This window comes from Sparus aurata, chromosome 18, assembly GCF_900880675.1.
Source record: "Sparus aurata chromosome 18, fSpaAur1.1, whole genome shotgun sequence".
Taxonomy (NCBI): Eukaryota; Metazoa; Chordata; class Actinopteri; order Spariformes; family Sparidae; genus Sparus; species Sparus aurata.
The window spans coordinates 4,269,104-4,341,192 of record NC_044204.1 but is presented as its reverse complement, the minus strand read 5'-3'; positions in this window follow the sequence as shown (position 1 = coordinate 4,341,192).

Sequence of the window (72,089 nt, the reverse complement as noted above, 5' to 3'; positions counted from 1 at the left end):
CATCCACCTCTGCCTTCTCCCTCTACTTAGTCTGACTCAGCAGATCTTTACTGTAAGTATACCCCTGCTATTAGCCAACTATTTACTCATACCTTATGCTTCATAATCAAGCTAAACTTTCATGACTTATTTACTCAGAACAACTTCCTCCACCCACAGTCTTTTGAGACCAAACTCCAAAAAGCAGAAGTTTTATGATCGGCAATACTTTTTTTTTTACAATAAAAGGTGTAGTTAGACCATCACAAAGACTCCTTCTTGATTCCAATCGGCACACATCATTTACTTATTAACATTATTAACTAACCAGCAATGACGTGTTTGCCACAGACGGACAGGGTTTTGACAGGTCTTGCCCCGCATTTTGCCAATTAATTCAGTCTGTGGATGGCCTGAAGCCACAGATCTCTTGTGTAGCTGTCCTTTATTTGCTTTTGTTTTGTTTTTTGGGGAATAAAAAGAAACTCGAAAAAATGGTTGTGATTTTAATTGTCTGATGTGTAAAATACAGCACAGTGGTTCTCTGGCGGGGTCTGAGTAGCTTTTTTAGTCGGCACTGTTCGCTGTTTGGCACTGTTCACCCATAGGAGGGTGTGGTTGTTCTGGTGACAGGAAAGTGATGTATGACTGGTCTAATCTACGCTGCCTTTGCTTTTTCTTGGCAATATCTCATCTGACAGTATGATATGCTATGCCGTTAAGCCCTTTAGCAGCCCAAGTAATTATTATTGGAAATAATCTGTGGATTGGCTATACAGATCCCACACCACGCTCTTTTCAGAACCAACTGTTTAATTTTTGAAACAGCAATGCCGTCCTGTCCTGGAGCTCTGTCATTTTGCCGTTTTAACTAGCAGAACTTGTTTATCAGTCTTGAATCTAAATAAAAATTAAGTGATTAACAGAACTTGCAGCTCACAGCAGGAGGTTTGATTCGATGTTGTTTTTCACACCTACAGTAAGTTGCGTCCCATGCACACACAAACACACACACTTTCATGTTGTAGTATGGTCAGCTGACCCAATAACTGGGTATAAATATACACGTGGACGGATGAGCCGCTTCGTTTCACATTGTGACTGACAGCGTCGCCGCCGGCCCTCTTCCCTGTTAGCGGGGATGCCCTCTGCTTCTGACGGCGTTTGAAAATCTTCTCCTCAGTTCGGCAGGAAGATGAAGGAGAGTCGGTCCGCCTGCAGAGCCTCTCCGCCTCAGGCGGCATGTCGGAGAATTTGTTTTGTTTTTTCCACCTCGCCCCTCTTCTCTCTTTCTCTGCGAGTCCTCCGCTGCTTCCCGTCTGCAGAAATAGATACAAGCTCAGTGGGGTTTGGTGTAGCAGAAAAACACCAGAATATCAAAACCATCAGGGATGAGTTGGTTTTTTATGGTTTGGTAAGCTCCTGTTGCTGCTGTCTGTCTGCATTCTTGTAACATAAAAGGAGCAAATCTTAAAAAACAGATGGACTCAAGTAATCTGCACGAGATAGTTATTTGTCCATAAAGGCTGCATTTATCAGCTGTTAAGCATGGAAAAACAACAAAACCAGCTGACAGTGGATTACTTCCCCATCCAACAGAGACACAGCAACATGATGAATAATAAGAATGAGATTTAAGTTCAACTGATGAATAGACTTTCGCTCCCTTAAAAGGCACTTCATTTGAACATAGGAGCCTCATCCAACCACGAAAAAACATCCCCGACCAAAACTATGAAGAAGAGGACTGTATACAGAGTGTTGGCCCCAACACTGTACTATTCTGTTTGGGATCGAGGAAAACAGCTACATGGAAAAAATTCAAATTGATTGAAGTGCTCTGCAGTCCGACATCAAAAACCTGATGATTTAATTTATCTGTGTACTTTCTTGTCAATCGTATCTCCTTGATCAGTGAATGTATTTTCCCGACAACAAAATTAGTTTGTTCGAGTAACTGTTATGGAACCTCTGACAAAGTGCTCGTGAGGAGGTCGCAACTTCATAGGACGCTCAGATATCAGATTGATAAACCAAATTATTATTTTTTATATATATATATATGTTTATTATTTTTCAAAAGACAGAGAGACAAAAGGAAAAGAAGAGCAAAGGAAGGAAAGATAACATACAGAACATAGCACATCTAAAATTGTAATATCAGTCCATGGTCATAGCTAGACAATAAGGCAAATGATAAAAGAAAAACATTTATGAATAAAATAGAAGAATAAAATGAAGCATATGCAAACTCATATTCATCTGTGCACAGTGAAGTATTACGTTTATAAATCTTGCCCCTTAAAGTATCTCAGTACAGGGTCCCATGTCTTATCAAATACCTCTCCTCTATCTTCGTTATAAAGCCTCAGTCTCTCGAGATGTAGTGTGTCTGCCATTTCTCCCAGCCACAAGTCATATGTCGGCACACGGTCGGCACATTTTTTTTTCGCAATCACCATCCCCAATTGAATAGCCTTCTTCTCATGTTTGTTGATAAATGGTAGAACACTTGCAGCTCCCAGAACGGCTACAAGCGGGCTCGGTACCAGGTTTTTTCCAAAAGCCTCAGAAAAACAGTGAAAAATGCTTTTCCAGTAAGAGTGAAGTTAACTACAGGACCAGAAGGAGTGTGCAAGACTACCTATCATGGACTTACTTCTCCTGTGAATAGTGGAGTCTGTGTAATGTTTTAAATTGTGTGAGGCTGTGTCTCACGTTGACTGAATATTTATGTACATTACGAAGACATTCCTCCCAATTCCCGTCACTCAACTCCACATTCAACTCATCTGCCCATGCCTTTTTATAAACCTCCGTACTCAGCAGAGCTCTCTCATGAAGGATTCGATAAAAAAGGGAAACCGCCCCACGTGTGGCCGGGTTAAATTTATTCATAGCCTCAAGAATATCATGTTTGCTCAGAACTTAAAATTTTGGTCTGTTTTTCTTAACACAATCTCTTATCTGTAAATATCTGAAAAAGCTTGAGGCAGAAACATTATAAGCGGTTTGAAGCTGTGCAAATGAGGCAAAATTCCCTTCAATATATAAATCACTCACACAACTGATGCCCCTCTGTTTCCAAGCACAAAAAAAACTTCATCATTCAGGCCAGGTGTAAAAGCATGATTTTCACAAATTGGAGTATCAATGTATATATTTGGGGCCTTGATATGCATTTTTATCTGTTCCCAAATGCATATAGTGCCATTAATTACAAAGCTGTTACTGTAATATGGCCTCTTGGCTTTGGTGGGGCTGTTGAGCAGTGCTAGCAAGGTCTTTTTACAAAGAGATCGTTCTATATGTAGCCAGGCAGGGCAACAATATGATGAAGAGGGGGGGGCCTCTTCTCCACCAAGCAAGTATAGACAGATGAGCCGCCCAGTAATACATTTTGAATTTCGGTAGAGCAAAGCCACCAACATTTTTAGGTTTATGTTTTTTGGAAATACTAATGGCCTTGTAATTCCAAATAAAATGTATAATAATTGAATCCAATTGTTTAAAGTAAGACTGGGGAATAAAACATGGACTAGACTGAAAGAGATGTAGGAAACGTGGCAATACAATCATCTTAATTGCATTTATCTTTCCTACAAGAGAAATAGGAAGTCTTGCAAATATGTATACCCTGCTTAAGTTGCTCAATCTTATTATGCCAATTCTTCAGTAAGAGGTCCTCAGGATCTTTCGTCACAATTACACCAAGATAAGAAAAATCCTCAAAAGCCTTTTTAAAGGGAGTGGACTGTATATATGTTGTATCAACTTCCTCAGTAATTGGCATTATCTCACTTTTGTCCCAGTTCACAGAAAATCCAGAGAATTGGCCAAAGTTACTGATTAATGTTAAAAGATGAGGTATTGATGTTTGAGGATGAGAAATGAACAAAAGAATATCATCCGCATATAACGAAATATGATGTTCCTGTCTGTTCATGTCAATAGGAGATATAACATGGCTTTTTCTAATACTGGTAGCTAGTGGTTCAATAATTATAGAAAATAAAAAAGCACTCCTGGCGGATCCCACGATTGATTGTAAAAGGGCATGAAATATTTTGGTTGGTGATAACAGAGGCAGTAGGGTGTGAATAGATGAGCTCAATCCACTTCATAAAGGAAGGTCCATATCCAAATTTTTTCAACGTAAACAGCATATAGGGCCACTCCACCTGATCAAATGCACGCTGCGCATCTAAAGAGATCACTACAGCCTCATTTGTATGTTCTGTAAACAAAACATGGAATAAGCGGCGCAAGTTGAAATACATATGTCTACCTGGCATGAAACCTGTTTGGTCAGGGTGGATAATAGAACAAATGTGCTCTTTTAATCTGTTAGCTAAGACTTTCCCTAGGATTTTGGTTGTAATAGGCAGCAAAGAAATAGGACAATAAGTAGACACCAAGTTAGGATCACGACCAGGTTTGGGGATAAGTGAAATATTAGCCTTATATAGAGTTGGAGGTAACCTAGAACTCAGCATTGAGTGATTTAACATGCGTAGTATGAGAGGTGACAGTTTGGAGCTAAATACCTTGAATAATTCAATACTAAAGCCATCAGGTCCTGCTGCCTTATTGTTAGGGAAAGAGGAGATAACTTCTTTAATCTCGTTCAAATTAATATCTGCATCTAGTAAGGAAGAGGATTCTCCTGATAGTTTAGGCAATCCCAGATTCTCAAAAAAGTCTTCCATCGCTCCAAGATATGGTTCACCCTGTGACTGATAAATACCCTCATAAAAATGAGCAAAACACTTATTAATTTTTCCAGGATCTGTCAAGAGAGCCCCGTCACTCTAATTGAATGTATGGCCCTAGAAGCCTGAGATTGCCACAACTGGGGGGCAAGTAATCTCTGGGGCTTATCACCAAACTCAAAATACTTTTGTCATACTCGGGCCAGCAAACGTGAAACATTCTTGGACAGTATAGAATTACAGTCATACTTTAATGCAGTGATCTTCCTTAATGTCTCAGGTTTATTACTTTCCTTATACAATGTTTCTAGATCAGACAGTTGCTTATCTATTTCAGTTAACTTTTCTTTAGATTTTCTTCTCTCTGCTGCTTCATAGGAAATAATGTGGCCCCTAAGAACGGCCTTCATGGCCTCCCAAAGCGTCGAATCATCAACTTCGCCAGTGTCATTAGTATTTATGTATACATCTGTTTTGCTTGAGAGATAGGAACAAAATTCCTTGTCTTTAAGTAAGGCGTTTTTTAGGCGCCAGTTTAATTCTTCTTGTTTATGATTCAATTTGAGCTTTTAAGAAACTGGGGCATAATCTGATATGAGAATATTGTGATAAGTGGAGTTACAAATGGAGTTATTTGTGACAGTAATCTAGAATCCAATATGAAATAATCGATCCTCGAAGAAGACTTGTGAATTGCTGAAAAATAGGAGAAATTTCTCCCTGTAGGGTTAAGAAGCCTCCAGATATCCACCAGATTATGAGACTGTATATGACTTTTAAGAGTAGATGGAATCAATTGGGGGTGTTGCCTATCAAGAACAGAATCCAAAACACAATTAAAGTCTCCACCTAGGATTATATTTGAGTTTGACGTACTAGATACATTGTTGAAAAGATTCTGAAAAAAAACAGGATCATCAAAATTGGGCCCATACACATTTATCAAAGTTACTGGTATTGAGTTTAGCTCCCCTTTAACTAATAAGTATCTGCCTCTGTTATCAGAAATAGTTTGTGTATGAACAAAAGGTATTTTTTTCTTAATAAGAATTGCTACTCCTCTCATTTTTGTACTGAAATTTGATTGGAAGACGTGATGCCCAAGAAGGTCATAATATATTTGATGCTGTTTTTTTAATATGTGTTTCTTGAAGGAAACAGATATCTGCTTTAAATGTACATGAATGCGCATACACTTTTCCTCTCTTGAGTGGGGTATTTATCCCCCTAACATCCCAGCTGACTAATGTAACATCACTGTGCTTACTTGACTCCCCTGACATAAGTAATACCTACAAAGCAACATGACCATGGCCGAAAGGAATATGCAATAAACGCAAAAGATAGATGTGCTGAGAAAAGGAGAACATTGAACAAAACACACAAACACACTACAGAGGGAAAACACACCCCATGAGTGGCATTTCCATACCCCAAACGAGAAGTCAAGGCTAGACGTTGGTGCCGAATAAAGGCCCACGTTAGCGTGTAACTACTCACCTCCCCCCACTCAAAGGAGGTCCCCATCTCACGAATGAGTAATAATGAAAACAAATTTAACCTCACCCAGTTCACATTGCCAATGTCGTTTCAACAGCCCCAAATTAGTCCACATCCCAGCCGGACCGGAGGTCTCTGTCCCAGTCCTGCGCCTCTCGACTCAGGAATTTTTCGGCCTCGGCCGGGGTGTCAAACATCCCCGTGTTGTCGTTAACTGTGACCATGAACCTCGCTGGGTGCCTGAAACCGCACTGTATTTTCCTGGCTCTGCACTTCTCCCTGATATGTTGAAAGGCTATCTGTTTCTTCATGGTCGCTGAAGTTAGGTCAGCAAAGATGAACACAGGACGCCCGTTGTACCGCAGTGGTGCCTTCTCTCTCGCAAGCCTCAATACCAGCTCCTTTACCTGGAAGTGGTGCACCCTAGCGATGATAGCTCTCGGTTTCCCGTCTTCAGCTGGCACTGTGATTCGGTGGGCCACAGCCACAGGTCGATCAAAATGCTCCTCTCCCAGCAGCTCCGGTAACAACTTGGTGACAAACTCGGTCGGCCTTCCGTTTTCATCTTTCTCTTTTATCCCGATAATGCGGATATTTCGTCTGCGGGAGCGAGCTTCCAGATCGTCTAGCTTAGCCCCCTGTAGCTTACACCGGGATGCTGGGCTTTCGTGTCGCCTATCCGGCTCGTCCAGTCGTTTCTCGTGCAATTCCACGGCAGCCTCGGTCAAAGACACACGCTCACTGACGACTGACAAAGCCGAATTAAGGCTGGAAATGGACTCTTTAAGCTCGTCAAACCTCTCATCCACGGCGTTCTTCATCTTATATATTGCTGCTAAAACACCTTCGTTTGTCATCGGGGCTCTAGTGCTAGCAGCAATAGTGCTAGCTGCCATAGCATCTGCCTCTTCAGAGGTCTCCTGTATTCCTACAGGCCAGCACACAACAGTAACGCTGATAAAACATTTCTGTTTTTCATCCTTTTCCCATATTTCTTTACTTCTACAATTGTCTTACACTTAATTAAGTCAGAAATATCCTGATAGTAGCCCAAAAAAAAGTTGAATGCAGAATGCAGGCAGGCATGCAGGCAGGCAAATGGAAAAACAGAGTGTTTTTTGATGAAAAGCTGATATAAATTTAGGCAGGTAACAAAAAGCAAACAGAAAAAACAAGAAAATACAAAAAAGAATTAAATCAAGCACCAAAAAGAATAAAGCGTGGATAAAGTACACCATGACACATGAATCCTACAAAATAAAACAGGAAACAATAATACTGAATCCCAAGATCATGACAGAAAAAAAAGCTGATCAGTAGTTTATGTTTGCACGGAGCTGAGAGAGGAACTGAGATGAGGCATTTGAGAACATGTTTAGGGTCACATCCTTTGGATTGTTGCAGAAAAACTGACCCGAGTCCTTCAGAAAGAAATCCACAGTCCAGCACCTTTAAACAAATTCAACACATCGTCCACAGGCTAGCGTAGACAACCGAGAGAGAGAGACCTAACAATCCGCTCACGTATTGCCAATAAAAAAAGTGATTAACACATGCAAATTGCTACAAAATGTTCGAAGAGCCCCTTTAAAAAAAGTTAAGTTAATGAAAAAGCTACTTAGTTAAAGTTAAAAGAGCACTTGTTGAATTATCTCTCACCCCAGGATGATTTTTTTAATGTCCAGCTGTACCCTGCTTCTGTCCCATCAGTCATTTTGTTATTCAGGACGTCTCATTTCTGAGTTAATCCCCCTCTACTCAGGCTGTACCTGATCTTCCTCTATCCTGATGCTAACACTATCAGAGATGGAGAGCATCTGAAAAATCGCCCGGCGGACCTTCCACCTCTTGGCATTCTTCTCCTCGCTCAGTCGTTCACAGACTATTAGAGCGTTTACGCCGCAGGTAGAGAGGAAGCCGTTGAACTCATTTCACGGGTTAATTAGAACAAAAGGATCAGCCTTTTGCCGGGCGAGAGGCTTTCGATTATTGAAAGGTTGTGGCTCGCTCTCCTCCCCGCGGGCCTCCGGTGAGAGGACAGAGTATATTGGGCTCCATCACGGCTAAATGCCACCTATCAATCACCTGATCACGCCCCGCCGCCATCATTAGCGTCCTGTGATTGAGAGGTAAGCTTTGTAATCATCCTGAGGCAAATGCAGAGTGAGAATATTAATATGCTGAGTGTCTGCGGGGCATAAAATGACAAGTTGGGTCAACTTTTCTAAACGAGAGTGACCGGGCAGATCTGAGGAACTGTTGGTTGCACATACTGACACAGAGATCCAACCACAGTCAGTATAAATACAAGGCTCAGGCACCCCTTGAGGAAAGAAAAAAAAAAAAAAAAAACATGCAACATTTCTGAATTACATGATTATGTTACCATCAAGTATCTCTTTGAGTGGGTCTGAATAGAAATCATCCAATATTAACATACAGAATCAGACTGTTTGAATGGTGTCTTCAAGGAATATGTAGTTCCTGAAGTTAAGGTTGTGCAGTAAAGCATGTCTTTATCAGAGTAAGAAGAAGCTGTGGTGGTTCATCCACATAAACACATCAATCACTATGAGAGTGAAATCATCAATATGTGAAACCCGAACCAAACCAAGTGAGTTTCAGTCATGATCTCAAGTTCTTGACCACAACAGTTCACCACGTTACTTCATCAGTGTCAAATCACAACTTTAACTTTCAGTACTTCACGTCTTTATTACCTGTAAATTATCATCCAGGATTTAACTTTATGAAATGGGATGTACAAAATACAACCCAGTTTTATTAAAAATACAAAAGTCAAAAAAGGAACAAAGTTAAAGATGTTGGAGCAAATTGCAAAGACGGAACGGAACCTTCCTCCACAAATCTGAAGCCCCCAAATACTCAATACTATCCTCTCTGTCCAGCTTTTTACGAGTTATAAGTTCATAAAAATGTACATGCATGCATCTATGTCTCAAACAAGTCTTAAAAGCGCACAATACATTAAAAAACAACAATATGTAGAACAACAATTGACCTGAAGTTATATTACATTTAAAGTTCACATTCAATTTTAGGATTTAGACAGTTGTTGGTGTTGGTTTTTGTCAGTGATAGTTGTCAGATTTAGGTTTCACAGCCACAGCTTTTCTATTTGGATTCACCCACATTGCTCATAAACCTAGTTTCCAGAAGCAGGCAGCTGTTTTCAGTGAAAAAGCTCTGGTAAGCACTCAGCACTAGCACCAAACTACTCGGCAGAGTGAGTCTTTTTACACAGAAATCGCACAAATACAGCTGCAGACTCTTCTATATACAGCCTTTAGCTGGGCTGATTACTGGAGCTCTTCATGGAGCTGAACCATCTTTATAGAAACTTGTTCCTGTGATTTTCCTGTTGAGGGAAATCAAAATATCTGCTCTGAAAACACTGTTGACACGTTTAGCATGTCACCTTTATGTATTCCTGTGACAGTATGTAACTGTTATGCAATGCTCCCCAAGTGGCCCAGAAAAATCAGCTATGTGGCATTTTAAACCTTCAGAGTTTGACTAAGCTGAGCAGGCACATCAGTGACAGAATGGCCTCATTAACTGTACATGTGAACATCTTTTGAAGAACCTCCACTCGCCTGCCTCCTTAATGGGCACTTACAAACTGTTGGCATTGACTGTAAATACATCACATGAGTAGGTACTTGACTACTTGCAAAAAGCCTCAAGTGTGACAGACCACAAATGTGAACAGACAGAGATGATGACTGGACAGATGGAAACGTTTTTAGTTAGTATGTAACGACTGTTTGTTAACCGTGAGGGATTAACACAGTTCAAACATCAGGCAATCACTGCTTTGTGGAATCACACTTTTCATTTGCCTACTTTAACTGTTGTCACATCAGCTTGTTTGTTTCCTAACTCAGGTTTTTTTTGTGTTCTCTTTGTGAAGAGAAGATTTACTTTAGAAAAGAAAAAAATCTCTTTTCAAGGAAACTATAAAATGTGCGGTGATGACCGGTGTGTCCTCTCGTAGCCTCCCAACACGCCATGACTCAAGCTGAACCTCTAAAAGGTAATGCTTTATATTCCAGACACTTAACAGCCTGAAACAACATAAAAAACACATCCCAGAATGAATGTATATTTGGTCAGAATCCATAAACCATCAGGCATCCCACCTCTGATCCATACCATGTGACCATTTGACCATTCTCAGAGGCTTTCCATCGATCGACTTCAGCCAGATAAAGGTCAGAAGTTCACCGAGCTCAGCCCGACTCACCCTCGCTTCCACCTTTCCTTTCTCTAAGCAGAAAAACCAGAAGGTCTCCTGTCAGCAAAGCAGATTCTTTAAAAATTGAGTAGGCAGGAGAACGGAGAATGTGACCCTGATTCACACCTCCAGACTCGGCTGAATCGCAGCGATACACAGCAACATCTGCTCCCTCTCAGGGCTTTTTAAAAGCTTTCTTCACATTCATAGGAGGTCTTTTCATTAGCTTTCTGTATTTTTGTTCTGGCCCTCTTTAGCTCTGAAATGATGAGAATAAAGGAAAACATTTAGAAGTCAAAGGCAGATAAGTGATTCAGGTCTGCGTCTCTGTTGGCCTTTGTAGAGGAGCGAGAGTGATTAAATTCAGCAGAGGAAACAAATCCTCATATGCAGTGCGTTTACTCACACGGATCATACAAACCTGATACAGAAAAACACATTATGAAGGCATCAGAATCGAACTTCAAATAAATACAAATATTTTAAGTGTCGACATGTATATTACTGTAGCCGAATATTTTTGTTCAGTTCATTTCACATGTTCTTCACCAGCAGAAGGATTTGCGCCGTGTTGTCATGGAACTGTAGATGTCAAAATTTCCATTTCTTCCAAGCATCTAAAGGACTTCTCATCCGTATCCAGATTGTATGATATGATCAACAGCTGCAGAAAGGTTAAATGGCTTTTATTTTTTACTTGATGCCTTCAGCAAATCTTATAATAAAAATAATGGTAATGGTAATGGTAGATGGTAATAGTAATGGCGTGTCGATGTGGGTGTGCAATGGTAGACACACCCACATTGACACGCCAAATAACCCAAATTAATCCAAACAAGTCTATCTTAATTAACACATATTTGAGCTGACTTTTGTTAAATTTCCTCTGTAGGAAATGAAAAAGGTCTCTCAGTCTCACAGAGGACAAGACCCCAATTTGTTACAACTTGACAACTTGTCTAAAAGAGGAGTCAGACATCAGTAAAGGTTCAAAATGAGATGGACTGTGATAACTAATCTGCTGAATATGTTAGAGATTTTGGGTCATGGTGATAAATCAGATTCAAGACCAACAACGTGTCTTACTCCTTAATCCTTAATGTTAATTTGCATCATGTTAGCATCAGAGCTCTTGAAAATGGCTCCCAGCAACACAAAGTAAGTTAGCTGAAATCCAAATGGAAAGTAACAAACAATATATACATATATGTATATATATATATATATATATATATATATATATATATATATATATATATATATATATATATATATATATATCATTTGGGTTATTTGGTGTGTCAATGTGGGTGTGTCTACCATTGTACACCCACATCGACATGCCATTACCATTACCATCTACTATATATATATCTATATATTTATATATATATATGTATATATATATATGTATATATATATCTATATATATATATATATATATATATATATATATATATATATATATATATACATACAATCAAATACATCAAATAGCCACATTTTGTGTTTAGGAACAGCTGAGACAAATCCTACTGATTCTACCTTTAACTTTAATAGTCTTTGAATTATATTAATATGATGTGGGCTTCAGTTAGCTTTAACCATAAATGTCCTTGAGACTTTTAACTTTGATACTCTGAGGACATTTCAGAGCCTGTACTTTATTACTTTTACTGGAGTAAAGAAGTTAAATCAGGACTTCCACTTTTACCAGAGTCTTTTTCTACACACACATATCCATAATTCTACTGGGGGAAAGAATCTGTGGACTTTTCCTCCGACTGAGCTACTGGTAGGAGAAGGTGTAATATTTTTCCCCAAGACAGTTTCGGCCCATCGCAATCAGCAGGATATTATTGGAAATGTACTTTTCTGCAAACCATGGATATGTTGAAACTTTATGTTTTTTCAGGTTAACTTTTCAATTTTGTGCATATGGTCTGGTAAGGTTCAGGCACTGAAACCACTGTAAAATTTTGAGCATCTCGTTGAAAACACCCAGTTGTTTCTCACTCACAGATGTTGGAACACAGTCTTAAACAATGGTATGTCACCCAATCACCTCGTTGGAATTCTGGCAGTTTGGCTGTCATTATATGTCAACATATAGTTAATGTGGTGAAAAGGGTCTATTTTACTCTCAACCTTGGCCCTTCCCTAACCAGACTGCATTTAAGCTAGTTAACAGATTAAACTTTGCAGCAAAGATCATTTTTTTACTCTGATATATGTGGTGGTATCATGTAGACTTTGAAAGTTGCCTGTGTGAACAATCAGAACAGCAACTCTCTACTGTTGACCACTATACCCACCAATTGCAACCACAAGACAGCAGACACAACAGGAAGTGGGACAAACTAAACAAAGGAGCAGGCCACATGAGGTCAGTTGATAGTGGCTCCTGAACCAGACAACCAACACACTCTTCTCTTGTCAATGTAAAGCCACATTGCAATGATTTGTCATGGAAGAGGAGCAACTGTACAAGTTAAAGCCTGAATTCTCCCCTGCAGGAACCGGACCTGAAAATGATGTTAATTTCTGAGTCGGATGACTATTGGTGTGTCACAGTTCCTTCCAGGTGTCTGTGGTTGGTTTCACTCCGTCACGTCCCACAGGTCTGTCATCGATTTAGCGGAAAATAAGGGGGAAGAATTTCCAACCAAACAGCCAGCGAGGAGAAATCCCTTTGCTTCGGATCAGTGCGACATGTTCTGCTTGACCGGTGAAATGTTTTCTCAGAGATATTACACAGCCTCTGAACTTCCCATCAGTCACAGCAGGATGAAGTTTTCAGCCTGAGAGACAGAGTGTGAGCTGGTGAGTGAAGGGCAGCGAGGACCGAGCAGGGCCGCTGTCTTGCCTGATGTCCTGTGTGTGTGATGTCCTGATAGTCCTACAGGCCTGAAAACACACATCCTAACTGCACATGTGCAATCTGGATATAAATAGATTTAGTTTTTTTAGGTGATACAGCAACAAAGTCTCACTGCCGCAGATGTGTGTGACTGAGGCTCTTGCTACTGGGAGCACAATTAGCAGTCGTGGTGGTGTTGATGTGGGAACAGATGTGACGGTGCTAGAAGGAGGCAAAATTATGAATAAACACCCCGAAGTCTGTCTCTGTATTCTTTCATGAAGCTGAATGTTTCAGATCCTTTGAAAACCTTCAAACTTGTGACTTCTTGAACTGTCGGACCATACTGAGGTCTTGATCCACCATCTTTGGGTCCTGGAATCTAAGTCAAACTAATGCAGTATCATCACCAATTGTACTCAGCTGCAGGTTTATTCAGGGCCTCCAGCTCAGACTAATGCAGTCTGATTCAACAGTCCTGCAATAAATCCTGCAATAGTCAGTTAAAATACCTCATCGTTGACTTTGGTTTCAAACAGGACTTTAACAGCCCTCTCCTGGATGGAAGTCCTTTGCTCCTTTGTTAGATGTTAATTTATTGAAATATTGGTCATCCAGATTGTTTTTTCATAATTTTATGTCTGAGGAAAATTATGATATTTCAGGCAGCTTCATCTTTTTTATACTTTGCGTCATGTTACCTTATCGATAGCTTGCTTAACAGTTGCTGTCTTGGTGGCTTCTGGAAGCCATAACCCCAGCTCAAAACAACCACCAGAATACATGTTGGCAATGTATGTTTCTGCACAACTGATGAAATGTTCAGACTATACATCTTCATGTTGTAATTTTATGTGTTTTTGAGTGAAATGTTCTATGCTTATGGTCTGGTAATGGTAAGGAGATGATCATATTTTGCCTGTTTTTTTAGTTGCCACAAACAGGGCTGGATATGTCCTGACACCGTTCATCAAAAATCGACGTACGATAAGATGTTGAAACACTGTCTCAAACTGCAGTCAGTTCTCGCTTTCTGCAAAAATATGCAACAATACTTAATAACCTTTATTATGCACTTCCTGCCCCAATCCTTCAGAATAAAAGTGTCATCAACTCCTTTCATCCTGAAGCTGAAAGAAAATGTTTAGAACTACAGAAAGCACAGTTCGTCAGCCTTAGCTGGACTTGCACCACTCATAAAACAGTATTTGTTCTTGTGTAATCGTAATTCACACAGTTAAGTAGCAGTCAGTGCTCGGAGCTTTGTATAATAGCATAAAAAGATAGAGCCAGAATGTTAAAAAATAAAGAAAACTGCGCATCAAAGATGAAAAACTAAAGCCATCTTCTGTGGTCTGATTGCGTGCAACATACTAATTACGAAAATGCTGACTTTAATTCTAAAATCTGACAATTTGTGAGTGTAATAGTAGAATTACACAGTCTCAGCTGATTCACAGTCACAGTTGTATTTCTGATCAGTAAAAGGGACAGAATGTTTTATTTTAAAATAATCATCGAAGCTTAAAATGAGGAGAAATCATCGCCCGATGCAGCTGGATTTTCTCATAAACTCATTCCTCATAAACTGTGACTGGATTATCCTGTAAATATCTGAAGTGTCCTCTCTGTGTCTGTGACATTTTGCTGTTGTGAGCGTTTCTGTGAGTGTGATTTAAATGCTGCTATTTGTTTTTCTTTAAAGCAGCACCAGCAGCAGAGTTACAGGGCACTGAACTAGAAAATGACATTTTAAAGTCATCTGTAGCTTCTGCAGAGTGTTGTGCCCTTTCCTCACTGGGGTAAATATTAACACCGTCAACGGTGCCGCCTTCCTCTCCTCTGAGGAGACAACGCATCAGTAAACTAAAGCTGCAATGAATGAAGCCAATATCTTTTACTGCCTGTTACACTGATAAATGCAAAACATTTCCATTTAAAAAATATATATAGAATTATTCCATTATGATTAATGTTAACGAGGTGTTTGGGTTTGCCTTAAATCTAAATTCTTTACCTTAGCCGTGTATTTTCATTGTCAAATTGCCAGAGAACATGCTGCAGAAGGGCAGCTTGTCTGAAACGTCCGTTTGACAAAATGCAGCCCAGTCGTCGATGATAATATTTTGAGTGTTGAATGTTTCTGCAGAACAGTGATACGTTCAAATGTACATGTCAAGGCTGCCAAACCAGTGAGATGTTTCAATAAGACGCCACATTTGATGCAACAAAACAGATATATTTGATGGGAAGTCAGGATAGCTCAACAAAACCAGGTTGTCTTAAGACGTCAGTGTTTGTGGCGACAGAGCTGGGAATTTTTAAAGACACTGTGGGACATCTCAACGGTTTTCTGTGCCTAAACCTAACCGGAGGATGAGCACAGTGTTGTCACAAAATAACACTGAAAAATGTAACCTAAATAAACATAATGTTGCAACACGAAGAAATGTTGGTGTTACACTGAGAACAGAGAAGATGAATCCATATGCAGGAGATGGCCGGCCAACAGGCAGATTAACGGATGAACGTTTCCTCAAAATAAACCACAAGAACGGATTAACTGAACAGCAGGAACAGGAAAACAAAACAGACAACTTGACAAAGAACTAATGACTTGACTTAATTACAAATCAAACTAAGGGGGTTGAGATGCAGGTGGAGAGAGGCAAAGAAACACAGGTGAGGGGAAACAAGAGAGCAGGGAAGGAGCTGATAGGTTGGGATGCACACTGGGAACAGGGCGGGGCTAATGAGGCTGACATGAGACAGGTGTGGAGGGAAAATCAGACTTGGGAGGAACAGAGGAACACAGGTGAGCAGCAAAAAGGGCAGGGAAAAGGACAAAGACGGGAAGTGAAACGCAAAACATGACACATGAGGAGGGAACAAAAACCCAAACCATGACAATCATGATGTACATCGCCAGCATTTTTTCTGGTGATTGGGTTGCAGCATTCAAAAGTCAAACTGTAGCGCTGTTCTCTTCTTTAATATGTATTACATAAAGGATTCAGTACCGTGTTTCAGACTAAAGTCCTTGTGTTTAATTTGAAATACAGTTTAGGTACAGTAACAGAGAGAAGAGATTAATCCAATTCTGTACAGATATGTATGATCTCCAGAGGATGAATCATAATGAATTTATTTTTTAATGTAGCACCGCCTTGAGGTCAAAATCACTACTTCATATTACAACAGAATGTCTCTGTATTAACTAATGATAAAAAGCTGCATAAAAGACCACACAGACGTTTCAACTCGGCCTTAGATTAAATTGAATATGTCAAGTATTTTGGTCAAGGCTGTTGGATTTCTTAAAAAAATATTTTAAATTTCAAACCTATTTGAATGGACAGAGCTGGTTTTATTCTTTTTTTGCCCTTCGTGACGACAAATGGCATGAAAACATCAAAGCCAACTGTGTGTTGGTCATTTCATGCCGTTCCTAATCCGTCTGCGGCTCTCAGAATTTAGACCATCATGTTGACATTTCTACATTATTTATCATATCACGTTCACATCAAATGTACAGTATATGAAGTAATTGTCAGTGACTGGATGTTTTAAACGCAACCTGTTCTCACTCCTAACTTGTCAAATAAGTCAGCTGCGGGTCTGTGTACCCTGCTGGCCTGTTTAAACTTTTAAAATAAAGGTTGGTGACAAACATTGATGACTTTTGGACTGTTATTAACATTGTGAAAACGTTATGTTTTTCTTAAGTTAGGCACCGAAAGTACTTAATTAGGTTTAGGAAATTATCATACTTTGGGTTGAAATAACAACATGCGGTCACGTCATAACTTTCATTAATTACGTTGGATTATTTTTTAGTGGCATACCTTCAAAACAAAGTGTCCTTGGGGTCACACTTGGGACCTGAACCCTCGTCTCTGCTGGAAAGTCTAGCGTATGACCCATCCAACCATCCATGAGTTGAACCTTTCTTCTTTTTTATACTACTGCACAAGAGGGGGGCTTCTAGAGAGCTAACTCAGAAGTGTAAGGCCACTGACCAGGCTGCTGTAGTCAGAGCTTTGGGAGTGATAACGGACTGTTTAACAAGATGTTAGGACTTTTTTCCAGCTGTGTTTGTGGTGACAAAAGCATATGTTTAAAGGGATCTTTTTCTGACCCCAACCAAGTGATTTTTGTGCCTAAAAACAAACCATTCCAAAAGTTCAGCACAATCACAACATATACAAAATATAAAATAATAAAAAATGTAACCTAAACAAACACAAACTTTGAACATTTATTCTCTTTAGTGTATTTGCTGTTAGCCACCAGCTCATTAGTTCCTACTTAATATGTAGTTTAAATTATTTTTGAAAAATCTTATCATTTGTCGGGGACTATTTTCAGCAGCGGATGAATCCACATTTGGTGCTTGTGGACAGTGTGTGTGGGATTGAGTCCTGTGTTGCTGGTTTCAGTCTTTCATTGGAGTTTGTTGACATTGAGAGTAATCAATACTGCCAGCCTCATCCCTAGAAATCTTTTAAAATGTTAGGTCAAAAACTGCTCAACAGATCGTTTGGTTATTTTAATGGCTTTATTTTAATCTCTTGATATCCCGCTCATCCCTGACTCCTCTTTATCTTGCTCACCTTGTGTGTTGTTTCTGAAACATAATTGTGCTGCCATTTTGAAGCGGACTCTCCTAAAAGAGATTCTGATCTCAAGAGACCACCCCGCTGAAATAAAAAGGTCAGATAAAACATAAAGTAAACGATGGCAGACAGGTGTTGCTGTTGTTGCGTCTTCTACATGTGAAACATGTGAAAAGTCTAATTTGATCAGCCATGTGTGCGGTCACATCTCCACGTGAGATGAACTGGACCGGACTCGACCCGTCTGTCTCCGTCTGCGGCTGGAGGTCACCACGCACACAATCTCACGCATTAAAAAAAAGAATAAACACACTTTCTCTTCTTCATTTCCAGCTTAAAAAAACACAATTTAGCACGGCGCTTAGTGGCGACAGCTAACCAATTTCTGTCAGGATGTCCCTGTGGTCTCGACCTCATGATGGCCGTCGTCCTTCTGCCCGTCACATGCGGCTGTTTTGTCTCTGCCTCCTCGCTCGGCGCTGATTTGCCCCATTAGAGGAACATATGTGTGGATTGTGCTGTCGATCCCAATCAGTTGATTTGGAGCCAGAGCCTCATCTCCACAGGGAGCGACGCCTTCTCTTATTCTTCCCAAAAAGAGGTCTAAAACAAGTAAGGTAATGTCCTCTTTCCAGATCAACAGTTGAGTTTACTTGAGAAATGATATTTGACATGGAGGACATTATTTTATTCTTTCCTCCTCTTTTTTTTCTTTGCCCTCTTTGTCTACTTTCATCTCTGGTTTTCCTCATTACTTACTTCTGTCCATATTTCTCTTTTAGTCTTTTCCTTTCCTCCAACTTCTTTCCTCTTTACGTCACCTCTGTGTTATTCTCTTCCTCTTCTTTCTCTTATTTTCCGTAATCCTTGTTTACGAAGGTCTTAAAGGCTTTGGCTCAGAATGTTCAACACCTCCTCATACTTACTATAAACGACTGAATAGGTCAATACCCCGTGACTCCCAAAAAGACATGACCATTGCAGCGTACCATCGACAAACGGGAGCACACGTGACAAGACGGGCACGGTCACCTCCAGGTAATCACTTCTCCCCTTCAAACCAAAACCAGTGAAGCTCAGGAGAAGGTCTTACAGAGTTCGATATGATGACAGTTCAATGAGCTGTTGGAAGGCTCACATCACAGAGCCGAGGTTCGATCACAGAGTCAAACTTTTTGTTCACTTTGTGGCTCCCCTCACATCACCTGGAGTCACATATGACTGGACTGTGCTTGAATGACAGGTGACATCAGTGGAACTCATTAAATGTTTTCACTGAATTTAATATGAATCCGGACTCGGCTGGAGAAGTGTCCAGCCCATGCGCAGGGGGCTCTGTACCAACATGGGTTTGATCCCCCCCACTTTCCTGTCTGACTCTCCCAGCTATCCTATCAAAATATAAGCCCTAAAAAAAGCTGAAAATGATTTCAATGAGTGAATTTAATCATTTTTATATAGGATTTTTGATTCTTTATTTGACCTCTAATTTTCTTCTTTACCTTTCTTCCAGTTTTTAATTTCTTTCTGTCCTTTCCTTTTTCTTGTCTTTCTAGAGTCATTACTCCATCTTTACTCCTTTCACATATCCTCATGTCTTCATTTTCCATTCCTTGTCTTTTCTCTTTCGTCCTAATTTCCTTTCTTTTCTTTTCTTTTCTTCTTCATTTCCTTTATTTTTTTATGATAATTTTTCAATTTTTTATTCAATTTATCTGAAACCGAGACTCTAATGACCTTATGTTACACCTTTTTCTTACATGTATTTCCCCCTCACTGCCTTGTACTTTTTTCAACAAAATCATGCAAGATCTAATAGTGAAGCTGAATTATTTCTACAATGAAAACTTTTTAATGTGGATGCCTAAGTACATTTTCCTGCTTATATCTGACTTGGATGGGCGCAGGACTTTCACTTGAGCTTTTTTCCACTGAGCTGTTTTGATCATTTGACTTCCTCAATATCTCAGCTGACTTACATCTCTCTGGTCCAGGCATGGCAATGATTTTTCAAAGGTGGACAGTTTCTGCTCTTCACACACAGGCTGCAGTTTACTGTGTGTGTGTGTGTGTGTGTGTGTGTGTGTGTGTGTGTGTGTGTGTGTGCGTGTGCAATTAGAGAGTGAGAAAGTGAGCAAGTACAGCATGTCAGTAGACTCTTGACAAACTTGCCGTTGGCATCGCAGCTCCTCATCATCTCCACATCGGGATAAAATGAACCCATGAGACTGGTGCCCCCAAGTCCCTCAGTAGACTTAATTTAACAGAGTTAAAATCAATTTCTCTGCGCTCTCTTGGGTCAAATTAACCATCTCCTCGTATGAAGAAGCACCAACTACTTGACAGCTCGTCCAGATCCCAACTGTGTCCGTCTGTCTGTCGGCTGGCAAAGCGCTTTTCATTTCTCGTCCAATCTCCGATTCTCACTTGGAGCGTGGGCCTGTCCGCATGGCGAGCTTAAATCTGCCAAGAAAGTGACTGGATGGTGACGCCGCTCATGCTGCTCTCCATATCTCAGTATGTTTTGGTTCACAGTAATTGCTCTTATTTGTTGAGACACACAGCAGAGCTGACACGCGATGAAATCGAGCAATACACTTTGGGAGGAAATGCAACACTGATGTAAGATTCTGACTGGAGTTAAATAGTGAGGTCGCAGCTTTTCCTCCCACAGTCGAGCTGTTTTCAGAACATTAATGTGTCCGTTTGTGTGAAAACATTTTGAGCGGCTCGATAAACAAGCAGCGAGATTGCTGCATCTTAACTCATCTGATGAAGAGTCACAACTAAAACTTTACAGCAGTCTTACCCCAAGATTCCACCAGATACGTGTCCGCTGCATTACGGCTCTGGTCCAGTTTTGCTCCGCCGTGCACCTTCCTTCAACCCCCACCAGTTGCGTTTCGAATTCGCCATGGCGCAGTACTGTCAGACGACTGGTGTCGCGAGACCGAGGAGTTCCCACGATGATCACATAATCACTTGTGACCGCAGTTATACGTATGTCTTATAGAAATAGAAAACCTACATATCTCCTCCGGAGGTCTCGGGACTGCCGGAGCGGGGCCGGAGCAGATACACAGCGCAGTGGACTTGGTGGAGGTTAACACATAGATTATCCATCCTTCATTCAACCTTCCCCTTTGATACAGTTTTCTCTTTTTCTCTCTCTCTCTTCGCTCTGTCGTTTGAATACAGGAACCACTGGGGACGCTATTTGGATAAAAATCCAAGCATACGAAGAGACACTCCCCTGGTTCCCTTCCATATTCCTGCCTCCAATCGCCATCAATCCAACAGTCATCCTTCCACAACCCCTGTTTCCTCTTTTCCTATCCCTGTACCCTCATCCCTCAATCCATCCCTCTTACATTATCTCAACTCTCCATCCACAATATGCAATAATCATCTAAATTCATAACTGTGTTGATATTGTCTTTGTTAGTGAGTCAACATACATTTACATGTTTATATGAAATGTTTGTTGTGCCCTCCAATACTGTGCTTAATACATTAAATGTTGGAGAGGATTTCATGTGAGGGTGATGGTGGATGAGGTGGAGATGCCCACCCTCACTTCATGTGGTTTGCATGTCAGGAAGTCCAGGACTTGTTTGCACAAAGCAGTCATGAGTCCAGCTCGTTCTCAGCTCCAACATGTCATATAGCAGCCAGCTCATTGGTAGTGTGACACTGTACCCCTAGTTCATCCTGAGAGGTGCAAGAAAAGTGCAAGCTGAGGGTCAAGGTTTTGAGTCCCATATGAGACCACGTCTCAAGGCCAACTTATGTTGAAGTTACACGAGTAATGTAGTGATTTTAACCCAATGTACTGTCTTTACCTACACCTAGACAAACTGCGACTTCACAGCATTACCAAGAATGGCACTCAGTAGAGAGCATACCCCCATCAGTTCCCTTTTGTACTCACTCATCCACCTAAGTATTCCTTTTTTTTTGAAGAGGTCATATCATGCTTAATTTTTTTCTGTTCATATTGTTATTTGGGAGTCCTAGTAGAAAAGGTTTACGTACTTTACATTACTTTAAGAGCAGGATGTAGCCAATCAGAAGCAGAGTGGGGCGGGTTGTGCTGGGCAAGGTAATGTGATGTAAAATAACGCAGCTACAGCAGTAGCAACTGTGTGTCTGCTAACTGACTTGAGTGTATATATTTTATAAATATATGTTTTTATAACACCTGTTACACAGTGACAAACATAAGTTACAGAAGTAATGTTCGACTCCAAAGCAGGCATTCCAGGCATTGCACAATAAAGAAAAGGCAAACAACTGCAAAGCATAATACAACCTTTTCAATTAAGTTACATTCATTAAAAAAGGAGGATTCTTTTGAGCCGGAAGCCACCAAATGGCTGCCAATGGATAAGTGCTCTTTTGCTCTATTTAAGCCTTGAAAAGATCAATTAAACACTTTTCAGGTTAATTAGTAAAAAGTACAATATTTCCTGTTCAAATATATAGATAGTGTCTCTTAATCAGAAGTATGTACTGGACTTGAATACAGATCTGTAGTACAAGTGCTTTTTTTCTTTCCTCTGCTTCGCTGAACTCCCAGCAGCCTCTGAGCTGTGTGTTGGACGCTATGCAGCGATGCGAGATAACTGGCCGTGTCACAGGATGCCTTTTAATAATGGCCCAGATGATAAATTGGTTTAATCAGAGGAGCAGGCTTTTCCTGTAACTTATGATACAGGAAGCTTGTGTAGAGAATTGTTACTCCAAGCCTCATTTAGCGTCTTAATGTGAATCTTTACGTGTCCACAATTGGATTAGGGCTGCGACATGGCGGCCGGCGCGGCTGGCGGCGGATCAGCGGCTCTGACGGCTTCTTCTTCTTCTTCTTCTTCTTTTTCTTTAGTGCGATGGATGGAGGTGGCAGAGAGCAAAATGGAGGAGAAGGAGTGTGTAGAGGCGGGGGGCAGGAGTCAGTGAACGGATCAATGGAAGTCATTATATGGTGCTTACCGTTTGGCCAGGTCATGGTGTGATGGATGTGTTGTGGCAGGTAATGGTCCTCTGCAGCCTCCGCCTGAGCAAACGGAGATGATGAACTCAGATGTGTTCGCTTGTCAACAACTCGTCCCAACTTCTTCGGTTCAGCGGCCGCCAGTGGAGCCTGAACGCTGCCTTGTGCTCGCTGTAGAGAACACAGACGGTGGAGAATTTGTGGTATAGATGACACAAATGTAACCCAAATTACTTGATGCTGCACAAGTCTGGTTGCTGAGATGACATTTGAAATGCCTCAGACTATTCCAGGTAGTTCGGGTGGTTGTGCTTTCCATCATAAAGGTCACAGAGAAATTACAGTTAGAGCTTCTTCAGCTTCAGTAATGTGACATATCCATCCTTTAGATGTGGTTTAGCGAATATGGTGACACACTATGGAGTTGCAGAGTGATGTTGAGCTGCAGAGGACTGTTGGCCTCCGCGCTCACCTCCCACATCTGCTGCTAGATCAGGAGGAAGACGATATAGGCGAAAGGAATCAATTAGACTTCTGTCAGCCAAGTTTGGGGGAGACAGACAGATTTCTTGTGCTCTGTGGACGACTCTAACTGCTCTTTATAAGGCGAGATAATGTTCAAAGAATTGAAAGAAAAACACAATTAAAAAGTGTTGAATGTCTGTGGGTTTATTTATAATAATATTCAATATTGGGTATGTTAGTATGTTAGACTTAAATCTACAAAGGGCGAATGAACAAATGAAACACGGGTGTATGCAAGAGAACAACGAGGACAGAATGGTCATGAGGATGAAGCCTACAAGATAAAACAGGAAATTACCAAACCTAAAACCTTAACCATGACAGGGTGAGTTAAAAAGTCAAATGAGACGAAAGGATAAAACAAAAAAAAATGTGTTTACAAACTCCTCCAAATAATATCTCCTCCAGAACATTTATGAAAGAAGTAAAAACAGATCTCTGTATAACTTGATGACTTATAACTTATTACCAAAAATAATTAAGGTGCAGCTCAGTCTCAATGATCTGCTTCAGGACAGTGTGAAAGTGCACTAGATGTATGTATCAAAGTGCACCACCGGCAGGTGCCGATAATGACCACGAGGTCAAGTTGGAGACCAGGAGAACGGAGTTTGAGTCCTGTGGGAGACTGAAGTGTTTACAGATGTATTTTATTTTAAGCCATGCCATGATGTTTTCTTTAACCTAACCAAGTACTTTGGTGCCTTTATTTTGAAAGTACAACCTGATGTTTGTTTTTTGCTAACTTGACCCCAGATGTGTTGTTTTATAACACTAAATCTGTGACTACAGTGCAAACAGGAACTAGCACCTTATGTTAGATGACTTTTCATGTTGCAGATTCACCAAATAGAAATACTACACAATGAAATCTCAGAGCTGTATTACCGTGATGAGTACTGTTGGGCCAAAACCTCAACCTGTTCATCAGAGACAGCGAAAGAAAAATGGATAACAGGAGAGAAAAAGATCAGTGAAAATTGGCTTTGTATACATGTTCTGTGTCATCGACATCTCTGCGATAAACAATATTTACAGAAAATAAGGTCATGCAGCTTTTGTGCTCTACTAAAGGCCAACCCCCCCATAGACGCAGTGATCGAAGTGGCCCACAGCTCTGTGTACAGAGCAGATCGTACGAGGGACTCCGGCAAGAGCAGAGGTGGAGGTGTCTACGGTGTGTGGGTGTACGTGAACAACAGCTAGTGCACACGTGGACATTGTGTACAAACACTGCTGCCCGGACATGGAGCTGCTAACAAGGTGCAGACCAGTACAATAATAACTATCATGTCAGTATACATCCCCCCTATCTAAGGCCACGCTAGCCCTGGAAATGCTACATGACATCATTAATAAACAGCTGACGGCTCATCCATACTTCATGATCATAGTAGCACGGGACTTCAATCATGCAGATTTAAAACGTATAGTGCCCAAATTTTCCCACCAGAGGAAACAATGAACTAGACCAGGTTTACATACATATCCAAGGAGCATTCAAAGCAGCTTCATCTCCACACCTCTGCAGATTCTGTAACCACACGGGACTGTTAAGGTGTTCTCCGACCAGAAGCAGTGGATTAACAGCACGGTGAGGGCACTGCTCAAGGAAACAGATGCAGCATTCAGGTCTCATGACAGACAGGCCTACAGTGATGCATGGGGGAAGTTCAATTGTGGCATTAGTGATGCCAAGCATCGGTACAAACGAAGAACAATTTTCATAACAACTGACTTCCCCCACTCATCAGCCCACCAGCTGCAGAGACTAACCTGGTTCTCCAGCAGCACCAGGTGAGAGCAATGCTTAAGCAGGTTAATGGGAATAAGACAGCAGACTTGGACTGTGCACCAGGCCGGGTACTGAAGACATGCGCTGAGCAGCTGACAGAGGTGTTCTCCCAAACATGCCACTGTTCCAACGTGCCTGAAATCCTCCGCCATCATTCCTGTGCCTTGGAAATCACCTGCAAAGCGCTCGTTAACTGCAGCCCAGTGGCTCTAACACCTGTAGTCATGAAGTGCTTTGAGAGGCTGGTGCTCTCAAACATCAGGAGCATCATTCCACCTGATCTGGACTCACATCGGTTTGCCTACCAGGCAAACCACTCCACTGAGGATGCCGTTAACCCAGCTCTGACACAAACCGAACTGCTATGTGAGAATGCTATTTGTGGACTTGAGCTCCGCTTTTAACCGTCATCCCTTAGAAGTTGGTCTATAAACTCGAGACCCTGGGCTTTGGTTCACAACTGTGTTCAGGGATAATGGACTTTCTCTTACATCGTCCACAGAAAGTGAGAATTGGAATCAACATCTCCTCCACCCTCATCCTAAACATAGGCACCCAACAAGGCTGTGTGCTGAGCCCAGTGCTCTTCACTGTCTTCACACATGACTGCACCCCCATCTACACCTCTAGCTCCATCGTAAAATTTGCTGACGACACAGCTATGGTGGGCCTGAGGTGAACGGTCTTGCACGGTGGTTTGAGGACAACAACCTAGTCCTTAAGAGACTGTTTTTCTTCAGGAAACAGGACAGGCTCCCACAGAAACGGCTGGTCGACTTTTACAGGAGTACCATCGTGAGCGTCCTGGCCAACTGTGCAACGCTGTGGCATGCCAGCTGCACGGCTGCCACATGTTAAAGCAGCCCAGCACATCATTGCGACGGAGCGTCCTCCACTGGACACTGATTATGCTGCCGGGCTGAAGAAAAAATCCAAAAGCATCCGTAATGCCTGTACACTGTTGACATACTAAATACTGTCTTGCACCACCACTGTTTTGCACAATAACAGTGTTAAAACTGCTACCTCTAATATTTTTATACTGATTTTCTTTTTCTTTTTTCACTGTATATATGCATATATTTTTATTATATATTTTTTTGGTATACTTTCTCTTTCTTACTTTTCACTATTTGTTTCTACTGACCTGAGGAGAAAGCCATTCACACTTTCATTGTAAATGTGTACAGTGACAATAAAGGCATATTCTATCCTATTCTATTGGATTCTGTTCTATTTTATTCATATAAAGACATTCACAGTGTGGGAAAATATGCAGGTTTTTGTGTTAGACAGTATCCTCTGTCTCCTCACATCCAAACTGATGGGTTTCTGAGTAGCCAAACTCATCGTAATAATAACAATATATGGCATGCCGAGCAAAGACATGTAGTGAGTATGCCAAAGGGCTTTAAATAAACTGAGAGAAAAATAGGAATAAACTGTGATGGACTGAAAGGGTTGAGAAGCTCTCTTATGGATTATTTAATTTCATTTTACTCTATTATAGATTATATTGGACTATTTCCACTGCTGAAAAGTGTGACGCGCACAGAAATTCAGAGGTTGTGAATAAGTGATTTTGCACATAAGAAAAGAAAAGAAAAAAAATCAGCAGCTGGAAGGTCACAAAACAGCCCAGAAATGAGACGCAGAGAACAAAGCAGCAGGTGCAGGTCAAACATGAATCACTGTGTAAAGAGCTGCTGTGTTCGTCCATCACAAGAAAATCATTTAATAGATCTTGTGTTTGGCTGGGGGCAGAAACGTCAGCTCATTGTGTGCGTGTGAGTCACATCATACATGATCCCGACAAGCCTCATGTTCAACAGTTTCCTCCTAAAAGCAGAGAAAAAGAATCTGGTTTAAAAAAAAAAAAACAAAAACACACACATCGTCAGCCCGCTTTTATCCGGTAAGACTATTATTGTATCCAGATAAAAGCCGGGGAACATTATGAAACAGCTCGACTCGGTCCATGGCGTCGCTCCCGCCACGCCACCCTCCCCGCAGACTGAAGGAGTGACACACAGCCGGGATGGAGAGGCCATTTTGTCTTTTTGGAAAGGCACTTTAGAAGCAGCCGCTCTGAGTGCTTTTATCATTATACGCCACTACAGTCTGGCCATTTGTTCTGACCTTGGGAAATGGTTTTAAAGGTCTCACTGTGTGTGTGTGCATGTATGTGTGTTGGAGAAATTGCCTGGATTGAGATGTTCCATGAAAATATGTAGTGAACAGCCTCTGTCGGCCAGGCGGGGGCGGATAAGGGGAAAGCTATTTGGGGGGGGGGGGGGGGGACGGGGGCACAATCCAATTTGTTTGTTCACACTCCAGCAGAGCCAGATCAGAACAATTGATACATTAGGACTGGTTTTAGAGAGCAAATATGGCAGCTACAGAGAGAGAGAGGGAGAGGAGAGGAGGACTATATATTGCAGAGAAGTGCTCCAAGAGTAAATTTACCTCATGGGCCATTGCACAGGGCGCAATATGAAACTATGATAAAAAAGAAATTGCTTTATTCCCCCTGTTATCAATATAATTCTGTCTCTGTGGCTCGCCGACTCATTTTGGTGGCAGAAATCTTTTGTTACCATGAATTTCTGTTGCAAAAAAAGAGGAAGAAAAGAAAAAGCTGCACTTGTGAAGGTTCATTCAACATTCAGAGATAAATGCGCTCCAGGAGAGCGATGCCTCACTCAATTTTGAAAAGCCCCGACATGCTGTAACATCCAAATCCTTCAGACTTGAACATGTCATCTGCGCCCCGCAATGACAAAGGAAATAAATTAGGAAAATACGATGTCCTTAAATGACAATGTGGTGTTGGGAGGGAAAAAGAAAAAAAAAAGGTCTGAGCCAATCTTATCAGCAGAGACGACACAGTCCGGTTAGGAGAAAAGGGACAGCTGTTACTTTCTATTCAGCAGCAGGATCCCCGGCCTGATAACGTCTAATAACGCGCCATAAATTAAATCTGCCGCATCAGTGCGCTCACGACGGCGTCCGCTCGGATAAATAGTGAGGTTCGATGTCTCAAAACGAGATTTTGGCAAACCATTATGGGAGGCTGTAGTAATCATTTTTTCTTTCATTTATTCATTTAATAGGATTATTCATGAGGCGCTGATGATGACAGCATGCGAGGGGGGTTCAGGGCTTCACACTGGAGAGCCTCACACAGAGAAACTGCTCTTTGTTCAGCAGCTGCACAAATACTGTCAAAGGTGTGCATTTCAGTCTGTTATCATTTGGTTTACAGTTTAACACAGTTAAACAGATTTACAGTTTCTTTTTGTGCCTCTAAAGCCCTGGTCAAAAACACTTTCTGGGAGCATTCAGTTTCCACCAACAGTTCTATCCAACTCAAAACCATTACCTTTTACTCACTACAGCACTGTTTTCTTATAAACTTGGCTATTCATGGTGTAGTTATTGTGAATGTCGGATAAAATCGGCCAATTTCCTCCTCAAACAAGCTGTTATAAGAGGCAGAAATGTGCAGCTGCTATCTGAGGCTCAATATGTGGAGCAGTTTAGTGGATAAGAAGTTAGGCCCTGTTTACTGTTGTCGTTTATCATATTGTCTGATATTGAAAATTAATCCAGATGAGATTTAACGTACTTCTACATTCTAATACATCTGACACAGTAACTAGTGCTAATAAAAGTTGTCCTGGTCCAGAGGGAGGTGGTAGTACAGCTGAAGACACTGGGGACCCGCCAAAAAGACCCTGAAGAGGATCCACTTCTGCACAATGTTAGATTAGTTAACATAGTTTAGCTAGCTAACAATTATCCATATGCATAACATAAACACATGGAACTATGTTTACGCTAGCCTGTTCTCCAACACTTGAGCGTGGTCAGTGGCCCTATGCTGCGCAAGTTGGAAGTTGTAGTAAGCCCTCTACTATCGCGTCTGGAAGCACGGAAAAAGTCTATGTCGATTGTGTCAAGAGTGATTTGTTATTAAATTGTGTTTCCTATGCAAGTTAAGGAATACAAGAGAAGTGATGTGACTCTACGTAAGCTACAAGACTGAGTGTAGTTATTTTAACCCAAAGTATGATATTTTCCTAAACCTAAATTAGTAGTTTTTTTTTGCCTAAATCTAACAAAACTGCAAGCATACGACAAGCGTCAGGTACACCTGTCACTGGTACGTTGCAACAGTGATGTTATTCTAGGAATGGTTATGTATGTTTTGGGGGTGAAAGTTTAATTCAGCATCTGATTGAACTCGGCACTCAGCAGAGAATCTGGTTCTTCCCTTCAGTCGCTCTTCCCCCCCCTCCCCTCTGTTTGTTCATGATGTACATGTTCATTTGATGACCATATGTTTTACAAGCTTTACAGCAGAGCTGCTGCTTACTTCAGTGGATCCAAATGACGTAGTAAAACCTGGAGGAGAAAAGATTTCATACTAACACACAAATGCCTCTGACTATATTGAATGTGTCTAAATCAACCTTTGGGGGGAAGTTTAAACGATGAGATTTTAGTCTTTCATTAGTACCTTTTGGTATTAAGCAGGTATCTCTAACACACACTGAGTTACTTAGTGTAAATGGGTGCTTAGATTTCTGCTGTTGTGCCTCAAAACCTTGGTCTGCAAATTTAAAAGATGAGGCGATAGTCTGCTGTTCCTAATACCTGAAGCGTCATTAGAAAATACAGTAAAATGAATGAATCATATGAATATGAATGTATAACATCAAATGCTGCTGCTGTAGCACTTACAATACTCACAAGCTGGAGCAAAACTGTACTACTGTTGTAACCAATGACGACTGTTATACAGGAGCACTTTATATCTCTGCTAGGCTTTGTTTGCTGCCGTTCACTGACGAACATTTGAAAAATGTTAGAGGTGAATTGTATGTTAGGTGATTATGTTTCCATCCATTACGTGATTCTACATTCTATGATACAAGCGAGTAAAAACTGCTGCACATATGAAGCTAGCATAACAGCACAACAATAACTTGCAAGTATTGGGGTTCATATTTTATTTTAGAATAACATTGTACATGACTTTTTCTCCTAAATTGTATATGAGTGATTCCTGTCCACCAATGCTGCATGATGCTTTGAGCTACTGGTGTAGCCGACTGGCACCTTTTTAATCCCAGTCTGAGCACTATAAATATTTTTCATTTCCTTTCTTTACTCTCCTTTTTTCTCCTGGAGGTATATACATCTGATACCACAGTCCTCTCATCTACACTCAGACTGTGCTGTGTAAGACCTGTCAGACAAACCAAAGTCAAACCAGCGCAAGAGCCTTTTTTCTTTTTCTTCCTTTTCTTTCTTTCTTTTTCTTTTTTTTTTTTTGTCCCTAAGTAACGCTCAAAATAAAAAGCCACTTAATCCATCTTCTCCTGCATAAGACCTCTTTTTCCAGGCAGCAGAGATGGCAGAGTACACAAGTCTGCGGCGACGAGTCAGCCATATACAGAAAAACCATCTGTCTTCATCATTCTCCGGGCACAATTGATCTGCAGCACTCTGGAAAGTATTTATTATGAAAAGTCTCATTTTTTAAGCGGGCCGTTTAAAGTAGCAGCGGTCATAAATCACCCCTGAATCGGAGCAAATCGGAGCGGCCTCCCACTGGAATCCATTATTCCTATTATATCAGCTCTAAGTGGACATAACAGCTTAATCTAGTATTGATCCGAGCGCGTGCGTTGGTCATCCCATCCAATCCCGCCCTGATATCTTAGATCCCGCATGACGAGCCTCGCATCTGCTCTCACTTTAAATAATCACAGAGGAGAGTCTGCGTGCTAGCTCGGCTAACTCCTTCCTCATTAGAAAGCAATAAATAATGTGTGTGTGTGTGTGTGTGTGTGTGTGTGTGAGAGAGAGGTCTAATCCTGGCTAATACACTGTTTAATACCAGAGAACTTCAGCGAGCTGGCAGCCTTGGTAATTAAGTGAGCAGCAGTCTGTTCTGATGGCTCTCATACACACGGGCATAAATTATTGAAGTGCCGTTAAAATAAATAATGAAGTCGATAGCAGCATTTTGGATGTGGGCGGGAGGTTAAATTATGCATGAGCTCAATATTTGTAAGTGTAATAGGAAGTAAGTGTGGTGGTTTTTAAACCGCGAGGAAATAAATCCCCCCACCCACCGCTATTAGCCAGATTTAATTTAAGAGGGAAAAAAACTCCAGAGTCAAAGTCGACAGCAGATATCAGAGTAAATATTCGAGGAACGATACGGCAGGGGTCTCCGTGGTTATGTTTACACCACAGATCTTGATGCTTCGTTCAGATCTTTGATGATGTTTGATATTCTTGGCTCCGTCTGCTTTAGCAGGTCTGAACGTGGAGGGTGGACCTGCAGTTAGCTTCGAGGCTCTGGATCTGGAGGGCCCTGCAGCCTGTTGGCAGGGTATCATTAGGCAACCGTTTTTCCAAGGTAGCAGCTTCAGATTGACTTTAAAAAATCACCTGACAAGCTGATGGGCAGAAGCTTTAGATATCACAGGTTGTATGCCTCTTCCATGCTTCTCACTACTGTTATACAATGTTTTTAGTATTTGCTATCATCCTATAATTTCAACTCGAGGCCATCTGTTGACCAAAAATGTACAAAAGCTCAAGTCCGGGTGAAGTAGAGCCTGTCTAGCTGTGATGCATTTCTTTTAACATAGAAACGATAGAAAGGTTTAGAACCAGGACAAATAATTGTTTTATCTCTATAAAGGTTATCAAAAGTTTAACATTCAAACTATTACCCAACCTTCTCCATCAGGACCAGTGTTACCACAGTTATCTTGAAAAAGTAATCTGATTACTGAGTAAAAGTAATGAACATTAATATTCTTATATTAATATGAGGGATGTGACTAAAACCAGTGAGAAGAGCTCAGACATGTATAATGTGCATTCAGTTAATCCATGTTGGAAATGAATGTATTAATGTACGCTACAGGTGCAGCCACTTCAAAAATGGCTGTTTTTGGTGAAACAGCATGGTTTACCTAAGATGCAGGGCTGCGTTCACAACCAGTCATTGTATGAAATTAATGGAAAAAGCAATGTTGACAATATTTAAACTTCTTAAAACCGCTCGAAAAATGTGAGTCATGAGATAAGAGAGAAGCACATGGCAGGTGCACCGTATCAAAGGAGAGAAACGGTTTCGCTGGTGATGCATTTCCATCAATGCGTCTCCATAAACTGCCACTCACAGTGCTCTCATAGGCTAGCAGCAGCTTTGATTATTCTTCTGATTGTGGTCAAAACCGCGTATGTTTTTCTGTTTGGGAAGGAAAATAGGTGTGAGAACATTTCATTTTCTGACACTTTGTTTGGTTATTTTGTTCATCTATCACATCATCAGAGTTGGTGAACAACTCTCAGCTGAGGCTGAGGCTAGCTGGTCAGCATGCTAACTTCAGTAAACATCTATGCAACCGAGTACAGAGATGTCTTAGACATAGACACTGGTATTTCTTTTGATTATGTTTTATAATTGTACCATGGTTATGACATTTTAAATTAAAATGATGTCTTTATTTGTACATTCCACCTTTAAGGAAACAGATGTTCAGTTTTGAGCTCTGTCCTCACTCTACAGTCAAAAAAAGCCCTCCATACAACATGTGAATAATTTAGAGAACATCGTAGACAAAACAAAAGAAACAAAATAAAGAAACAGAATTTTAAGATCGGAGGGAAAAAACACCAATTTGCACACGTCTCTACAACACATCCATACACTGCAGACCCACGGGCCAGAAGGACTTTAAAATGTGTATCCAATGAATTCATCTTGCCTCTTTCTTTTTTCTGTGTTGCTCACTCCTGGCATATGAACATGCTCAATACACCGAAAGCAGGAAAAGAAACAGTGTGAGAACAATCCCCAACCAGATGATCATTTAAATGTGTCATTTGAATCAGATGGCAAAGGAGTTGTTCCTTTTTTTCATATTTGATGAAGCTAGGCGTGTGGTTTCCCTCTGCTTACAGTATTTGCGCTAAAAAAGGATAAACACATGAACTCTCATTTCTGGACCCAAACACGACATACATTCATCTGACAGAGAGGACAAAACACCAGAGTGTTTCTGTAACATTCAGTTTGCAGCTATATTTCATCAAAATCATCTTGGAATGAGATTTCTAGGGGAAACTGCCTACAACGATACACAATGCAGAGTGTAAAGTCTACATCAGAATATATGACACATACACACACACACGTGCAGGTTAGTTCCTGTCAGTAATGGCCTCCTGCTCCCGCCTCCGTCTCATCGATAAATAGGCTGTAGCAGACCGTGAAATGAAAAGCAAGAGAACAGCATGAAATGGGACTAAAGTTGGGAAAATGGTCATATTTATCCCTTTTGTTTTTGAGGAAGGCCGCGGGAAATAATGGGACAATTTTTACATAAAGCCATGCAATCTTCACAAACACCGCTGATATTATGCTCTTTTTTTTTTTACACCCTGCTCTGGTTTTATTCTGTGTAATAATGGATCATTGGCTGTGGCTGTTGTAGTGACTGAGGTCTGCTGTTGTTTCAGTCTGATATGCAGATGAAAGCCACATCGGGGGAAAATAACAGGAATTATCCATTAAAACAAACAAACATTTTACTCACTGCTCCAAGTGAGAGCCATTGTCAAATGTATTTACATCAACTATTTATTTCTAGTATTTTGTAATTACTATCTGGGTAAATGTTTGCACTAAAACCATGACATAAAGCATTACATACATAATTTATCATATAACTGAGTTTTATTGAACTAAAGTGAGTCTTTCGTACACAATAACAACTTATTTCAACACCAACCTCGTCCATCCTTTCCCATCAATAATACTGTATATTAATTGGATCATAGATTTACCCCATGATTTGTCCATCCTCAGGACTGACTTTACATTTTAGCTTCACTGCGGGTAAAGCTCCAGGAACGAATTTGCTTAATGAACATGTCGGAGTCGATGGAAATGGTGCTTAGATATTCATGTTGTTTAATTATTTAGTTTGAAAGGATTTAGAATAATTGAATATGACATGCAGTATGTTAATGACAGCACTTTGTTAACATGCTTCTGGCTATTCTGACGCATCGTATGGAAATATGCAAATATTTGTATCTTGTGTAAACGGTTAAACATCAAATAAACCAACTTCTTCTAATTCCCAAGTCGTCAAATAGGCAACTGAAGTTTGGTCATGCCCACTTGGCATTTCATACAGAGGCACATCAAAGAATTGATTGATTGTCTGTATGAGCCAGAAAGCCTTTGTGACAGGTGGTTGAGCTGTGAAACATTAGCAATGTCTCAATAAAATCTCAAGCTAATTTTAGCAAAGTTTCGAAAGCTTGCAAAATAATCAAAATGCACATCTTGTGAGTTTCCATAAAATGATCTGAGCAAATGAACAAAGCTCTGTTAATAGTGGTATAGGCTGCTTGGCTATGTCAGGTGTGGAAGTAAACAGAAGCTGGAGGTGATCATTCATGTGAGTTGAATGTTCGCTATGTCAGGATTTATTCACCAAATCTGTTTCCATCACAAATTTGTGTATGAACCCTGTTTTACAAAAGACAAAAACCATCTTGAGCGAGCGTACCAACATCTTTGCGAATTAGGGGATATTTTTTAAAATTTTACATTCTTCAGAATGGAAGCACGGGACACGTGAAGAACAACTTTTGTTAGGATAAGGAAAAGATCATGGGTTTTGAGTGAACCGTTATCTTTCATGATGGCCTGCTAGACAATACAAACACAGCTAAGCAACAATGCTAATGCCTCAATTTAAGTGTATATTTCTGACAGTCATCTATATAAAGCTTAGATTCTTAATAAACATTTAATCCAACATGCTGTATTTCATGCATGATTGGTGATGAAATAGTGACAAACTGTGATGGCGGATTGTTAGATAGCAGTTCAGCAATCTAACAGCTTGTGGAAGGAAGCTGTTGATTAGTCGAAGATTGTTGATTAGTGTTTTGCCTTTTTGACTCCGGAACTGTTTTCCTGATGGGAGCAGTTCAAAGAATGTGTGGAGAGGGTGGGAGGGGTCCCTGATGATGTTCAGTGCCCTGCTGTAGTAAGATGGCTGCCAACCTCTGACCTGTTGATTGACATTTCAATTGACCAGTTAGAGTTTTTATACCTGACCTATGGCTTGAAACAGATCTTGAAGTGATCTTGAAGAAAGGAGACCCACCCTCGCATCTTTCTCCTCTCTCCTGAGCCACTTACACACCAACCTCTGGAAGATTGACACATCATGTAGCCAATCAGATTTCAAGTCTATGAATATATCATTTTAATGGGTATTTAAGCCTAAACCTTGGAGAATGTGTCGATCAAGAGTTACAATTTAAGTTTTACTTTAAAGGTGACACATTCCTCTGAATGGGAAATATGGTTAGTAACCAGATATATCCAATAAAAAGACCAAACATTATCTGTTTACCACTGTCAGAATCTGAACCTTTCCTGTTGAATGTAAACTGAATATCTGTTGAATAATCAGTTTGAAGACTAACTTTGGAGCTTCATTTCTAAAACATCACAGACTAAAGTATAACTCATGAAAGTAAAAGTATTATTTTTAATGAATTGAAATGGGGTTAGCCCATGTTATATACCCAGACAACAGGGATTTACTCTCATCAGTCATCTTGTATAAATCCATCGGCTCCATTCAGCCAAGCCCACCAAATGCACCATGGGAAAGTTCATCCGCACAAGGTTACCACAGAATTGATCTGAAACAACATGTATTGTGTTTCTGACTGACTGCTCAATAGCATTAAAGGAATGAAAAAAAAAAAACAAAAAAAAAAAAACAATGGCAGCCGCCTCACACAATACACAGGTTTATTCTGCAAACCAACCAACTGCAGCATCACACACACAGAAGGTCCCGGGAGGTGTGTGTGTTTGTTTGCATGTCAGCGTGTGTGTGCTTGTTTGGACACAATTAAAACGTCCTCTTGGCGGCGAGTGCCAATGCATCACCCTGATGACAGTGGACAGGCTGTTTGCTTTGCCGCCGCTGATATCGAGCTTAATGATGTTGTCCTTCATTGCGGTTGCCGGAGCTGACCTGCCCATCACTGATGCGTGGCAGCTGGGTTTCAATTGGGAGTAGGTGTGTGTGTGTGTGTGTGTGTGTGTATGTGTGTTCAGGCAGATTAAACCTCTGGTCGGATGCCGAGGTGTGAAGATGCCAGCAGGGATTTTTTGTAAGCGAGCAGTTCGAAACAGATCATGGTGTGTTTGACAAGCAGAGCTGCAGGAGACGACGAAGCAGGACGCTACCGCCGAAACAAAGACCGTCAAATACTGTAAAGGCGTGGTCAGTGTGAGTGTGCAGTGTTACATCAGCTGATCTAAATGAGTCTCTTTTATCTGATAAACCTCACATAAAGATATAATGTTACTTCCTCAGCAGACTGGACCTTCTTGGCTACATCCCAAGGCTCAGCCCAGTTACATCCAGATTTTCCCTCTCTTGTGTCTTTTCCTTGCATTTTGGTCTTACCAAGGATGCATGGAGATGCAAGGCACCCATGCAAGGAGAGAGTAATGTAGGAATAGTGCAATGTCCTCTGAAGCATCATGTGAAGCAGCATCTATCCTGCAATCAACCATCTTGGTCAAACGCGCCAGTTTTTGCGGCAGTGTATTTTTATGTTCAGCTAAAACTCTTCAGGGAAGGCCGCTATCTCGGGTACTCGCTCACGGTCCTCAGAGATCCCTCCTCAATTCTCGCAGCTCAAATAAGTGCTCTGGGGCGGCCTGCGAGATGGCAGACAAGAGCGACTTCTGGTTCAGTCTTCAACTAGTTTTGTGTTACTTACTCTTGAATATCAAGATGTCATGACTTCACTGTTTTATCCTGCTGAAGCTTTGTATAAATTCTTTAGTTATGGCCAAAAATATGTTTTGTGAGGTCACTGACTTTGACTACTGACCTAATTTCACATCAGTTCATCCCTGAGTCATGGCTGACATTTGCTGTAAGTATGAAGAAATTCCCTCAAGGCAGTCTTGCTTTACAAAGAATGGAAAAACTCAAAAACATGATGCCTCTGGACACAACTGTCGCCAGTGTGGAGGCATAAAAATAACTGTTAAAACGAATCATTAGCCAAGACACTACCATCCATAAGATGTACAGTAGTGATCGAGAGAATGAATGTGGATGAGCTCTCTGTAAGCTTCTTGCAGATCATAAATCAGTTTTTGCACGTCGTTCTGATGATGACAGTTGCCCAGCTGTCCAATGAATAAGTTACCTGTTGGTCATGACTTGCAGCTCATTTGTTTTAAGTTTGTGTGAATGCAAAATCTACAAAAATACAACAATATATCATTTTTAATTTAGAGAACAGGTGCTAAAGCATCTAGCAGATGTTTGTGAAAGCAGCCACTGGTGTCTTTAATAGACAGAAAAGTGCTGAGAGGTGCAGCTGGGAAGGAACACCTGGTCATTCTTTCAAGTTTCTAACAGGAAGTGGAGTTCTGAGCTCAGAAAGCAGTCAGTGTGTGAGTAATTCTGCAAAAGCCGCTGCGTTCAACTGTCAGACTGAAAAGGAAAAAACATGACTTACAACAGATTTTTTGATAAATGTGACTGCGTGTAAATGTCTCCTAATGTATAGTCAGCATAAACCAGTCTGAATTATTCTTTCTTTCATTACACTAATGGCTCAGCAGAACGCAGCAGAGTCGATGTGGAGAGAGGGTGAGCGGGGGAGAGAAGGAAATGATTATTTTCAGCAGGGTTTCAGATACAGGTGGGAAAAGGGCAAACTCTCAGCTGGTGACGTTCATCAGCGGGTGTTGTAAAGGTCACACCGTGTCTCTCGACGTGCACCCACACCCAAAGGCGTGTTTACTCCCGCTGGGGGCCCCAGGGGCCCCCCCACCCCCACCCCTCCTCCACGACTATGCAGTCCCCCCACTTCTGCCTTTATTAGCTCCCATGGGAGAGAGGCTGCTGCAACGGCTGAAAACCTGTAAACACACAGCGCTCTTTTAATATTCTCATTAAGAAGTTTGATCGCTGATGAAGCTGAAGCTGTTTCAGTAAAAAGCAACATTTTAACAGCTCTGATTCGATGAAGGGCAGCTGACCTATTTCACCATCTGTTGTTGCCATTTTGTTTTTTTTGTCGGCGCTAATTCAGCACGTTTTTTTTCCTTCCTTAGTTTGAATCTGTCAAACTCGAACACGTCCAGGCGGAGTTGAGCGATTATGACTTTGCCTCGATGGGACATCTGATAATGTATGGACCGTCCTGCGCTACTTGACTTCATTAATACCTGTCGGTGGTGGCTGCTGTTTCTGTGCGCTTACATCATGTTCTGCCCGCTCAGCACAAAGTCAACAAAATACATTAACATGATGAATCGCTGAGATCATGTGACTGGGAGGTAAGTAGGGCAGCAGTCCAGAGTTGTGATGTGTCACTGGCTCTTGGGCAGCCTGATCTTTGACCCCCTACAACAGTGCTGAAAACCTCAAGTTGTTTCTGGGTGTGGACAGAGCAGAGGCAGACACGTGTAGGGCATTAAAAAGATGTTGGAAATATAAACGTTTAATTTGGGATTTTAAGTGTTCTCTACTACACATTCTGTCTTTCAGAATGTTTCAAACAAAATCCAGTTTTGTTATTTAATTCAATGCTGAAAAAAACAACTGCAAAAGTGCTGGCGTCGAATACAAGATTAAGAAAGACAAAAGCTGATCCAGAAATTCACCAGTTCAAAAGCCAAATGGACACAAGGAAGCTCCAGGTAACTATATTTCTGTTGACTTTAATTGTATTAACTGTATGTTATTTTGTGTGCATTAAAGGTGACGTTAGCATGATGGTACAGATGCTCATATCAGTCAGATGGAAGTAAGAAATAACCTGATGGGCTGTTTACCAAAACATTGTCATTCATTTTTTTCCTGAGTGCAAGGGGAGAGGACTGTGAGTGGGTTATTTAGTTCCGAGCTTGAGGAAAGTGAAATGTCTCCAAACAACATTGATGACGAGAAACAGCAGAGTTCATTTTCCTGAGTGTACTGAGCTAATGTCATGCTAAGTTCTGTGATGTGTAAACAGACTTCTTGTGAGGCTAGTTGGGAATGTAACAGCACACTGCCAACCACAGTGCACCAAAATCCAATTCTGACTAGCTAAATGTTTTTGAGAGACGTAAGTATTCCTTCCCCAGCGCTGTCGCTGCAGAGTGACAGCTGCGACACAGCTAATGCAGGGTTGCAACTGTTGTGTATCTTCTTCAGTCTCGTGCTTTCATGTAGCCCAGACATGGTGGCTCTGTAGCCTCTCATAACCCCAGGTTCTATGAGTGGTGATCCTTAAATAACTGTCAGTATTGCGTGATGCTAATCTCAGGGCTGACTGGTCAGCTGCTGAAACTCGCGCCTGAGAGTCCACAAGGCATTGAAGTAAACCAGAGACACTCAAACTGACTTATCATTCATTCATCCATCCGTTCTTCAGGTTATCCGGACTATTCCAGATGTCCTTCTCTTCAGTAACACTGTCAGTCATGGGTTAATTAATAAGAAAAACCCAGGGTGTAAGAAAATGCAATTGTTTTGAATAAATAAGCTATCTTAAGCGGTGCAAACAGCTAGCTAGCTCTTTCAGCTAATGTTACTAAAAAGATTAATGACAATCAGTATTTCTTACGCAACTACTTACTTAGCAAACATGTGTTTTGAAAAAAAAAAACGCTTATCAACACTGTTATTCCAGATGAACTTGTTGTAATATTCAATAAGGCTAAAGAGAGAGTGGAGGTGACGAGGACTGACCAGTAGGAAAGGAACTGAGGAGATATTGAGATATGTGGGAAAAGGAGATGATGAGACCAAAGGTAAATTACTGAACCATCGTTTTCACTTTGGCAATAGTTAATTTGAACAATGTTAGAAGTTAACAAAGATAAAGTGCGGTTTGATGGACTCCACCAGCAGTGAGATGGGTAAGAAAAAGACAGCTCTGTGGAGTATTACATTGGGAGATTGTTTGAAAAGAGTGCTTTATTAGATAATTAATTTAGAGTTAGAGTTCATTTTTAAACATAATGCTAATCTAAATAAAACATTTTTTCCCAGTTCAAAAGTTTCAATTCTAACTACTATGTTATTCTATTTGCAACATTCTTCCCACCCTCGACCCCCTGCAGTTTTCATATTGAGTGAACCGCTCCACCGACAACGCTATTACCACCACCCTCCACCTAGCACTCACCCATCTGGATAAAAAGGACACTTACGTCAGAATGCTGTTCATAGACTTCAGTTCAGCATTCAACACAATCATCCCCCAGCAAGAATGATGAGTCATCATACAGAGAGGAGGTGGAACACAAACCAAAGAGTTGGTTATTGACTTCCGGAGAGCACAGAGGGACCACGAGCCACTGGACATCCATGGCTTCCTGGTGGAGATTGTGAAGAACAACAAATTCCTCCTGGCAGAGAACATAACCTGGTCCCTAAACACCAGCTCCACCATGAAGAAAGCCCAGCAGTGTCTCCACTTCCTGCGAAGGCTGAGGAGAGCCCACCTCCCACCCCCTCGTTCTCACCACTTTCCACAGAGGGACTATAGAGAGCCTCCTGGGTAGCTGCATCACCGCCTGGTTCGGAAACTGCACCAGACTGGATCGCAAGAACCTGCAGCAAGTGGTGAGGACGGCTGAAAAGATCATCAGAGTCACTCTCCCCTCCATCTCAGACATTTACACCACAGACCTGCATCCGTAAGGCAACCAGCTTTGTGGAATACCCCACCCACCCCTCACATAGACTTTTCTCCCCATTCCATCTGGCAGAAGTTACCGTAGCATACGGTCTGTCACTACCAGACTACAAAACAGCTTCTTCCCCCAGGCCACACGACCCCTCAACACTCAGGGACTGATCTGATCACCTCTGTTGCCCTGTTGTATGCTGTCCTACATCGTTGTTTTGTATTTGTCTGATGTACTATTGCACCTCATGTAAATATAATAATAATAATCATACAGTCACTTTACAAGTCTTTTTGTATAACACAGTCACGTTATAAAGTATATTTGCACTATACTTAGCAGTTACATGTAGCATTTGGTATTGTTGTTCTATTGTTGTTTGTTTGAATTGAAGCTTCTTGGGAAATGTGATTTCATTGCACTGTGTTCTGAGTACATGGCTGGAATGAGAATAAACCCTCCTGAATCTTGAATCTTCTCCCTTTTTGAGGATCCAGCAAGAGTTTGTACCATAGGTACCATAGTACCAGACGCTGGAGGAAACAGACATACACAGCCTGCAAAGGTGTACTGGTGAGTGTTGGCATTATGTCTATCACTTTATGGCTTTAAAAGCGTTTGTTTTTTTGAATTCATACTGTTGATTGCTCTTGTCTTTTAAAAAGATTAAATCTCCCTTTCTTTCACAGCAGCTCATGTCATTTTGATTCTGTTTCTTCAGGACAAAATTTGTCTTCTTTTCACTTTGTTCTAACGTTGTAAACGGATCTTTCTGAGGTGAAGTGGAGTACAAACACAAAATAATATTCACACTGTTGACAGGCCTATATGTGAAATTAATGACAAAGCATGGTTTTAGCTCTGTTCAGTACTAAGCTGAGACACTTTTGTACATTAAAATGTTTAATTAAAAGTTTGTCTCCTCTTTTGGCATGGCTAACCTCGTTGTGGACATTTATTGTCAGTGTGTGGGTTACACAGTTTGTGTCTCTGCAGCCAACACATGAGGCTGAAAAGCTGCTGGAGAGCAGACAATCCAACATCCCTGAGTCATTTTGATCTGTATAAAAGCCTTTTGTACACAGCCTGTTTTTCCAAAAAGCTAATTAAAAACCCAAACTGCGTGTTTCTCCTCGCACAACATTGAGTTAGAAATGAATTTAAGGGTAAAATATGGCTTCAAGATGTTAAAGTCAGTATGAGAGCTTAGAGAGTTTTTATAACTAGTTAATTTGGAAGTGCCTGTTGTCCTCATGATATGTTTCCAGCTCTCTCTGCTCCCTCAGTTCTCAGAGGTTAGTTTTTGGAGGATGAGGACTTGGTCTCTCTGCTCCCTCTGTCAGCAGGTGCTTTGGGGGCTGCCGTGGCCCTGCAGCTCTCTCTGTATTTTTAACATGTAGGCCGCTGCACCCATTCAGTCCAATGACGAGGGTGCCTGCCCCACTGTGATTTAGCGCACAAGGCTTAGTGTAGCGAGGGGAGGGGGGCTCAGCCTACTTTATCAACGTTAATTTCTAAGCCTCGACATGCTTGCACAGCGGATTCAGGCGGCGATGGTAGAGTCCTGTTCCTCCAGCGTCCCCCCTCTGTTGGCCTCCTTTTTCCTGCCGCCTCAGCAGTCTGGCTGCCTGCAGTCTGGAGCGACCTCACAGCTCTCTGAGATACTCTAAGAAGCTCATGAAGCTCTTGCAGAGTCGGCAGGCCAAGAACTGATTTTCCACTTCCTGTGCATGTGATTGACAGGTGCCTCTGCAGGAAAGGGCTGATGCGTCGGACGCAGCGGACCACTGAATGTTTTTCTCTTTTTGCTGGCCACTCGGGTGTCGGCATTTGTTCAGGAGTCGTTGTCGTCAGGCGGAGCAGAACTGATGACTGTGACCGGCTACAAACATCCATCGCTGTTTCTCCCCCGGAGGCGATTTGCTGGAGGGTTAGTGACAGCCACAGCTACAGAAGAGGAGCACTGGGCACACGTGGATCCTTTCCTTTTACCAATGAAAACTCTTCCTCACTGCAGGAGACAGTCTAATGAAGCTTTACCAGAACTGCTCCATTTACTTGATAAAAACTTCACACATTGTTCTCGGGGTCAAAGATACCTCATGAGGTGTAACCAAACTTACTGACTGGTCCTGTTCAGCCTGATGTGTTCCTGTACAGCTATACACAAACATTACATAAAAAAAGTCTCATCAGATACAAGTCAATACAAAAATGATGAACACTTCAACATTAGGTTAGAGTTGGCTCTGCTTTTAGCAAATAACAAACAAACATCATCTTTCAATCAGGCCAAGAATGACAGTAATCCATCCTCACACTATGCAAAGATAAAGTTGGACCTATCTTAGGCGATATTTGATGGATGGAAAATGTAAGAGCTTTTGTTAATATCCCTGATTATTCACCACAACCAGTCACATGTATCAAGTAGGGATGAGTACACCATTATCTGTATCTGTTCCACCAACTAAATTGTCTGTATCAGGGACGGCCGAGCAGTTGATCAAAATTAAATTAAATAAATACATCAGACTTTTAAGCTCCAGGTCAATAGCTGTGATGGCAAACACCTATCACACTGAGACCTGTCACTACGGGCATGGCTGCCTTCAAAAACGCCTTGGAAACATGTGTTTGGCGAAACGGCATGGTGTGCCTCTGTTTCAAGAGCTTCCTTCAGACATGTCTACAGTGCATTTGGAAAACACGGCTGTTTTTATTTAACAGTTTCCAACTGGTGCACAATGGAGCATGCCTACTCTATCAAGGGCACTCTAATGAGGTCATGTGTGATGACTGAAACCGTGCCATTGAAACAAAAAAGGTACACAAACTTCTTCACCGTACATTTATGCACTCCGAACTGGTTAGCGATGATGCGCCAAAGCTGCCCAATTTGTACAGGGTTATAGCCAGTTGCATCTCCAGGGATACAGGTGCATGCACAGTGACATCTAGACATCATTATAAATAACTTTATTAAAGACGTCTGAGACATTCGTTACTTTTCTCTCCATTTTCCATTACTGAACTACTTTTGGAGCACTCTCTCCCACCAACCCTTGCTGCGTTCTCTCATCCAACATCTCTCCATGTGGTCCGTAGTGGCATTAGCAGTAGCTAGCAGCAACATAACCATTAGGCTGCTTGCTGTATAAGTTGTATACGTTTGAGTCTGTTCTGGTGCGTGGATGAAAAAGGATTATTAAAGAGTTTTGCAAAAAGAAGTGAGAAGGGTGACAATGAGTGTACACCACTGGGGCAACATGACTGCAGTTTGAAAAGGAAGTAAATTCCTCCACTGTGCTTATAGGACAGTGAAAAGGAATGTTAGTGGAATTAGTTGGAATATTTTCTTTTTTGGAGAAAAGGGCAAACAACAGAACAGCTACACAGGACATTATGTAAGAAATTTGCTCTATAAGTTGGAAGTGAAGAGAATATTGAGTATCAATGCATGTATCCGTTTTGCTATGTCAGTACGATGACTAGCCTGCCATCTTTATTATTTTGTCTTCTTCATGATTCAAATGTCCTTTTAGCTTCCTGTTAGACTCCTGCCTGCTAGCTCCAGGTCTGCAGACCAGAACTAACAGATCCCATCAGCCTTCAGAGGAGCATAATGATAATCATCCACAGCGGCAGCCACTTGAGTCTGCACATTCATCTTCTGCCTTGCTGCTCTACACTCACTGGCTTTGTTGTATTTCAATTTCCTTTCAAGCGATTCCCACTTCACCTGTACACTTAGCTCACATGCATATGGAGGAATAAAGAGAGACTTGGAGGTGGAGTGAGGCAGAGAAGGACAGAGGCAGAAATTTCTTTAGAAACAGGAGCTTGTCAGGAGAGCCATCACTAGTTTCATTGCCGTCTCCATAACAGCGAGTCACTGGGGTCTGTTTTACACTTCAGGCGACATCAAGCAACTTGACGGAGGAGGCGAGTGGTGGGCACTTCGCCGTCTCCTGCTCGCTCTGATTTATCTGTTTGTTCAGCAGGAACCCAAACGGAGGCCTCCCGCCATCAGAGGCTTTTTATCACAGCAGAGACAGTCCAAAGGCTCAGTGGAAACTCAGTGGTTTTAACAAGTGAATCTCTCATTTTTTTTCTCTTATTGTTGTGGAGGATTTTACTCTATCTGCTGCTTCCTTTACCAAGAAATATATGTTCAAATGATGTCCCCTGCCAGGTCAGATTATGCAGTTTTTTTGCCCAGCTGGTGGCTTAACCTAAGCAGGGCGATTTCCATGAAAGCTGCTGTGGATAGTCAGAGTAGCCAGAGGATGAAATTGTGATGACCGCCTGACTTTTTCTCAAGTGCCATCATCATCGTATTTAAATTTCAACTAGTATCCAGAACACTGCATGAATTTAAAATGGCCTTACAAACATCACATTAAAAGCTCATTAATGCTCAACATTAGTTACAGGCGGAGTCCCCTGTCCAAACTCTGCATTCGTTTGGTATGTATTTTAGCTGTTTTAGCGTTTGCTGAAAGCTTACGGATATGAACGACAGAGTAGTACTACCAGAACTGACATCCGTGCCAACGTAGGACACATGGGAGTATGAGGGCAGTTATTTATTTTTGGAAGTACAAATGAGCCTCCAATGTGAATCTTCATGGTCCCCAGAGTATAAACCTTTAGTTTAGTCACTTTGAGCTTTTTTTGGCAGGAACATTTCAGCGGGTTTGTTAAAGACAGGAACTTTGAAATCAGATCCGCTGTAGATTATGATTCTGTTTTGTTTTGATACTTGCCTTGTTTGCATATGGGCCCACAACAGCAAGATGTGATATCAGAATTGCATTGCCATCTATTAGCGTGACTTTAGGGGACATTTTCCAACAAAATAATGCTGTGGAAGTGCTGACAATATAGGGTTTCTAACTGTACCGAACATAGTCGCTAATCAGTGTGGATTCTAATGTCACTATCTTTTTAGTCATTATTACGGTGATTGTTCTTGGTGTGAATGCCTACTTTAGACAAAACTTATGAACGTTTCTAATGGAGCCACGGACAGAACACATTATACATTTGTAATTCCATTTGTGGTAAAGCTCTAAGAAAGAAATACAATCATCAATACATTCCTCCCAAAGGACTCAAAGAATCAACACCAACACTCTGGTGCCAGACACCACAGGACAGCCCCAGAGTTCCTCTGCCCACATCTCGACGAGACAGAGTAAAGTCCGATCCACATTAACTCCTTTTTGACCAAGGCAGTTCAAGATCTGGTACCGAGCCAGTGCCTACACTGCAATCGATTCTTTGTGTTTCAACAGCCAAAGAACAGGCTCTGAGGCAGGGTTATCTCAGTAAAGGACCAACTAATACTGCTTATGATTATGATTATAAATAAAACTGAGGTAGTGTAGAATGTTCTGGCTTATCCACAGGAGAATAAAGGGTGCTTTGTGCAGGGTGCATTGTCCTGCCGGCGCGTCCACTGCCATGGGGGAGTAACGTTGCCATGAGGGGGGAAAGTTTCCCAACAGAATATTGAATCCTGTCCAGTAGTAATTCCTCTGACGTTGTATGTTATTACTATTAGAAATATAAAGATAGTTTGATGATGAACTACATAAAGTGCAGTTGTTCAAATGAGCCCCTGACAGAAGTAAGAAGTTGTTTTTTTGTCTCGTAACTGTCTCTTTGAATCCGACTCTTGACCCTGTATCCAGCTGGAGAAATATTCCCTCTTGCGCTGATGGTTTTATCTCCACACCCCGATGATATTATCACCTCTGGATGTGAGAGGGCCGTCTCAATCACTTTTAATTACTCACACAACCAGACGGCGAGCGTCGACAAGCCCCGTCACTGCTTCAGCTGCCGCTCCAGAACTTGTCAATCAAATCCCAACGGTAAACCCAACAGCACTTTCTTTTTCCCTACCGGAGAACGTTCTCGCCGCCAGCAGATAACACCGTGGCTGCCTTCCTGCTGCTAGAAAACACACGTCACACCCAGAGGATTTACAGTTGATCAGCACCTCTACACCCTGCAACACACACATACATACATTTACACACACACACGCGCGCACACACACACACAAAGCTCTCTCAACACATCCCTTGCCATCACCCCTGGAGACTCATCTTGTCGTTTTCATCTTTTCAGGGAGTTGAAGCAGTGGAGAAGCCCAGGTGACTGCAGCTGTTTTTCCTCCCAGCCCGTCGTCTGCTAATTAGACTGAGGAGTTATTAATTAAATTAGGAGCTGATGTGCTGATTGGCTGTCGCAGGATTTAACTCTCAGCGGACATCTCACTTCATCTGGCACATCAATGAACTTGACAAAATGGAACTTCAATAGGTGTGTGTGATTGTGTGTGTGTGTAATTGGGAGTGTTGAAAGTTGTCGTCGTTGCCAAGTCATGTGACATCACCTGCAGTAGCTTCCTTTAAAGGCAGAACAGAGAGAGAAGAAAACAGCCTCTGTGTGTTTTTTTGAAGAGCATTGAAGTGCATGTTGTTGAGTCTGACCTTTGAATGTGTGGCTGCAGGCAGCGAGGTGGAGGGGAACATTATATAGCAATGTTTGATTCGAGCTGGCTGGCAGGGATGTGACTCGCGCTCAGAGAACATAAAGAACTCTGCTCGAGGGACTGAAGTGTTGGCCTGCTGTCTGTCAGTCGCTCCACCGCTTTGGTCCAGACTCAAATATCTCAACAAGTACTGGAGTGATTGCAGTGAAAATGTGGTTTCCACACAATGCACTCTGATGACTGTGTTGTTCCCAACTTTACATCCATAGCCACCAGCAGTGTGATTTTTATTATTTTTAAATGTAACTTCTTCTAAGCTACAGACTTGTTCTTGAATTTGTGCCACCATATCTGTCTGACTAATAATTTGATTTAAGACTCATCGTAACACTAAAACATCTCCGTCAAAATCAGATGTAGTTTTTGTTTTCTGGTAATGTGCTGATTGATTGTTAATGTATCTGAATCTAATCTGTTTTATTGCCATGTAGCTTTCTACAAAGGCTACTAGGAGTTTGCTTTGGTATTTTGGTGCAAAATGCTAAACACAGAAAGAGTTATTTTTCAATTTAAATGAGAAAAAGGATATAGACCTACTGGGTTAAAATGTTTCAACTAAGGTATAATGAAGGGCAGAGTGTTAGTGTCAATTATTTATTACCATTTCTTGGAGCAAGCAATTATTTTGTTACGTTGTTACCAATTATGCTTTTAAAACATGATGGGGACCAAAAGTCCATTGCTAACAGTGGTTGAGGACATGTCCCCAGTGTCCCTAACAACACTGCAAGCATACGGAGCCACAGTCCTGACGACACTTCACAGTAAGCTAACTGTTGCTCTACTGTAGCTTACAGGACTCAATACATTTTTTAACAAATACATATATATTTCCAGTGTGCATATTTTCTCTGAAAATTCACAAGTCTGTGTGACGTTATTATCACAATATGCTTACGTGCACGAGCGTATGGATCACCTGGATAAGTGTTCTTAAGACGGTCTGCTTCGTCAGAAACTGAGATGGTTGAAGGAAGCTTAACACAGATATATAACATAAACAGTGTCTCAGTTCTGTTGTGCTACCATCACTTTCTCAATATTTTATATGAGATAGGTTTCTGTTGAGTATGTTGTAAAGCCGAAAGTTTCTGAGTGTGACTTTGAATGAGGTTTTCTTGCTTTTGGAGCAAAACCTGAAAGTTCAGTTTTCCTTTAGTTGTCGAGTTGCCGATAATGACTATAGAAACTCCCATGAATTTAATCAGATGCAATGCAGAAGATTTTCAAAGGATGTCTCATGGGATTCATTAAGAATTTCCGTGCGTTCATTTATAGAGACTTATGAGTGTTATGTTACTTTTTTTCAAACCTGAACTTTGCCTCTTCTCTGTTGGATGAGCTGATAACAGCACAGAGCTGAACGTTTCTCCAAAGTCAAAGTTTTTTTTTAGCTATCTAGCTGCGACCACTGTTTCACCGTTGGTGATCGGTTTTATTTCCTGGACATGTTTCTTTCCAAAAGCTGTGCAAAAATGATTCGAAATTAAATCCCCTACACACACCACAACAACAGAGTCATGCAGTTCAATTTGTGTGCTCAACGCAAATTAATTAGTTGAGTATGATGGTAATATGATGGATAAGGATGATCACCAAAACCCCAAAACAAAACCCAAGTAATAAACAAAGCAAGCAACAAGCTCTTCAGAGTTCTGTTAGAGAGACTTCAGTGCAGAATACCAACAAAGCAAAGCAACTGAGTCAAATTAAAAATATAAATACTGACACAGAGATCAGAGCGTGTGAACAAAGAGTACACAAAGCCCATTTCAGCACGTCGTCCGATGTTTCATCTTGCTGAAAGTCAAACATTCATCTGTACAGACTCAGAAGAGCTGGAGGTAAACAGAGCAGAGCTGCTGCCTCTCCTTCAGTAAAGAGACAAAAGACAGGCGTGGAGTCCTGTGTGTGCTGGTCACATTGGGCTAACGGGTAGTTTGCGAGACCTCCTGATCTCTGTACGAGAAGAAGATGCTGCCAGTGACTTTCACGAAGTCTCTGTATTCACAGATAATTTGGCGCTGAGCGGTGACATCGTTCGCCGGCTCTTGAAAAGAGAAGTGGAGCGTGAAGAGGCTGAAGGTTCCTGTTTATTTACAGTCACGCAAACTGTGTGTTTGTCTGCCAGCTGAAGAGGAGGGCCATTGAGGATGGAGCTTTTCATTCTCAGCACCCCAAATTTCCACTCATGGCAGTCTCTTAGTCGAAACAGCTCGCAGTGTGGAGAGTCTCTCCTCCGTGGTGTCGGCGATGGCAACCAGCTGAACTCCACCAACTTCATGCCCCACATGTCAACAGGCTGCTGGGCACAAGTGCAAGTAACCACAAGCCTGTTAATTTCATATTTTACTTAACTAACATCGTATGCAAAGCTTCATAAATGAAGGAAATAATGAAGCCCAGTCTCCTGCATGCAAATGTACCTGGGTTGGCTAAAGGATGGGGACCCAAGGTGGGCAGGTTAAGAAACTGTTGTGCTCATACAGCGAACACACAGTGGAAAAGGTCAATCACCTCATTATGAGCACAAAGACAGACCGCAATCACAAATACTTTTCACTATTAAACACTCAAAACTAGGGATGTCCCGATCAGGTTTTTTTTACCCCGATCCCGATCCGAGTCCTTTAATATTTAGTATCTGTCGAAACCGAGTCCCGATCCGATACTTAGCCTTAACTAATATTTTCCTAGATAATACAGCTGCATTGACAAAAAAAGTACCTGCATCTAAGCTGTTCCTCAATAGGTTTTTATTATTTTGTTGAAACAAAGTCTATACTTTCATATGGCTCTTTCTTAGTCTGCATATGCTATTACAACATTGGCCTCCACCTTCCTTGTGTTAGCAGGTGAGTGTGTGACGCTGCACTGTGACAGCAGACCCTCGTGTACAGCCAGCTGAAGTGTGTGTGAGACGCAGCTCACGCTTGGTACCTCCATATCATCCTTTGCTTACTTCATGTACTTTACGTTGTCACGTAAAATGACGTGGACACGTTGCTTGTCTATTAACGCGTTCAGCATCTCCTGGATTGCCTGCTTTACATGCTCTGCTTGTATGAGACCCACGAAACTAGTGCGCATATACCGGCATGTTGTAACTCGAAAGTGGAATAAATGTAATGCAGAGATGGCAGGGCATACCGGGGATTCAAAAATTCCAGGTGACGAAGAAAACCCTGATCCTCTAGCACGGAGATGAGCTGGTTTTCCAGAGCGATTAATTTGATGACCCTCTCTGTAATATTTGTGGACATGTCGCTGAGGATATTTCTCATAACTGAAAGTATCCGCGACTGTTTGCTGCTTTGGTCTCCTTGCCTGTACTCTCGAGTGAACACGTTGTATTCTTTGACTTTTTGTTTTGTATATGCTGTATCAAATGAGTAGTAAAATGCAGCTCCGCGAAACGGCCATATAGCAGATGTTCCATGTCGCCGTTGGACTGCTTTCGCTTTCTAATTGACGTTATTTCCACACTGCAGACACTTTATTCACAGGTTTGCCAGAGTAACGCCACGCGCGCGTCTGCGTTCTGCCACAAATTGTGCTCTGATGTTTGAAAAAACAAAAAAAGAAAAAAAGAAAAATCGGGCTTGGGTCCACGTTCAAAATTGCTGATTCCGATCAGCGGAAAAATGCCCAGATCGGCTCCGATCCCGATCCTACAGATCGGATCGGGACAACCCTACTCAAAACTCAATAAATGTAAATGTTGAGAATACCGTACAGGTTTATAATACCTATATCTATATCTGCCAAGACATTAAGCCTTTTACTTCAATGTTATACTGGTGGCTACGTGCATGTGTCTGTCCATCTCCTTAATCCAGCTCTTTTCCTTGGCGTGGGGTGAATGGCGTGATGCCGGGCAGAATCTCCCAGCAGAGTCAACTTGGGTGAAAACGGGGCTCAGCGGCTGTTCCTCACTTCTTTAGGAGGCGTGAACAGCATCTCCTCTAGATCCAAAACGTGTTACGTAAAAACAAAAGCAGTCAGTTTCGCACCTACGAGAGATTTACTGGACCGTTGGCATTTGGCCGCTCTTTCCTTTGTTGGTGGTTTTTGGCTTTACATGCAAGCCTCGCTATTGTTCAGACTAACTTATTATTGTCCAAGGTGACTGAACGACTGATTGAATATAACACAGCAGGCTTCAGTGCAGTAGTTGGATTAAACTGAAATTTTATTTTTCAATCAATTTTTAAAGAAAAAAATCAATGTGAATTTAGATTTTAGGGTTTTCAAGTGCACCTGAGCTGAACATAAAAGGTTGACAGAACACACAGATAAATCGTTTTTTAAATGAACTTATATTAATCACAAAACGCAGCATCATGCCAAGATATAAAGACATCAGATCCTTGGAAATGTTCCCAGCCGCCACGACTCAGAGAGAAAAAAACCCACCTGGATCTGCTCCCACTTCCCTCCCCCCGTTCATTTTTCAGCCTTTATTTGTCTCAAAAATCTCAAAGTCACAAAAAGGTTAAATCGCTGTGGAGCAGCTCAGATGAACATGTGACCGACGGATTGTTCAGAGAGACAGAAAAGCTCCGAGGGCTCTTTGCTTTCATTTGATTGGGAGACAGTTTTAATTTTTCACTCTGTGGAGGCAAGACAACGAAGTGGAGCGTCCACTAATCACCTCCACGTCCATCAAATCAACCTCACCCTCTCTCTCTCCCCGTCTCCCTCCACAGGATTGAGTTTCGGGAGGGAACTGTTGACCTCTCCACCTTCTCTCAGGTGAGAAAAAAGGGGGGATTTTCTTTCTTTTCTGTCTCCTTCCGTCTCTTTCATCACCCCGGTTGTAATTAGCTGGAGCAGAGATTTTTTTCCTTTTGTCGGCTCCGTGAAAGGTGGATAAGCGTCCTTTGTGCCTCCTCACACCTTTATTTCCTTTTAACAAGCTTTTTTTTTTTTTTTTTTTTTTTCGAGGGAGAGAGAAGAAACTCCAAGCCTGCCGCCGTCTCAGAATGAAGCTGATAACCAAGAGGGAGTTTCTACTTTTGCCGGCGTCTTTATCTCCCAGGACACAATTAGCTGCTCTATCGCTCATCACCATGCTGGTATTTTTTCTCTCTCCTATTTTTTCCCTTTGCATTTAAAAGCAGCCGTCCTTTGTTGAAGCTCACTCTTGAAAAGTTAAAAGCAGTTTTGGTCCGCAGTGGAAGAAAGACAACTGTGTGTGAAGAGATAAAATTGTCTAAACTGCTTTGTTGAAAACAGAAACAGAGGCATCTGGAATTTATCCGTTTAAAAAAGATGTCACAAAAGCACAAAGACAAAAGTTCTTTTAGTAGTTTTTCTTCAAGTTTTAAGCCTCTTTTTTCAGTTCTCTCAGACATTCATTCACCTGAAGCACTCTCGCATGTAAAGCATTGTACTGTGTTTTTGTTTCTCATTTTACTTGGTACTGTAGGATTCATGTTTTACCTAATGTCTCCAAAAGGCTGCTGAATTCCCTCAAGAGTAAACAGGACAAAGATGTAAGGCTGTAAAATCATTTCCTTTCCCCTCATCACAATACATACATACCTATATTATCCCGAGAGGATACAGAGAGAGAAAAACACATCCTCATACCTTGACTACTAGATGTGTTGCTAGTCGGTGACTCACAAGATGACATATATCCAAAAACAACATGACCACTGCAGCTTACCAGCGTCAGAACCGTTATCGTATGATCGCAGTTTGGCTAGATTTCAGGAAACATGGTGGTTTTGGTTAAAGTATGTTATTTTAGTAACTTTTACGTACCTAACTTGTTATGTATGTGAATTCAAATTGTTAAGTCTCCAGTTCATCAAATACTGACACTTTAGGTTAGCAACTTGGGTTAAGTCAAACCCTGCCGTGGAAGAGCACCGAGCTTTGAAGCCAGTTTTTGTGGTGGCCAAACCGTGTAATTACAACTTACCGTGATGCACCATGGGCCAAAAATACTTTTTTCCTACAAGCTAACATTGTAAAAGATGGGTCAGGTTGAGATTTGGGTATTGTTTTGCATCACAAACCCCGAAATGAGTCGTCTGAATATCTTATACGAGCCATTTGGTTTGATAGAAATGAACAGGGTTCTGTCTCCAAAGCTTTATTGTGATTCCAGTGGTTATATCCATAGGTTAAACACGTACTTACAGACATTAGTCTGAGATACAATGGAAAGATGTAGTAATGGGAGGGTGGGAAGACATTTCCGAGTCGTCTAATGCTCCCCACACTTTTAACTACAATTTTTTTTCGCGCTGATACCTACAAGATGTATGATGGTGTATCTGGGTGACTGCGAAACATTTTCCTTGTGTTAAACTCCACAAGAAGCCCAGATGCAAATTTGCTTTCCCAGCAAATGGTTTATTTGCCTCTCTGCTCATCGAGAATGGAAGTGATCCGACTTGCTCCTTTCCTGCCGTAATAATCACAACAGCAGCTAGAGGTAGATGCCTCACGTCAACATGAGTTGTAATAAGTTGCTTTTACAGTTGACCTATGAAATCTTATTTCTGATGAGGACATGCAGATTTGCAGCTCTAACTGGAATCCTCTCCGTGGCAGTGATGCGCTGAGACGTCCATGAGTTTTAGACCCATCTGCCAAAATGACAAAACAACATTTTCTCAGAGAGGAAGCTGACATAATTAAAGCTGGTGGTCCCTGTAGGATGTGAAATTATCCTGTTTCTGAATTGACTTAAGAATAGAGAATTAAGAATAGAGCCTTGCTTGGTTATTGGATGTCATATGAATGTCCAATATAGAATATAACTTCTTTTGTCCTCCTTATTTCTGTAAAGTAGGAAGACTTGTTCACCTGTTTATGCTTTAGATCTCTGATTTGTTGTTGGAACTGAGCCTTTTTTATTTGTTTGTTTGTTTGTGTCTTTCAAACCTTGCAGTGCATTTTTTATGTTTTCCGAGCTCAGGATTTGAAGAGAAGATGTGTTGATAGTGAAGTGGTGTGAGTGATCTTTGGCTTCTCCTCTGTTTATCCAGTTTTTTTATCTTTTCATGTGTCTTTAACGATGTAAACACACTTTCAGCCCAGTGCTCGTCCTCGCTTCATTGGCAGCCAGAGAGCAAACCGGCAATTAAAACCAAAGCTGCGGAGCCGAATCCCATTCATACAGATTAAGACAACATGATGTGTGTGCATCAGGAAACAGTGAATAAGAAATGAAACTGTTAGCAGGGCGGTCAGTAAATTAAACAAACTGTTTAAACTCAGTTTTAGCAAGTTGTGTCTCCTGTGAGTTGGTTCATCTGCAGCTCATTTGCAGCTATGATTTGTATTCAACACTTAGTGCCGTTGCTTTGAATGTGAATTTCGTACAGATCAGTCAAATCAGGGTTGAATAATATGAAATGATATTCTGGTATCTCCCAAATCACCTCCATTTTATCTTAACTGAAAAACCTTCAAGGACTCTTTAGCATGTGTGAGCTCGTGTGTCTGTGCACCTGATTAGTATTTCTTCTGCAGCCTTTTCTTCTACTTAGTTTCTTGTTGGCAGCTTGCAGTCAAATTGTGTGGATAAATATATTCTAGAATAAATCTGAAAACATTTTCTCAAATTTGCAAACGTTTGAATGTTAACGGCACCAGCATGGTGATGATAATGTGGTAATCTGGTAATCACTGTCCATCGGCTTAGACTGTGTTTGAGCACCAAGCATCAGTGACATAAATACATCTCTTCATGTCACTGCAGTCGTGGGTTCTGTCAACCTGGAACATGGTATGTCTGTCGAATGCAACAGCTTGTTCTGGGATGTTGAGGTGGAGACAGGTCTCTGTGGGCTCAACAGCCCACCAGCCTTTTTCCTGTGAGCGGACATTAGTCAGGAGCGATCTTAAACTGAGCTGGATTAGCATGGTTCTGCTTCCCACTCGCCTGCCCCTTCGTGCAATCCAGCTCATCAGGTTGGATGGTCAATAGGTCTGCTGCTCCTAATGACATATTTCATGAAGTTGAATATTGGAATTGCAAGAAAACCTTCTAAGCTAGTTAGACTGTGGATGTGTCCATATGTGGCAGGAAGTGGGGCTACAGCTTTAAATAACGCGGAAGCAGTTGCACATCAGCGTTCACTTCTAGTTTCCACAAACAAACAATCATTTGGATATATAAGATATATTTAGAACACGTTTAGAATTATGATGTAACGCACTGTCAAAATAGCTGAGATCCATTTACTCCTGTCTAATATAAATACCAGTATGTACACACACGCTGACACAGTGTCAGAAAAGTTGAGATTCATACACTCCTGCCAGACACAAATACAAGAAAGGGACATTATACTTAGTCCTGAAACGATTCTGAAATATATTGAAACTTTGCCTGCTGCGTTGTGTTTGCCATAAATTCATTGGAAAGTGTTAAACCCTTAGAATAAAGGTGTGTTGAAATAGGAAGTGAAGAGGAAATGGCAACACTGTGTGTGTGTGAAAAAGAGGAAGTGTTACACTCAAGGCTTTGTCTGTCATTCTGTCTCTGATGATCATTTTTGATTAAGTATCAACTTTGCAAAGTAGAAGGATGTATAATGGGTAACCATGATTGAAAACATTGTGATGAGGTTTAGAATTTTAATGAAAATCAGTAGAAAACGGTGTTGAGCTGAGGTCATGAGAAAGTGTTAAAGAACTGATTAGGTCAACATGGGAACAAGACGATTATTTTGTAACAAAGCGTTATGAAATTGTCAGCCGTCATCAAGGGATTATTAGTCATTGAACAGAGAGATGGTGGGAAAATGTCCTAATAAGCACATAAAACTGTGCCACTGTCCGAAGCAAGAGAGCAGCGTTATGAAATCGATAACCATCATCAAGGGGTTATTAGCTAGTGAACTGAGAGATGCTGAGAAAATGTCTTAATAAGAACATAAAACCAAGCTACTGTCCGAAGCAAGAGAGTATATAAACCGAGAAGCACGGACTAAAGTTCGTTTTCCACTTGCTCCAGCCTTGAGACAACACTTGAGACGGATTACGTGAACGGCCTGGACATCGAAAAAGGATTACAAGAAATCTTCAGCAGCAACGAACCAAGAGCACAACGGATTAATAATTTTTTACCAACAAGCTGTCGATTATAATTTGGACATTGGAATACTTTTGTTCACTCTGCTGGGAGAAAGTTTCAACTTCGAGGAAATAACAAGACCTCGGCCAGAGTTGTGATTTACCTCAAGATTGTGAGCTTTCAGCAGGAAGAGAAAGGCAGGCCATGGACCGACCAAACCCTCTTCGTCTCTTCTCCATTCAAGTAATTTAACCGACCTCAGCTCTTATAACTTGATTTATTATTTACAAGGCTTAGATTTCAGAAATACTTTTGAATAATGATTTATTGCAATTGAAATGAGTATTGAGCTGTATGCTTCGCCCTTACTAAAGTCTATGCAATAAAACCAACCAAATATAGTTGAAGTAGTGGACATTGATTTTATATCTCTTTGATGGAAGTAAAAGTCAGGTGTTAAGTGTGCATAATATCTTAAGGGTTCTTAAAGGTTAATCTAGCCAACCAAATTGAAACAGTCCCTTAGGGTTTAACACAAGCCCTTAAAATCCAACCTAGCAACATACCCAGAACACAGAGCATTTACAGGAGAGCTGCCATAACGGGCGTGGCTGGTGGCTGTATCTGACTCAAGGGCTATTCATGTCAGGTGCCAAACCAGAGAAAGCAGGGTAGACGTTTTGGATTCAGGCAGTTAGAAGCTAGGCGAGTCTCCTTATTACCAGCTAAAAATCCCTATTTGAATTCCCACTTCTTAGCAACCTTTTGTAGGTTTCGGGATTTAACCCTTTATAACGGAGAGCTGGTCGAGTACCTCCTGGACAGGGGTAAAACTCGGGATCTAACAGCACAAAAGGATTATTTTCTGCCTTATTATTTTAGAGAGATCTCAAAGAGACTATCTTTTTATTCCTAAAAAGTTCTCATGGAGAGTAAAATGCTGTCAAATGGTCGTCTTTGAGCCACTGATTTATATGAAACCACTCACTAACTAACTTACTAACTAACTAGGTTGCTGATGGAATATCATGGCGTGCAGTTGACAGCTACAGAAAAAAAAAAAAAAAAAAACAACTTGTAAGAGACTTTAGGTCAAGACTTTTTGTTGAACTTTCCAAGATTAGATTGAACTTCATTGCGAAAACAATCTTCCACAGTTAGATGTTGTTTTTTTCAATCCATTATCTTTAAGTAAATGGTAAATGAAAAAAAATAAAGTGTACATCTAAAGTAATTACAGACAGCAGCTGTCACGGTCATATTCATTTCCAAGCTTTCTAATTGATTTTTCTCTCTTATTCAGACTTGATGAGTTGTGAGTTGTGCAACATGTTTTGAAAAGAAGCACTAACAATGCAGAGTGGTGAGGTGGCATTGATTTTTTTTTCTATCTGTATATCAAGGGTTGAAGCAGTACTTCAGTACTTTTCTGACTCAGATATGGTCTATTGATAACATATTTTCGAGAGCATGCAAAATACAGCACAAGGACCCTCCTCCGATATATTCTATGTTCAAAGAACCCTGAATAAGACCAACCCAGCCTGTGAAAGAGATTCAACAAAGTCTGACAACCTCGTTGTCGTTAGTCACACTTTCCAAAGCCACCAAATACTTGTCATACTTCTGTGGAGCCTCATCTGATGGAGGATTTGCTTGTTAAAACTTCTGTCAAAATATCTTTTTTTTTAATCTCGGCTCACTCATGGCTGGCAGGCAGAATTTGATGATCGTGGAGCTGGTCATACATGGAGAGGCAGACCGCAGGAATCCCCTCTTACATTAATGAATGTGAGCATGAAAATTCAAATCACGCTTCACATGGGCATCGCCGCAGGGATGTGCTGCGGGTCTGTTAGTCAATCATTAAAAACACAACAGGCTTTTCTTCTGGTCAATGTGGAAATCCACAGGAGCTCACAGATCAATAAATATATGTAAGTGAGTTGTTTGAAATTCAACATGGCTACCATCTCTCTGCACTTTATGTCGCCTGCGAAAAGTCATCAGGCAGGAGGTCCTTCAGCTCGCCCACTTGTCAGGAGTGACCAGCTGGCCACATTGTCATGTCGTATGACTCCAGTAGGATTCAGATTGTCATTAGAAATACTGAGCTTATTCATGATCCCCAGATGGTTCAACCATTTTAGTTACACGACCTCCTGAGCTTTCTCAAATACCGTGGGTCTAACATTGCAGTTTTAGCCAACACAACTGCTTTCTTAGTAACGTTTAATCTGACCACTTTTTTTAAGTAATAAGTAATCTAACGCGTTAATATTTCCAAACCAGTAATCAGGTTAAAGTTACTTATTCAAGTCATTGTGCATTACTATATTTTTGTCATTTTCCTCAATAAGAATATATATTTTTGTTTTCTTCTTGCGTCTCGGGGAGTGATGTCAAGTATGCAACAAGTCACGTTTTTCAGCATGAGGACAACTAATTTGTAACACCAAGCAGCGACACAAACACACACAACAATGGAGGGAGGAGAGAGATGCGCGTTTTCTTAGCTGGAAATACAGTCATTATTATGAGTTGTTGTCAGCTAAAGATGAGAATATTAAGGTTCGTTGTACACTCTGTGCTGGTGACAAAGAACTATCAAGCTTCAAAAAAATGACATCAAATTTGAAGAAACATTTGGAGTCGCAGCACAGTTAAGTTTACAGAGCAAGTCCCACCAGGTGGTGTTAAGCAAAGAGCTGTGAGCAAAGCCACGTCCTCGACTTCTGCAGGAGGTCCCCCACCACCCAAAAAACTAAAGCTGGACTTCAGTGCAAAACAAGTAAGAGGGGGAGAGTTGAAGAAGTTGGTCGGGCGGTATGTTGTAGAGGAAATGCTGCACTTAAACACAGCTGACTCGCCCTCGTTTGGTGCCATAATAAACAAGATCCCTGCTACTATCAGTGCCGTGCTTGGGGTTACTGTTAAAAATGAACTTCCAATGAAGTGAGTATTGGCAAAACTGGTTGTCATTTTGTATGTTGAGGTGGCGGGGTGTTGTCAGCAGCTGCTGAATGTAGCTAATAAAGTAACATGTAATTTAACTTAGTTACACAAGTAATCAGTAAAGTAACTAAGTTACTTTTTAAAGGAGTAATCAGTAATCAGATTACTCTTTAAGGTAACTGTGGCAACACTGGTCTTGACAACGTTGTGCTTGTGGTCTGGTTAGGTTTAGGGTTAGGGTTAGAACAATGTTTTGTTTTTTTAAATAACAGTCTTACCAAACACGACCGGACATATCCTGACTTCCTGATAATTCTTTTCTTTTATTCTCTCACTACACACACTGGTGTTATTGGAGACTTCTGTGGTGTTTGGAGACTCTGACTCTGAAAGCACGTATCACTCTGCAGGTACTGTGCTCAACGAGCAGCGGGTGCTGCCGTGAGTCCCTCCCCCATCCAAAAGCACTCACAGGCGGTCAGTCTTTCAGTACCTCTCGCAGCAGTCTAGCCTGCAGTCAGAGCAGAGAGGAGACACACAGCACTCCGCGTCCAGGCTGCAAATGAATCGCGGATGCGCATGGCCGCCGCTGTTTCCGCCCTGGCGTACTGAGCGGGGTGTAAAAGTACCATATATTACCAAATAATAGCCGGGTTTCAATTAACCACAGGGTCCCTTTAAACGCCAGGTGCAGGTGTATATTTTGATAAATAACTGCCGGTTCCAAATAAATGCCGGGTCTAATTCATTTATTTTTTTAAATCAAGGAAGAAGACGTGACCACTGACACTGCACGTTTTCTTCTTCGCCTTCTTCACATATTGTGCTTGGTTCCTGTCAGTCAGTATCACACTGATGATCGCCATGGCTCCGGTGCAGCAAAAAAATAAAAAGTACGACTTGAAATTCAAACTTTCTGTCGTAAAATATGCAGAGGAAAACTCTGGAGAAGCAGCCGCTAGATGTTTCTCTGTCCACCCCAAGAGAGTGAGAGAAACTGAGCTTCAGCGTCTGTCCGAGGAGGACAGCAACAGGACCAGGCTGCCTGTTGGAGGGAGGAAGAAGGCTAGCGAGGAGCCTGAGATAAACATGCGGGAATGAGTTATCAGCAAACGGGCACGACATGAGAGAGTGTCCCGCAAAATGATCAGGGCGATGGTGAAACAAATGTACGCCACCGTGAGTGACAGCAGAGATGAGGAGTTTGGAGTGCTGGTTGGATGAATCATTTCCTCTGCCGCAACAACTTCACTCGCAGAAGGATGCCAGAGAATTCACAGAGAAGCTGGAGAAGTTTGTGACATTTTCATCCCGGATTTTTGTGAGGAAGGAATTAAACGCCTGTCCCAAATAAACGCCTGGTCTGTTAAGTGATTGAAACAAATAAACGCCCATTATTTGGTATTTTACAGTATGACAACTCTCCCGGCCGGGGAGGGAGACATGCATCACAGTGCTCAGCTGCAGACACATCAGAGAGGTGACGAGACACGACTCATCATGACTGACAGGCATCAAGGCCACTCAGTGTTACCTTACCGACCCGCCCCCAGGTATTTCATTCACCTAAACAGGGCCTGTAGCAATTCTGGACAGCAGTTTTTTGTATTTTTCCTTCCTTCCTCCTCCTTTCCTTCATGGACCCCTGATGGCGTCGGGGGAGCCCAAACTGCAATGAACCAGCTTTGGGGGGACGCTTGCAAAAGGTTGAGAACCCCTGCAATATAGGATATCGGGGCTTCTGGAGACTTTGATTATGCTGGAAGAGCTGTATGAAGCCATTTTATGTTTGTTCGGTTCAGTCCCTAGTTACTTCAGTCGTTTAGGAGAATACTGCAACACTGATTTGCTGTGAAGCTCCAGAAATGTTTTGGGGACCAGGAAACGTCACCTGATATTATATCAGCATGGAGGGGAAGATATAATAACTGAATTATTTTTAATTTTTGGTTGAAGTGTTCCTTTAAGGATAGCTTCATGCTGTTTGCTCGGTCCAACACATACATACTGTGACTGTAATGATCCTTTCAGCCTCTAGGGGCCACCAGCCACAGTAAAGTCTAGACTGTAAAAGAAAGACCCTCATTTCAATGTGTCTGTGAAGCTCATGGAGTATTTGTAGAGCGTCCTGTTAGTCTGTCTTCACTGTCAACGGATGAGTGAGACATCATGTCTTCATTGATTTCTACTCACGAGGTTTATTTGGTGGAGGATTATTGTGTGATATTGAACGCTGCCTCTCTCTCCATGTCATTGAAAGAGCTCGCTCCCCACTGCAATCTTTGATCCAGCATTCCTCAAAGACAGCAGGACGCCGTCACTGCTCATTCTTCAACCGCAGCTCAGCAGACATGACTGACACACAGCAGCAGCTACCTGTGCACATGACTGTCTCACAGCTGTCTGTCGGAGTGATTGGGTTGGATACAGATGGCCAGTGTTGCCACGGTTACCTTGAACAGGTAATCTGATTACTGATAACTAACTTAGTTACTAGTTACTTTACTGAATACTTGTTTTTAAAGTAACTAAGTTAGATTACAAGTTACTTTATTAGTTACATTCAGCAGCTGCTGACAACACGTCCGCCAAGTAACGCCAAGCACGGCACTGATAGTAGCAGGGATCTTGTTTATTATGGCACCAAACGAGGGCGAGTCAGCTGTGTTTAAGTGCAGCATTTCCTCTACAACATACCGCCCGACCAACTTCTTCAACTCTCCTACTCTTACTTGTTTTGCACTGAAGTCCAGCTTTTGTTGTTTGGGTGGTGGGGGACCTCCTGCAGAAGTCGAGGACGTGGCTTTGCTCACAGCTCTTTGCTTAACACCACCTGGTGGGACTTGCTCTGTAAACTTAACTGTGCTGCGACTCCAAATGTTTCTTCAAATGTGATGTTGTGTTTTTGAAGCTTGATAGTTCTTTGTCTCCAGCACAGAGTGTACAACAAACCTTAATATTCTCATCTTAAGCTGACACTAAATTTTCAAGCTAAGAACACGTGCATCTCTCTCCTACCTCCATTGTTGTTTGTGTTTGGAAATATTAACACGTTAGATATCTCATTACTGAAAAAAGTGGTCAGATTAGAGTGACGCGTTACTGGCAACACTACAGATGACCACCTGAAGGTCAGTACAGTTCAGTTTACAGTTAAGGTCCATATCAACATTCACAAGGGAGACAAATCCAAACTATCACAAGCACCTCGTAATTATAACTCTGTAGATATGAATTATGATGTAGCATTTTATGAATATGCATGTTATACAAAAGTTACCAAAAAAGTCCAAATTCAATTTTATTTATGTAAAATATTACCTTCTAACTTCGCATTTAGACCCATGCATAGAGGATCATTTTAATGTTAGATAACGTTGCTCTACTGGGAGGTATTTCAACTCTAAGGTGAGTTTACATGGACAGTATTCACATGAAACCGAGCAGGAAGTTAAATCCCTGTGCTTCTAAATGTCTTCTTGCAAAACAACAAACATTTTCAGTTAGTGCATTTATTTACTGAGAAAATGCCGAAACCGAGAAATCCTTTTACGAGAGAAACCTGATAGAGACTGGAGCTTTACGGATTCTTCTTAAACTCTGCTGTGAGAACTGAAATGAAATCAGTTTACAAGACAGCAAGACACCGGATCTCTAACTTGAAAGATGTCTTGTTGTTATGTTGATGTTGGGAGACTGGGTGACTAAAAAAGAATTGGAGACAGAAATACCACTTAGAACTTCACTGCTGACCAGACGTGAAGATGCAGTGTAGAATTTCCTGTGAGACCTTTATATTAATATTCGTGATCACATGTTACTTGAGGGTGCTTTTCAGAATTCAGGCCCGGACCCTCGTATACTTCACCACAAAGTCCAGTTTCAAGTATATCGCGTGGCCAAGTCCGCTTGAAAAAGTCCTGAGAACAGGTAGTCCAGTATAGTTCGGATCACGTGTGAAATCAACTGTGCAAACACATGAAAGTGGACTGCTATTCTGTGTGTGTCTTCTTTATGTATATTGACGGATCACTGACCTAGTGTACTCGAGTACAGAACAACTTTAGTGATGTGAAAGCTGACCGGCAGAGGGGGGAGGCAATCCAACTTTGGCACGATGTGAAACAATCAAATGTATGTACAAGTCTGTTTCAAAGAATTGTAATTTGTACTCACTGACATGGACAGTAAGTGATCAATATGTCTATAGTCTGCATGGCGCATGTTTGTTCATTAAATGAAACCCCACCATGAGCGTGTGAATCATCATTTTTACGTAATATCATAATCAATATTATAATAAATGTTTTACTATTTTGACTGTCCCTAACCTTGTATTCAATGCATTTCATTCCTTCTTCAGCAGGCCACTCGTACAGGAACAAAATGTTACCTCCCTCCAGGCTCGTCTGAGTGAATGTGCTGAGGTCTGACTTACAGCAGGTGCATTGTGGGTTTGATTCGACAGAGAGGCAGGTTGCTATTGTTGTTGTGCGCTGTAAAGAACATCAAACCAGCAGAGTTACAACAGCCTGAGGGCGTCGAGCCAGGTGGAAAAGTGTGGATGGAAAAGTTTTCTGTTTTGTTTTTTGGCAGGGAGGGGCAGTGGGAGAGGTTTGATTGATTTCTAGAAAGTCAAAGGAGCTGCCTTCTCTTACAAATACTAACAAGAATCTGCACTCATGAGTAAAATATATATATGGAGTCTGTTCTTCTCAAAATCCTGACTTTAGGCAAAGTAGTTTTTTTTTTTCTACTACTGAATTGACAAAACCAACAGAAACTTCTCCTCACCTCCAGATCCAGGCTGTGTCAGATAATCCTCGTCATAGCATCGATCAGAGAATGATCATGTGACCATATGATTGTATCCCCCAGGTTCATGGGAAAAAAACCCTGCAGGATATAGATAATAGAAGACTGTTCACTGTTAGTGTTTAACTGAACAACAGCTCAGTCACATTATGACACACAATTATGTCACACACTGATTCAAAGTGTGTTGTACAGGACATAAAGACATACAAGGCAACATAAACAGATACACATAATTAGGGTACAAAGAGTAATACAAAATAAAATACAAGATAATACGCTTTAATAACTCCATCACTACTGCTGCTGCTGCTGCTGCTGCTGCTGCTATGCTGGCCACTACGGCTGTGAGCGGGGGGGGGGGGGGGCAGCTGACACGATCATGAGAGAGCACTCCATTTGCTGCCGCTGATGGTTTTTCCTACTTGCCGCAGCCATGGCAACCACATAAAAACACATCAAGGAAAATGATGCAAGAGCAAATGTTATTGCTGTTTAAGGTCACCTAATTAGTGTCCTCTTGACCTGCAGTAAATAAACAACAAAGATGGTCTAGAGCAACATAAGCTTCTAATATGTATCATCTGGTCTTCTTAAACAATATTTTCCTCTCCAACCCTATATTAAAATCAAACTGAAACAAAAAATGGCCTTTAAACCCTTTAAGATCACATACGCTGTCATATTGTACACCAGTCAAGTTTTCTAACTGTAAAAACAAAATGATGTGATGTGTGCTTATGTAAGCTTTAGCCAACCAATCATATCATGCTATTCACCCATCAATTAATCTCCAACTTTGAGTGGGGAGCGAATATTTCAGAGCCAGCCCGGCTTCAATGATTATTGAGCCAAAACACCTGATCCTTTCTTGATCATATTTTATGGAGATTTTTTCTGTTTATTCCAACACTGCCAGTGATTGGACCAAACTTACACTCTGAGACCAAGTGCGACAGGTAATCCAGTTCTGCTGTGGTTTTTTTTGGAGTTTATCCGCTGTTGGACAATTACTGCTTGCTTAATTAACCATGCATGCATTTAACACTAGCTCAGCTAACACAGCTTCATATCCTACAAGTAGCGCTTCAGAAGCAACCCATGCCTGTCTGATATTGTCAACTTGGTCAGATTGTGTTTCTGTCATCACTGTGTTTTGATTTTTGTTCTTCTCTCATGTTACTACGTAGTTAAGTACTTTTATTGTTCGTCTGTTTTAAGTGTGTGCATTGTTAATATATACAACTTTGTGGTGGAGTCTGCACAGGGTATTTGCAAAACGAATCGGACACACAATGCTGTTCTGCTGTCAGACTTCCTGTCTGGCTCAATCTGCTCCATGCAGGTTGGTATGGCTGCGGTCCACTTCTGTTGAAACTAGACTTGGTCTAAAAACAAGTGTAGTCTAAAATGGCCGAAATCAGCGCAAAGCATCATGTCATGGGCGACTAACACTTGTCTAGTGGGCCGCTGGTTGGCAGGAACCAAACCTTGCAACAAACCCACCTTGGTGCTGTATTCCCTGCCAGCCACTGTCTGTCTCAGATGCTGTGTTCAGTCCCGCTCAGCCCTCTCATCATTCAGTTGGCTGTATTCAGTGAGAGCTCCCAGTCGGGCGGAATTGGGGTGTAACTTTAACATACTGCACTAGCACTGTTGGCTACTACAAATGCCGATCTCTCTTCAACAAGCCTCTGCCTACCTGCATATTTACGGAAACATGTACAGTATATATGTGGAAGTAAATTGCACTCTTCCTTCCGTTTCATGACTTTCAGCTCCATGATGATAAAAATAAGAGTTTTTGGACAGCAACCACAGTTCCTGCCTGGACGATCATTTCCTGCAGCAGTGCTTCTACTTACAATCTACCGTTTTCAATATACATCTACTCCTACTACTACTACTACTACTACTCCTACTACTACTACTACTACTACTCCTACTACGGCAGATGCCACACTATCTCACCTATTACCATAACTGTTGTTAAATACTACCAACACTCCTTGGCTGTTGCTGCGATAGTTCGTGCTCGTCCTGCAGCAGCAGAGTGAAATCTAAACTCTCGGGCTCTTTCTCGTCATTTCATCATTGAATGGTAAATCATACCAGATGAGGGGAGCCGAGCATCCTGGGAGAATCGGCCAGCGTTTTGCCAATCTGTTGCCGTGGTGATGCTGTGATGGTTATAATTCCCTCCCTCCCGCCCTCTCTCTCTCTCTTTCTGTATGTCTCTCTCTCTCTCCTCTCCCCCCCTCCGCACTGGGTGGGCGGTGTGGTTAATACTCGTTATGTTCGTTACATTCATTACACTTGACAGATAAATGAGCTGTTTTTTTGTTCTCTTGTCTCGTTCTGTTGTCAGTGGAGGCCAGTCCCTCTCCTTCTCTCCGATTCTTTCTTCTTTCCTCTCTTCCCTCGTCTGTCTTGCGTCTCTCCACCTCGCTGATGTTGGAGTCTATTCGCCGGAGAGATGGAGCAACAGCTTACCCACCCCTCCCTCCACCCCTCCAACCCTCCATCCCTCCTCTCTAAAACCCCACAGACACATTAATCCTTCGCTCGGGCTCAGTTTACAGACACAATAGGACTCAAAGAATTGGACTTGAGATAATTGTGTTGCTATCCCATTTCATCTGGAATGGAATCGCGTAGCGCTCCCCACAAAGCTCCAGGTACCCTGCCTCCTCGACACACACACACACACACACACACACACACACACACAGACACACACACAGATGGAGTAGGTTTTGGCGGGTGAAGCGCTGTAATTATTTCCCCCCTCTATTCATAATCATCATGAAAATTCACCACCACAGGCTGTAGTCCACACTCCTGGCCCCCTCCGTGTCTGTTTGATGTGTTGTCATGACGATATGGCGGCAATATGGTGCCTGCCCCGGTGCTGGTGTTGTTGCAGGGGACTGTGGGTAATTAACGGTCGCGCCAATATGGTCAAACACCTGCTCTGGCGGGCCCCGCCGGTCGTCTGGGTTGGCAACCCCTCGACCTCTGGACAAACATCAGGAGGCAGGAAACAGTCAGGTGGAACGTGGTTAAAGTAGGAGGGTGGTCGTGTTGGAACGATGAGCAGGTGGGAACTGTCAGGTGGAGCATCATGGGAGGACAGATTGACGATTCCTGGACTCAAATGTGGTCGACTCGGAATTTACCGTCACTGGAGAGGAAAATAGGGTTCGCTTTTTTTCTCTCAACATTGGGAAACAAAGTGGAAAAAGGTATGTAGACACCCCAGCATAACACCAATATGTTGGGTTTGAATATTTGGTTTTAATCTTCTGCTATTAACAGCCTCCACTCTTCCATCGATGCAGGAATTTTCTCTCATTCAGCCAGGAGAGCATCAGTGAGGTCCAACACTGATTTTGGGGGATAAGGTCCGACTCATATTCAGCATTCCTCTTCATCCCAAAGGTATTCACGGGATAGGGTTGAGGTCAGGGGTCGATACGTGTCGTATTAGGTTAACATTACATGTGCATTAGCTTACTGTCATGTCAGGAGGAGGAGGGAATGGTGGTCGGATAGCTAAGCAAGAGAAGCAAATCCTGACATCATTGTTTAAGATAGTGTGCCATTAGTGCCAAATTACTCAATATTATATACATTACTATATATGATTTGCATTTTACCAATCGGTTCATTTTAACAGTGCGTTGAAAGCTGTTTCTAGTATTTGAGTAGGAGGAAGCAAAAAGGAAACAATACATAGTTAAGAGCATCAAAGTCCTCTTAGGCAGGAGGATGATTTGGACTTGCACCCAAGTGGCCCCTGTTCATGACCGGTGTGAGACCAAAAGGCAAAGGTAAGTTATCACAACTTAATGTAGTAGTATATTTAGGTAGCTACTAAGGTGAAGTCTGTACTGAATTTAAGTTAAATACATAACCCTTACCCAACCAAACTGCGAGTGTATGATGAAGGTCTGTTACACCGTGCCGTAACGGTCATGTTTGAGTGACTGGCTTTCAACCTATTTAGGTGAACAGATGTGGGGATGTGATGTGTCACACTGGAGCCATCATTTTAATGTCCTCAGACCTGATAAAAAGACGACGTTCCAGACTGTTTTTGACTTTGCTCACCAAAGTTTCTTCTACAATCTCTCCTGCGAAACCAATAGGAGAACAGCGTTCTGTTTCAGTTTATTTCTGGGGCTGCATGCGTTCATTTCCATGATCAAACACCGTACATGCAAGAGCGTCCAAGAGTCTTTGTCACGAGTAATTGTTTTTATGTGCCGACAGAACTGCATTATGCTTTGAATTATGCTTTTATGTGACGCTGTCAACATTTGCAGTCGACATGTATGGATGCGCTGGTGAAAGATGTCAAGCTGTGATTGGTCAGGGTCCAACGTGTAGTCTGCTTTGTCTCCCTGCCAAATCACAGCAAGAATTTATGACTGTGATCACCTAATCTGGGTAATTGTGCGTGTGGTTGCATTGTGTGCTGAACAGCCCAGTCCAATCCACGATGAAACTGCCTGAGCTTGTGTTTCTTTTCTCTTTCAATCATCTCCAATGAATGTGTTTCAGTTCTGTTGTGGAGTCTGTGAGAGCTCTGCCAATTGAATTGTTTGAATCGATATGAATTTGGGGGGTCCACTGTGGGAAGTTTTTGAAATGGATGATCAAAATGTGTTGGATGAGAGAGTTTTTTGTTATTAACAGTTGTTTGAATGTTTGTCTCCATCCTGATAAACTATATAAATAAGTAAGGGTGGTCATCTTCATACAAAGCATGTATGAAGATGAGAAAAAAGAGGTTGAGGTATATATTTTGTGAAAGTATTTGATTTTTTTCCCATAGTCAAACTATTGGTAGTAATAGTTAAAGAAATGATGCAGCATTTAGGAAAACTTAACAAGCTGTTCCACACACCGCTGTACAGATTCTTCCCTCCTGCCTACGTGCTTCACCTTTTAACCCGTTATCTTTTGTTCTCTGTTTGATCTGCTTATTACATAATTGCCATTGTATAATCGTCGTTTTATAAAAACTGACCTGCATAATCAGGCTGTCTTAGTTTCTCACAGACCTGCTGAAGCAAAGAGAAGCATTATGTAACTGTTATTTACTGCCACGGGTCAGTGAAGTTTGTTTTGATTAGACTTTTTATTCTTTACTGAAATAGAGATGTAAAACATGGTGATGACAACAAGGAAAAGAGGTGAAACATAAAAACAGTGCTGAGATTTTTTGGATCAGCACATCGTTTGCGTGGCAGTGATTGATCATCAGCTTTCTTTGATTAAATGTGATTAAATCATTTTGTTGCACTCTGATGTTTGATAATTTGCTATGTCGATAGATTGCAGTTATTTTTTGAAACATTTATTTTAATTACCCACTTCATGAAAGCATTTTACGGCTATATTTTAGTCGGTGTAATTATCAAACTCTCTGATCAGCTCTGCCTCTCTTCCTTTGATTGGATTAATTCACCATCACACGTTAAACCCATAATTTTCTTTGGATTAGTCAAAAATATAGCATTATTTTAATTTGATATCAGCATGCTCTCGCTTCTGTAGATTTGACATTTTAGTGCATGATGACTCTTTCAAAGCTTAATTTCAGGTGACACTAATGGAATTATAATTCAACATATAACACGACAAATCCTACACAATGGACCTTTAACCCCTCATTACTTTTCCTTCGAAAAACGTCAATTCTTAAAAAGGTAAATGGAACTGGTTAACAATGCTCCAATATTCTTGGCTCTTTTTGTTAATATTTTCCAGAAACGTTATTGTTTTAAACAATACATTGGTTTACAGGTGAGTGGGAGGCATAACGTTTTTGAGCTCTTTCTGCAGAGGTGGGCATGACAGAACAAGTCTACTGCTGGTGCTGATATATTTCCAGCGTTCAATTGCAAAACAGTTGAAACCTTCTTATTCCTTTCAGTCGGGGAGTAAATTATCCAAATAACTCCAAACATTGTTCTTCTGTAAATGCTCTATCTCTATTGTTCATTGTGTTCTTTTCCTCTTTCTTTTATTATTGATCTCCTTTTTCTCTTTTATTTTTCTATCCCTCTGCTTTTTTTTTTTTTTTAACCCCCCTCGCTCCCCTACCTAAGCCCTCCTGCGTGTCCCCCTTGCGGTCCTTCCCCCTCCGTCCTGTAGGGGTCACTGTGGCTCTTCGTCAACCCACGGCCCTCTCCGTGCGGTTGTAGCCCCTGTAGTGAAACGCCTCCCAGGCATCATTTTCTTGGTCAAAGTATAAAATGTTTTTTTGTGCATAATGGAAGCTGGAGAATATTAACGGGGCAAATATCTGATTTCATGCAAAAGAAAATATCTGATGTACAGAGAGGAATATTAAACATGTCTCCTGGTATTGTAGTTTTTAGGGCAACTTGGTGATAAACAAAAAGAGCTTTTCACTCTTGCGGAGGGAGGAGAGCGGAGGGAAAGGGGAAAGGCAGGTAGCAGAGCAGACACAGGCTTCTCTATCCTCCACATGTTCAGCCCCAACTCAGTACAGGCACTTTGTTAAAGGGTCAGTTCACACAAATGACAAAAAACAACACGTGACATGTACAGTATCGAGCCACACGGATGGGTCCAGTTTTACATGCTGAGATTTTTAGACTTCTGTCTTCATCACAAAACTATGGAGCTCTCCTGTCCTGGTATTTTATACCTTCTGCAGCTATTTTTCACCAGTGGAATATCAAACCTAATGTTCGACGTATCACTTATAGGACTGAGTGAGCAAAAACATGTTTATGTGTTTTAAGTTTCCTGACTTTTTAAACCAGATTGAACCCGATGTGCCAGATGGTTTGATTGACAAACTGGTTTCCCACTTAGAACCACTGGGAAAGGAGCCACCACAACCTGTTTGTAAAAAGGGCAGGTACGCACAAAACATAACTGGAAGGTTATGGGACGAGCCATCTGTCAATCAGTGTCACCGGCTGACTTCAACGAATCAGATCAACAGTAGTAGAGCGCTAGCACCAGCGGATACAGTTAATAAAGTATGAAGTGATGCCATAGCAGGTAAGTTAACGCCAACTTTGTGAATGTTGCTGTAACCACCCTGCATCATCATTTTTACATTTTACATTGTCAGACATTACAACCACACAATCTTGGCAGTGTCTCGGTGGTAGTGACCCTGGATTTACATAACTCTCGGGAGATTGCAAACATCAAAATGGTCATATCTTTGGACTAATCAATGCCATCGTGAGTGAAGACATATGACCATTTACTGGACTTGCTGTCTTTAATTTGTGTCATGCTTATCTTACTCCTGCTGGCATTTTAGTGTTTTTATTAACAAATCACTATCAAACAGGACTTGTCTTTTTTATTGGACAGCCATTACAGTAAGTCTGGATTCTGTGAAGACATATTACCTTTAGAGCAAGCAGTCCTCAAGTACACAAGGACATTGTCACTAACTTAGCCAGCTTGTTGGCCAACGCTAACTTTATATGACAGTAAAATATGCAACAGCATGTTTTTAAACTAACTAACATGTGAATATTTGTTGCTTCTGGCTTAAGACCAAATCGAGTTGTGGTTCAGGAGATTTGTTGCATGTCTGTCTTTCATGATTTCTGACTCTCAGATTCAGTTTTTAGCCCACACAGTCGTTCAATGTGCAGAGCCGGTCAGAAAGCAGTTTATTGT